This window comes from Euphorbia lathyris, chromosome 9, assembly GCF_963576675.1.
Source record: "Euphorbia lathyris chromosome 9, ddEupLath1.1, whole genome shotgun sequence".
In the NCBI taxonomy this organism is placed as follows: Eukaryota; Viridiplantae; Streptophyta; class Magnoliopsida; order Malpighiales; family Euphorbiaceae; genus Euphorbia; species Euphorbia lathyris.
In genome coordinates this window covers 46,194,435-46,266,523 of record NC_088918.1, presented here as the reverse complement: position 1 = coordinate 46,266,523, position 72,089 = coordinate 46,194,435, and the positions used below count along the sequence as shown (strand labels likewise).

The 72,089-nt window shown below is 38.3% G+C and overlaps 2 protein-coding genes across 2 annotated transcripts; both read left to right on the top strand.

The window, feature by feature from the left end:
* Positions 1-9,116: 9,116 nt before the first annotated feature.
* Positions 9,117-11,001, top strand: LOC136206705 (probable protein phosphatase 2C 65). The gene is made up of 5 exons (XM_065997849.1): positions 9,117-9,528; positions 9,692-10,000; positions 10,065-10,182; positions 10,252-10,475; positions 10,537-11,001. Exons 1-5 carry the CDS (start codon positions 9,304-9,306, stop codon positions 10,933-10,935), a joined length of 1,275 nt encoding a protein of 424 aa, XP_065853921.1. The 5' UTR covers positions 9,117-9,303; the 3' UTR covers positions 10,936-11,001.
* Positions 11,002-36,762: 25,761 nt separating this feature from the next.
* LOC136207366 (cation/H(+) antiporter 27-like) lies at positions 36,763-39,393 on the top strand. The gene is made up of 3 exons (XM_065998634.1): positions 36,763-36,975; positions 37,066-37,684; positions 37,838-39,393. The coding sequence occupies exons 1-3, from the start codon at positions 36,763-36,765 to the stop codon at positions 39,391-39,393; spliced, it is 2,388 nt and encodes a 795-aa protein (XP_065854706.1).
* The last annotated feature ends 32,696 nt before the right edge of the window (positions 39,394-72,089 follow it).

Here is a 72,089-nt window from a genome sequence, read left to right as displayed (position 1 = left end):
TAAGGCCGATACTAGCTCTAAGGCTCAGCAATTTGGGCCTCATCAACTAAGAGGTTGTCAATCTCCTAGGCTCTGACTAGGTCAGATTTGGCTCGCAATATGTGCCAAGTTAATTTTTTGACTTATGAATGAGTTAAACTAATCGAATAAAGCGTAAGACAAAGATTAAATAAATAACCAATTGAACAGAACAAGAGCTAAAATATTATTAAAGATGAACAAACAATGTCACGAGTATACACTTAACATAGGATTCATAGACTGTATCAAGGGACAAACAAATTAGAGAAAGGATGAGAAAATTCCTTTCAGGGAACATCTCTACCCTGTAGGCGTCTTCCTAAGTCTTAAGGACGGACCTTAAACAATCTTCGGTGGGCGGAGCTTCGAAGGTTCTTCAATGGAGGTTGAAGGAGATGGAGGAGGTGGAGAGATTCTTCAAGGGTGAAAGCTAAAGTAAATTACAACAATGAAAGATATCTGCAAATTGAAGCTAATGGTTCTTTTATAGTCGCGGTTTGGGCCCTCGTTCTGATCTAATTCATTTCCTTTTGCAGGTGGGAAGATGTGGGGCCGATCGTGGCGTCGTAGGGTCGGGAATCAGTCAAAAGACTGATTCCCACAGGTCAGCTCGCTGAGCTGGGCGAGTCAGCTCGGCGAGCTGGCAGTGCCAACTCGTCGATCTGGCCCAAAAAGGCCAGTTTCGACGAGCGCAATGCCCAGACTCCCTGCGTGACTGCCGGGTGTTCCCACGACGCGATTTTTCGCTCGAACTCGTTCCTGTTTTGACCTGCACACGCACGTAAACCTCAAACGACTTTAGTTCCGGGGCTAAATTGACCCACCAATCGCTTGTTTTGAGTGAATACTCCGTTTGGTGCGACTTTTGGCGGATCAATTAGCCATAAAAGATAATCGAAAGTTAACATACATGCTATTTGGCCATATTTGCCTAAAAATGATCAGAAAACGAGTCTAAGCCACAAAAGTAAATAGAACATATACATTTTCTAACTAACTCACACAAAAGCATATAAATGCGAGAATTACTCGCTTATTAGCAAAACTAAACTAAGAACCGTCCTAAAACCATACCCAAAGATAGGGGTTTTTGACTCCTATCACTTAATATGCCTCATATTTTTATGCATGACAAGTGTAATAAGCTATTATCATTGAATTAGTACAAAATACATGTATAAGACCCGTAATCTTGGGATTTTATAAAAAATCCATCCATTCAAGGTGATTTTGTCATTTGATATTAAAATATCATAAAAATGCTCGTGTAATTACAGATGATTTAGATCTGATCAGTCTTTTGGATGAATATGCATATAATTATTAGAAGAAATTACAAAGAAAATCATATTTGGTTTTTTCTTGTACAGTTCACCATCATCTATGTATGGCTTTTCTCATATATAGTATTTTTAATTTAAAATATCAGAAATTCATGTTTTTAATTATTGTTTTGTCAAACAGTTATTTCATCCATTTTTTACAGAGATGTGTCATATATAGAAAACTGTTTATTTGACATTGTTAAAATTTCTTTTACCAACATAAGAGACTTGAAAATATTGAGTCTATTTGTGATTATCCTGTAATTGTCCCTAACTATTAAGGCCATTATGGGCTGATGAATTACCAAATTGGATAAACAAAACTTTCATGTCATGAGCTAACTACAAAAGAGTGCAAGTGTCAGTTTGGAATGAGAACATTAATTAATGTAGGGTTCTTAGGATATATATGAGAATTCCTTAGAGATTGTTTGGATGACGGTATTTGAAGGCATGTGATGGTGAATATTGGGTAATTTTCCTTACACTCCAAATTGAAGGAGAATCATGGTACATGTCTTTTTCTTCCAAAATTACCCTTTGTCCTTTATTTTATTTATACAAATAAAATAATATAAGGGAAATTTTATATAAAACTACATTATTAAACCATCACTTGTCTTACTTTAATTGCACTTCCTCCAAATGAGGCTTTAATGCTCTATGAATTCCATTAATGCATGATAACATAATATTAGTTACAAGTATATAGTAACTATATCTTACCCAATATGGAAGGTTATAATTTTTATGATATTTAAAATAAATTTATTATCTTGGGTGATAATGTGCATTAAAATACAAAAAGACATTGTTTTTAACCATTGTCATTATGGTTATTCATTATTAAAAATTCATTATGATATTTATATGCAATAGTAACCTTTATGGTTATGACCGTTATATATGGTATTATTAAAGCAAACACGATTAAAATTCTATTATCAATTTGTTTGGCATATAATATTTACTTGGTTTTATCCTTTGATTAAGTTCATTCTAGAGTCAGGGACTAACGTGAAGGAATTACTAAGTTGATTCCAAGATGAACTAAAAATTCCATAAAGAGACATTGCATTATACATGATATTTGCCAATAAGGCCAATCCAAACAGTCTTTCGCCATGAAGTCTGTTCCATGGATCAAGCCATTGACCCCTAAGGTAAGTGAATATAGCTTTTATGCCTTACCACAATCTTTTAATAATGGACAGGGTATGCCCCACTTCTGGAGTTCTTTCAGTACTAACCCACAAAGTACAAGAGAATCGCTAATACTACAACTAATGCCAAACACTGGCATGAAAAATAAAGCTCAATTCAGAGAAGTGTACATTCGAAGCCACTTTAGAAAAAATTCCTTGGCTATCTCACTAGCCAAAAAGGAGGTAGAGAAAATCCAGATAGAGTAAAAGTTGTGCTAGATATGAAAGCCTCACAAAATGTGAGAAAGATCTAGAGGTTGAACATGCGGATCAGCGTACTAGAAAGGTTCATATCTTGTTATATCAGAAGGTGTCTGCCATTTTATGAAGTAATAAAAAAGCAGAAAACGTTTGAATGTACAGAAGATTGTTAACAAGCATTTCAAGGTATAAAAAAATTCCTCATCTATTATGTTAGCAAAATGTTGAAGGATGCGGAGACAAGATATTTGAAGCTAGATAAAATGTCTTTGGGGGTTGTGACAACATCCATCCGCGTCAGACCAAAGTTCCAAGCATAACCTCAACATGATCGTGATCAAGATCAAGAGCCGGCTTCACCACCACGATTCAACATTGAACACACGGATGATGAGATTGAAAGGCGGATGCAATCAAAGAGGTGATATACGCCCAATGGCTGGCGAATGAAAAGTCCCACAGGCGGATCAGCCACCTCAAAGATAGGACAAAGTGATCCCCCATCTAGGGCAGGTACACTTACCTCAAAGATAGGACAAAGTGATCCCCCATCAAGGGCGGGTTTTAACGATGCTCTCAGAAAGACCAGTATCCATTGTAATAAAGGCAATGACATTGCCCCATTAAATAAACTAATCTTTATTATCAAACGTGTTTATCATTTTGTTTGCAAAGTTCACATACAACATAAATATCTCCATACATAGGGAGGGGAAACAACAAAGTAAAAGTTCCATCAAGGGAATATTCTCTTCCCAGTGAAGAAATCCTAAACAAAGTCCATTTAAAGGGCGGATCCATACAAAAAGTCCCAATTTGATAGATTTTTTTGATACGTAAACAAAAGATCCTAAAATCCTACCAAGGGCGGATACCTCTTTCTCAGTGAAAGAAATCCATAAAGCTTATCATAAGCTTCTAGGGGACGGCTGACCACCTACCCTAGTAATTCGGAGAAAAGCTAAGGTGAACCGAAATTCCTAAAAATTATGAGCAAGATGCTAAGTTAAAGCACAAACAATCACAAACAATAGGTAAAAGCATCCAAAAAAGTACGTAAAAATACTATAACAGTAACTTGTTAAACTTTTCACAGGCGTTGAAAGCCTTCGAAAAATGAAAGCGAAAAATAAACTAAGGCGTCGGAGGAGAAACATTCGCCTCGCCCTAAAAGCGTATCATATCCATATATGATCCCATATAGGGCAGGACTTATCTATAAGATCCTACATAAAAGTCCCACCACGAGCAGCTTCTTTGAAAACTTAAACATACAAAATCTCGTCAAGGGTAGACAAAGTCCCGTCAAGGGTAGACAAGGTCCCGTCAAGGCAGACAAAGTCCCGCCCAAGGGCAGACAAAGTCCCGTCAAGGGCAGACAAAGTCCCGCCAAGGGCAGATTTCCTTTTCAAAAGGTTAATCTTGAAAAGTCCATTCAAAGGGCAGATCCTCTTAAAAAGTCCCAACAGGGCGGATTCTTCCAAACAGAAGACATCCTAAAAGTCCGACCAAGGGAGGATTCCTCTTTCCTAGTGAAAAGGATCCAAATGCTTTACCATAAGCTTTAGGGGACGGCTGGCCACCTACCCTAAAAATCGGAGAAGTCCTAAGAAAAAGCCCGATGTGGCGAATGCAAAATATGGCGAACGAAGGAAAAAGCCCCACGAGGCGAATGCCTAGATGGAAAAAGTAAAGTCTATCAAATGGCGAATGGCGCAAAGAACGCCTAATAAAAAGCCCGATATGGCCAATGCAAAATATGGCGAACGAAAAAGCCCCACGAGGCGAATGCCTAGATGGCAAAAGTAAAACCTATCGAATGGCGAATGACGCAAAGAATGCCCAAATAAAGCTACAATTGGTGAATCTTCTTCATCAAAAGCAATGAAGGCTCGTCTTCATCCAAGATAATAAAGCCTCATCTTCATCAAAGATAATGAAGCCTCGTCTTCATAAAAAAGAGAGCCTCGTCTTCATAAAAAATAATGAAGCCTCGTCGTCATCATCAAAGATAATGAAGCCTCATCTTCATCAAAGATAATAAAGTCTCACCTTCATAAAAACAAAGTAAAAACACTTTGGAAAATAAGTAAAGGCTAAAAAGGCAAGTGTCTAGAGTGCCAAAACCCTAAAAAAGCAAATAAAGCTTAAAATGGGGAACAAAGCTAGAGTGGCGAATGTCTAGAATGACGGTAGAATTACATGGCTTTGATTTAGGAAGCTTGACAAAATAAGAAATTATCAAGTCCAAGCAAAAAAGATTGGTATATTTTGATAAGTCGAGAAAGGAGAGTTCTTTGAGTTACACTCTCGAGCACTTTCATTAGCTTATTTGATGCTTAGAAGATCTAAATGACATGTCGCATTCCTATTGCTATGGAGAAATATGTTTAATGGAAAAACATTAAATATAAAACACCCTTTAGACAGCCCTAAAGAGCTTTTTATACCTTTAAGGGGGGTGGGGGGGCTTCTGATAATAACCCAAATTATTCTAGAATGAGGAATAAAGGGAAATTAATAGAAATAATGGCAAACCATTATTCCTTATAAAAGTGGGATTTATGCATGATTAATATGGAATTAATGATAATTAATGCATGGATGAATATGCAAATAATGAAGAAAAAGGAAGGAGTCTCTAGCATTATGCCATGCCGCATGGACCATGATGAGACACGCCATAACAAGGTACGCCCGATGAGAGCGAGTAATGGATACCCGCCATAGTTCTCAAGGAGAGCATACATACGCCTCGACGGTTCTAAGAATACCAAAAGGCGCACTTATAACCATCCATGAAGGGAATAAATACAATTAAATGGTAATTAATATCCATTAATAAAGAGATCAATATCCGCCAGGTGAACATAAGGAGGTTTCTTGAGATGGATCCATCCAGGGGTCTCTAAACCGTTATCAAGGAGAAACCTCCGACATTGATGATGCTAAAAACTCCATTAATACTGAAACCATCGAGTATAACTAAAGTAACATCGTAACTCACATTCAAGGACAATAAAGGGGATTAATGCGATTGTTACAGAATTGCATATAAATATCCCAGCTTCCTGGGATCAAAGGTACACACGCACACACACACACACACATTATTCTAACCCTACTTTGTGATTATTGATTATTCTCTCAAGAATATTACTAACTTAGGCATCGGTGTGTCCCTGGCCGATCCCAACAACGCTTCACAGGGAAGTGCTTTGATCAAGGATTTTTTCACAAGTTATCACCAAGTAGAAATCGAAACACAATACTACTCCGAACAGGAAACAAGATATACCCCCGTTGCTTCCTGTCGTAGTGTGTTATACTGATTCAAGGCATTACGACAAAACACGCGCTAATGAGATGTGTTTCAATGTTAGAGGAGTAGAGCTGAGATATGGTGAAAGGGAGTTTGGGTTAATAACAGGCTTACAATTTGGAAGCATGAAAAGGATTTTGAAAGGGATGAAGAAGATGAAGAATAAGGGGGATTTAGGATGAAGTATTTTGGTCAGAAAGCTCCACTAAAACACCGAGATACATAAGACAAGTTCACTACCACGAACTAGGACAAGGAAGAGGATGATGATGCTGTTATGATGGCTATGTTGTATTTCATACATGGCAATATTAAGGAAAATGACTCCAAACAAAATGTCAATGAGTACATTATGGAACTCACTGACTTTCCAGAATTGTTTCACACCTATCTATGGGGTATGGTGGCTTTTGAAGAGAGCATTAAGACATTAAAGTATGCATTAGATAAGAGAGTTGAAAGTTTTAATGAGGTTAACGAGGGGAAAAGAACTCAACGTATTCCATATCAACTATATGGATTTACTCATGCATTCCAAGTATGACATTTTTGTATATATATATCTATATATATATTTGTCGTTTGTACAATGAGTTGGAGTTATGAAAGGCAACTCATATCTATATATATTTGTTGATCGTAATTTCTTGACAGGTTTGGATTTTGGAGTTATGGAAGGCAACTCATATCTTTTATTCAAAGAATGACATCCTTAGCCTTCCCCATGTGCTTCGATGGACACAGCTAAGGACCTCGCCATTATCTGAAATCTAGACATTGTTTGAGGTAAGTGGATAAGTTATATATGTGTTTTTTTTCATTATTTGAAAAGCTTTTTTTCACTTGTACATATGAGAATTGTTTTGTAGGAAGCTAATCCTCTAGAAAATACTACAATTGAACCCGAAGATGGCGAGAAGGAATGTGCTTGGTTTAAATATTTGATGGACCATCTCGAAGAGGAAAAGGAAGATGATAAAGAGGAAGAAGAAGAAGAGGAAGAAGTTGAGGGGGAGGAAGAAGATGAGGAAGTAAATGAGGATGAAGAATTTAAGAGGGGAAAAGAAGACGACGATGAAAGGGATGATGATGTAAATGATTTTGTAATCCGCCCAAGAGTGGATGTGAGAAAGGCAATTGTGGAGGAAATTATGGATTAGGTCAATCATATGTTTACCTCGCATCAAGAGTGGTGCAATGAGAAATTTGTAAGTATGCCGACTGCATGGACATATATGTAGGTCAAATTTTCGCAGATATTTGTAAGTATGCCGGCTGTATGGACATATATGGATGCGAGAAAGGCAATTGTGGAAGAAATTATAGATTAGTTCAATCATATGTTTACCTCGGATCAAGAGTTGTACAATGAGAAATTTTCGCAGTATAAAAGTAGCATATACTAGAATCAAATCAGTCGGATTCATACAACAATAATCTATAAAACACATAACATCCTCGTCATCTTCAATTGGTGCTACTCTTCCAAGAACTTTATTTGGACTGTATGCCGACTGCATGGACATATGTAGGTCAAATAAGGTTGCATAGACACCTACTAAAGTGTAAAATTTCTCTTTTAACTTTTACAAATCGATGTTAGTTGTAAAAAGGAACCTTCGATTGACCGTCCACATATGTCATAATATCTCGAACGGTTTTCCAATGGCCGTGTCACGATAGCATACATGGAACAGTTCCAGTCGACATACTTCTGAATTTAACAAAAAAGCACACATTAACAAGCAAAGGCGACAATATAGTAAACTCTACTGTGTCGCATTGATGTCCAACGCGATAAATCTCGTAAGCAGTACATATTGTCGCATTATGATCTAACGTGAAAAATGCGACAACATTGAAAACATGTCACCATTGTCGCATTAGGTCACAATGATGCAATGCGACAAATTCGACAAGTGTCGGGAATCGCACAAAATTACCGTATTACGAGATTTTCAACAAAAATGTAGAGTTTCAATGGGTTGTAGGGTTTCGAAATGTATGAAACTAAACTATTTTCATTTTCATTTGACATATACATCTTATTATATACATCATCTTACATATGTGATATTGTATTGAAAGGTAAAACCTAACACAAGACTTAATGAATTTGAATTGGATTGTATTATTCTCTTGATTGTTGTCTAAATTGTTGTATAAAATGAAAAGAAAGAAAAGAAGGGAAGAAGGAAAGGAGTTGCTGCTTCGATCGTGTCTGCATGAAAAGGAGAATGAGAAAGATGAGGGTATTTTTGTCCAAATCAATGGAAAGTGTCTAGATTTATAAGAAGTGAGTGAACTAGCCCTAATATGTAAATGAGCTTTCAAATTGGCCCAGATTTGTAATTAACCTATTTTTTAGGGAAAATTACAATGAAATTCACCTTTTAAAAGCTATTTACAACTATATCAAGTCATAATTTTGAATTATGTCAAACTAATAAAATCACTATTTTTAATCTATTTTAAGAATTAGAGTTTATAAATTATAAATCTAGAATATATTGTATAGAGTTTAGGATTTATGAATTGGAATTTAGAATTTTTAAATTGGGGTGTAAAAACATACTTTATTTTTTATACATAGAAAATAATGAAATACATATTCACAATTAAGTTTGATAATCTGATTTAGTTGTAATTTTATAGTTGATTATGACATTAATGTAGGAAGCCTTTTTTTTATATATATTTTTCTCCAATGTTAATTCATGCATCAAATATCTAATTTCTTAACTTTAGTTACGATAATAAACTAGTTAAAAAAAATTAGAAAGAGAAAAAAAAAGAAAAATAAAAGTAAAAGGTGTAATTGATACTGTAATTATCTAAATCCGATTTTAGGAAATAAGTGAGCGGAAAGAGCTCGTGATCAACCTTTTATTAAATGGTTTGAGAATGATTATTTTGACAACTAACAAGGACATGTAAAAATGAGTTGTCTATTTTCAATCCTAAAATATAGTTAGAATTTAGATTCATATCCGAGAAAATAAGGTTTTTTTTTTTTATTTTCTTCCAATTTCTTCAGTTTTTGTTTCATTAATTGTAATGTGGTTTTGTGATTTTCTCAGCAATATTGGTTGAAGAAAAAGATGTTAGTTCCTCCGAGATCAAGATCAAAGTGAAGGCAATAAAGGTGAGTAAAACTGTGAAATTTCCATCATTTTCCCTTGTGAAATTTGCAGGGAAATTGTTGGAGAGTTATTTGTAAAGTAAAGAAATGGGAACATGTTGTAGTAAAGAAAATCAATTGGGAGAAAAAGGGTCGATTTTGGAGGAATCAGGTGTAGAAGATAGAGAATATGAAATAAATGATGAAGATGATCAAGTTACCATTGTTGATTATGGAGCTCGTATGAGAATGCAGGGATCGTCTAAGTTCATATCAATGTATACGCAACAAGGAAAAAAAGGAACTAATCAGGATGCAATGACTGTTTGGGAGGTATATATTTGAAATATTTTGTAAACTCTCTATCTCTCTCTGTGTTTGCTTTGATAAATTCCCATGATCTGTGAAGTGCATTTCTTTTTTGTTTTATCCTAAATATATTTAGGGTTAGGGAATATGATATTAATTAAAGGTATAAGGTTGGGTTGTGTGACAGGAATTTATTGGGCAGAAAGATATGTTCTTCTGCGGAGTGTTTGATGGGCATGGACCGTATGGGCACAGGGTTTCTCGGCTTGTCCGGGAGACATTACCCTGGAGGCTATCATCAGCCATAAAAATGTTTCAGGTTAATAGCATAAGATATAATGATCGGAATCCTGGTGAAGACGACCATACCCTTCCATTATCTTCATGGGAGGCTACTTTTATAAAATGTTTCAAAGAAATGGATGAAGAACTCAGTGTGGATGCCAGCATTGATAGTTTCAGCAGCGGTTCTACTGCTGTAACTCTAGTTAAACAGGTAGCGTATCTTAATAAGATGGTGAACTTATCAATACATGATGATTTATGATTGTTTGTTTTAGGGAAACCAATTGATAATAGCGAATTTAGGCGATTCTCGAGCAGTTCTTTGTACTAGAGGTAGAAATAACCAGCTTATTCCAGTGCAACTCACGATTGATTTGAAGCCTAACGTTGCAAGTAAGTAGTAGGTTATTATTTTATTTTGTTAGATTAGATCGACCATGATCATGGTTAATAATACAACAGGTGAAGCGCAGCGAATAAAGAGTTGCAACGGAAGAATATTCGCCTTGGCAGAGGAACCAGATATATATAGAATATGGTTGCCTGATGAAGATTGTCCAGGGCTAGCCATGGCCAGGGCTTTCGGTGATTTCTGCCTCAAAGATTACGGCCTCATTTCACATCCTGAAGTTTCTTATCGAAGACTAACTAATAATGACGAATTTGTAGTGCTTGCAACAGATGGGGTGGGTATATGCATTTACATTTACATATTTACATTTGTTTCTAACTTGTTTTAATTTTCAGATATGGGATGTGTTATCCAACCATGATGTAATAAGAATAGTTGCATCGACAAGAAAGCGATCAATGGCAGCAAAAATTCTGGTAAAATATGCAGTTCGAGCATGGAAAAACAAATATCCAAGTTCTAGAATAGATGACATAGCAGTAATATGCTTGTTCTTTAAGAACAGAAGTCTATTAACTAGATCATTCTCTGAAGTAAGCAGAGTAAGTGCAAATCAAACAGAGATGGCAGAAACTTATTCTGAAGTTAGCAGAGCAAGCTTACATCGATCTGAGATAGCAACTTTTCCTCATCAAAGAAGCATTCCCAAATGTCATAATGATCCTCAAGGAGTCATTACAATGCGTCCTCGTTTGCGGAATTCCACAAGCTATCAACACGTTGTTCAAGCTTGATACTCTTCTCTTCTTCCTATTTTCATATCTATATCTAGGATTTTCTATTCATTCATACCTTAGGGCTTCAACTTTTATAATTTAAATACTATTAAACATCTTCTCTTACTCTTTTTTTTATTTTTTTATTTTGTGCAAACTTCCATTATTTACCTTCTTTCCTTCCCAACCCAATCCTCTCTAAATTTTAAAATATCAAATTAGAAAAATAAAAATAAAAACCCACTCTTATATTTGAAACTTTGGTTTTCCAGTTTACAATGCACGTTACTAAAATATGTACTATGTACGTCTATGATTAAAGTCATTTCACTACGATATGACAATTGCATCAATAAAATCGCTACAGCCGAATCTGGTGACAAGTCCCAACAGAAACCTGACCTAGCGAAAAAAGTAAGCGACACATCACAATTTAATTTTAATATAGGAATAAAGTACAACAATACCCTCAACATTGAAAACCAAGAGCAATTTTACCATTAAAATTTATAAATTAGGTCAATTTTACCCATAACATTTCAAAGTTGAGCCAATCACTATAAGAAAAATCAGTACCACCAACACAATTGACCGACACCCATTAATGTGTCGGAAATAATGACGGATATTCTCTGTGTGTAACCACTTACACACTTTAATAATTGTCACGGCCCGCCAAAATTTATCTGCGGGACGGTCCAACAAGAATGCCCAATAGGCTAAGAGAAACGGTATAGGGGCATATGGTCATTTTACTATTCATCGGGACAAGCCGGTGGACATCGGCCCAACTATGTGTGCATTTATGCACAATACAGCCGGGCTACAGGCCCGTGCCTGCTAGGAGCCAATTGAGCCAATGGATACTCCCCTGCATAATGTGTCTTATGCCAACCTGAAGCCTAAGGGGACAGGATACCCTACGTTCCATTGAACACTCGCATCCTATAATAGTACTTAGAGCATTCCAAATGCATCCTATGGTCTTTGGGAAGTGTGTGGAAAATATTAAGGAAACGAAGAATTGGCTTGGTAGAGCACGGGCATGCGTGCGAGCTAGACTGAGCAGCAAACCCAAAGAACTGCAAGAAAGAACCTCAGTTTGGCGGGGCAAGTGAGCAGCGTGTCGAGAAGCTGCCAAGAGCCGTGAGACAAGTCTAGAAGCTTCGAGGAACTTTGCCAATTTAATCTCACTTCATCCAGCCAAAGACCAGAGTCTGCTAGATGGCTTCGGAGTGTGCTAGAACGGGCCATAATGGCCTAAAACCTTTTAGGGGCGCCCAAAACTGCCCCAACTCGTGTCTCTAGAATTTTCTAGGGTTTAATTACTTATATGTTTTTAGAATTTTTAGGTCGTTTGGAGGCTATAAATAGCCCCTAAACTCATTTATGAGCATCAATCAAATTGTGAGATGCAAGTGAGTGTCGTGTGGATTCTTTGTAAGTTAACCTTTGTAAATCATTGTTTCAAGCAATAAAGAGTGTTTTCCTCACTTAGACTTATGCATGATCCTATCATTCCATTGTGTATCATTGCCTAACATTCTAGCTAAGCAAGTTGAGGTTAAGGTTGACTAGTAATCGGGGAGAAATTACTAGTGCCGCACGGTTGACAAATAAAGCAAGGCTATGTCTGTGACAAGTGGTATTAGAGACTAAGGTTATTGGTATTAGAGATTAAGGTTATTCTGACGGAGAAAACCAAGGTTATCTCCAAAAGGAGCCAAGGTTAGTGATAGTTTTATGACAAAGTTATTTAAGACTTGGTGATTGTTTTACCATAGTACAATGTCGAGGAGAAATGAAGTAGAAACAACTACTGTGCACGATGAGTAGTGCTTGTAGATGTCAATGGTAGGTTGGAAAAAGTGGAGTGTCATAGCCGATGGCATAGAAAACTTTGAGGCGATAGATCAACACCTAGACAGACTCGAAGGGTATGAGTGTAAGGGAGAGGTGCTAGCCATAATGAACAGGGTCACCGCTGATTGTGAGGAAAGGGACATGACCTTGGAAGCTTGAGTTGCTTCTCTAAGGAAAGAATTAGAGAAAGCTTTTGCCAAGTTAGTCACGACAAAGGAAGAACTAGCCTTGTGCTAGAGGACAGTTCCACGTGGTGAAGCATCAACATCAAGTGTGTATAGTTGGTAGCGACTAGAAGTGTCGAAACCATAGTGTATGATGGTTCAAGAAATTCTAAGGAGATCCATAATTTCCTATGGAGTTTAGAGAAGTACTTTAGGGCACTTGGCATTGCAAATGATGCCAAGATGATTGTCGTGGTGCCACTCTACTTATAAGAAACAACCATGGTGTGGTGGCGATTCAAGGAGCAAGAAATCTGATGAGGTACGTGCTCAATTGCTACTTGGGACAATTTTAAACGAGAGCTTAAAGCCCAATTCTACCTGGAGGTGGGTGAGCTACAGAAGAGGGCCATATTGAGGCATTTGATGCAATATGGTAGTTTATAACAGTACATCAAGGAATTTTCTGAGATTCTCCCAGAGCTACCCGACTATCTACAAGTGGAGGCCTTCTATATCTTCTTGGAAGGTTTACAACCACGAGTTAGGCTGGAAGTTTAACGCCAGAACGTGAAGGAACTTTCTGTTGCAATTGTCGTAGCTGACTTGTTAGTGGAATTTGACAAGTGGGAGAGGTATAACATGGGCCATGACAAGGGCAAAATGGCCAAGACGGTGGAGCTAATGGAAAAAGTGGGTGAGACGCACACGATCATAGCAAGATAACATCCCAAAACCACTAGAGGTCAAGCCATTCAAAGGCAAAAATAAGAACAACGTGGACAGGCCGCTCAACTGCTACTTATGTTCTGGTCCACATAGAACAATGGACTGCTCGATAAAGGATAAGCTAAATGTACTCATCGAAGAACGGGAGCGACAACAATAAGAAGATGACGTGCAAGAGTAGTTGCCCGAAATATACATGGGGTCCCTTCACCATTTGGGCGCAATGTGAGTTGAGGGTCGGGAGGATGACGAGACTAAAGGGAAATTAGACAAGCCTAGGCACAACAGAACTATACAATTTTATATATTACCCTTTTTCTAAGACCCGTTAATCGTTATTTCATATAAAGACGGATTAAATATATGTACCTTGATTGGCGAACTATCTACCATTGCAAACGAAGTGCCCACGTGGATGCCATATCAATCACGAACACAAATAAAAAACCAAAACCAAAAGTTAGTAATCAACCAAATAGCAATCAAGTGTAGATTGCCTTTAACGGTATCCACCCGAATTAAGAAACGAATGGAACATAGGACATAATTTAGTCGAAAAAGAGACGAGAAGAAATCATATTTCTGAGTTTTGTGTTGGTCGAAATTCTCATGGCTATGGGGCCTATTTATAGTCTTCCATTAATTGAATCCCAATTCTATTAGGTTTAGTTAATTAGAGTCCTAACCATATTAGGTTTTCTAATTAGATAATAATTGTATTTATGAAATATTATCCATATTAAATGTAATATATATTTAATAAATACTATGCTAATCCCATTAGAATAATTAATTAGGTTAGGATAATAATATAGATGTATAATCACATTACACTATCTAATTAACATTATCCCTTTAATTGATTTAACCATAAATATAACCTAATTATATTTATCTAAATAAATCAAATAATTATCCTCATTTATATACTATAAATTTTGGCCCCTATATGTCTCCCTCTTAAATTAGCATTCCATTCTCCAGTCTTAATTTTATGTGTGACCCATTAGGTTCTTACCGCAGCTAGCCGTATATGTTTATTTAAATTAATTTAAACAAACTAATTTAATCCTAAACATATAACAGAATGAGTGCGCAGACTATTTTATCATAATCATCACATTCCTCTAGAGTGATAAGAAGTTAGGTTGATTTCGACGTTTACCTTTCAGTTTTAGGTCTAGTATAATTCGATCATTCATTATATCCTTAGACGAATCCGTAACTATGGAATATGTCAAGTTACATATAATGAGACGTCTGGTTTACTTGTCTAGGTAGAATTAACTCTGAATAGATAGGTTAAGTGAGCCATTTCTACTCTTAACCCTATCACCTTGCAAGGGTTTCTGTCAATTCTTCCACAAGAGGCCTATGGATATATCTCTTAGCTATCAAGAGTGATGAACGCTCAATCTAACATTAACTATCCTGCAATTACTTTTTGTGATACCCAACCATGATCTCACACACCCCAGGCCCCCCTGTAGTGGATCGTGCTCGCACAGAATCAAAGCATCACACTCCATAATCCAGAATCACTAATTAATGTTTATTTGAGTCTGAGGATTAATTATACCTACTAATACAATTTGAGATGAAACATGTGACACTAGATAAATCCATCCATTCTGTTATCTCAAGTTAAGTCCCCAATCCTAATGAACCCCTTCATCAGATCCATGTAAATGTCTAGATATCTCCATATCTAAAGCTTGTGAGATAAGCTCTCGATTCCCAACAGAAGTCATTATTACATGCAAGTCTCAATAGCAATATGTTAATCCCATAAACATATTACTTGACTTGGGATTGTTTTAAGTTTATTGGTTTATTATAAAGTTTAGTCTCACTTCATGCGTGTATGAACACTTTATGATCACTTAAATAAACTTGGAATTTCTTTTATTTAACTTAATTAATTCTGATAAAAGATAAATGCCTTTATAAAGCTCAACGTACCATATCTTATAAAACAAACGATAATGAACAATTCATTTACAATGGGTTTATATCTTCCAACAATTGATTATAGGACAATAAACCCCAACATCTCCCACTTGGACTAAAGAAAATTGTTTCTAAAACCATTCCCACAAGCGTTCGCATGATGATCATAAACCTTTTGGGGGCAAGACCTTCTTTAAATGGATCTACAAGATAGTCCCTTGATGGACACTCTTTTAATTCTCACATCTACTCCAGTTGTTATCTCTCGGAAGGGAAATTAGACAAGCCTAGGCACAACGGAACTATAATTTTTTTTATCTATCTTATTTGTTTCCCTTTTCTCAAGACTCATTAATCGATATTTCATATAAAGAGGGATTAAACATATGTACCTTCCTTGGCTCAATCCACCTCTACCAACAAGTCTCTTCTTACTTCCCTCAACTCCAACCTTATTTAGAAGAAGACTATCTCTTCTAATGCTACCATTAGATCAGAAGACGTTGCACTAATTGTTGGCTTTAAAACTAAACTTCTGACAAATCCATCCACTCTAGATGAGAATCTGATCAATCTGCCAAAATCTGCTGCTGAGCTTAACCGTACTGGAAATGTTCTATCTGAGCAAATTCAAGATCAAGTTGTTTCCACCTCTCAGACCTTCTCCAACCCAGAGGTCATAGAAACACTTGCAGTAGTAACTGCAAATTTGAATGAGATGGCTAAGGCATTTGTTGATCTTCAAACTCCTATGATCCCTCAGCAGAATGACCATACTCTTAGCACAACTACCATCCTGCTGAATGAACTAACCAACATCAAAAAGCTTGGTGCATACAATCTCAGCGTTGGTTACTCAGCAAGGTATCCATACCTATGCTGAAAAGATGGCGTCAATTAAGCTAACCATGGTACAACAGATGTCCCTCTTCAAACACTTGATAAGGGCATACCATCTGGTTCTAAAACAGCAAAGGCCGTTTCTACTCAGCTCTCTACTAAATTCTCCAAACTTGCCTCTGAGTTGAGGAATATGACTGTACACATTGATGATCAAGATCCTATTGATGCTTTGACAAAGGCTTTACGCCTTCTAAATATGAACAAAGTGGCAATGGAGACTCTAGATAAAAAAAGGTTACAACCTTTTATTGCTAGCATCAGACGATGAACCAAAACATCCACACTATTGCCAATCAGCATAAGACAATTGACACTGCTCTTCTGAATATTCATCAGAAGTATACCCACAGACTTGTTGATACGTCGATCCAGAACGCTAAAGCAGTTCAACTCATTATGGCTGAAATGAAATGTAACGGTTCTTTCTTCCCAGAAGCTTGCAATTCGAGTAGAGACATCTTTTCTAGGTCTAAAGAATAGCAATAAGAAACTTCAGAGGTATTCCGAACAAATTCTGGCAATACCAGCTATCCCTTCCTCCGAAGCTGACAAAAAGGGGGAGAATAGTTCTAAGAAGAATATCCAACCTCAGATCCCCCATTGACAAAACCTCCGCACAAAACCAATAACATTACCGTTAATCTTCATAAGTAGTTTTTGTTGTTAGGTTAAGTGTTTTGTACTTATAAGTTGTTAAGCCTCATCGATGTAATATTTTTTATATATATGAAATATGCTTCTATTATATTTCTCTGATTCTGAATATTTGTTTATTGTTGTTAACTTACTTGTGTTTCTAATCTTATCACCTCTAAAATGTGCTAACCGCTGCCTTGCTCTAATATACCTTAACTTAGAATAATTAACAAAGAACTTAAAAAACACCAACTTATATCAAGCTGCTTTTGTCCTCTAACATATATTACATGCTTCCGATGATAAGTCTGCTTCTGATACTGAACATGTTAAACAACATTTTTAACCCTTTGAGTGTTTTCAAAGTTTAGCAAAATTCAGTAGTGCAACCTTTATGGGGGAGTATCCAGAAACAAGTGTAAGTTCAACAATTTTTGGATAGTAAGTTATCTATTCCTTCTCTAAAGTTTTTTGTCACCTTCAAAAGAGGGAGATTGTTGAAACACAATTTCCAAGAGTTTTTTATTCTGACAAAAATAAATTAATAAGGAAATTAGATCCCCAAAAATATTCAAATCAAAGAATTAAATTAAGTTCGATTTAAGCTAACATGTTTGTTAAGTGATTATATACTTAAGCTTTAAATCAAATCAAATTCAAAAGGCCTTAAAGAAGCCAAAGGCTTATTTATGGAACCAAGAGGAGAAGCCTAAGAAGCCCAGAAGCAAAAGGAGACAGATAAAGCTGGAGTTGACTATGTCACATCACACACCACTTCCCCAAAATGGCAACAAGTACAAGCTACAGAAGCCTTGTCCCCCTCAACGTCTCTTTGTCCATACCTAAGATGGAAAGTTGGCATACTGCACGTTTGCTTTATCAGAAGTGCGGCTCAAGATAGAAGAGCCCATCCTTCTGCAACGGAAAATTTTTGGACTAAAGGACACAGGAGTCAGAAGCTGATATTGAAAGGAGCTGTTTCCCTCCAAATGGCTATTTTGAATTTCAAACGGAACTTTTGTCCAACCTCTACTATAAATATCAAGTGACATGCTCATTATGAAGTTGACGAAATTATAAGTTGCAAAAGAGATCAAAACTTCCAAGTGATTTTAGAGCAATATTTTGTAATACACTTTCATTTCTATATTTGTGTTCGTCCAAAAAGAGATTTAGATCTTCATTGTGTTCTACATTAGAACTCATTTTCTGTTCATGATATTCAGAAGCTTTGTTGTTTGCTTCAGTTATAGACAAATAACCGAGAGATTGATAACTTTAAATTGTAAAGGAAAGTACTTTGCAAAGCTCTGTATATTGTATAAAAGTTTGTACTCTACCCGTGAAAGAGTGCTTTAATGGATTAAAGCTCAGAAGAAGGTATTCTGAGGACTGGACGTAGGCTAGAGGTCGAATCAATATAAATCTGCTGAGTAACGATTTCCTAACTCTGCCTTTTACTGCTTCTGATTATATTATTTGCTCTAACACATTTATCTTCTATATATAAGCTTTGACTGATCAATACGTAAATCTTAATCAATGTGTTGTTCGAAGCTCTATCCAAATAACAATCTGTTGAGCGCATCCTTCCAAATCAGAGTCAAGCTCAGTAAACTGTATGAGTTGTTAATCTGAACTTGCTTCTGACTCCGAATTCTGCCTCTATGCAAAGCGAATAGAAAATGCCAAGTGAGTTAAAGAGGTTAAAGTTAACCAATAGTTCCATTCACCCTTCTTTAGAACTAATCCTACCTCACAATGGACCAACAAGGGGGCTCGCTATCGTCTGATGATGCTTCCGATGACGGTTGTCTTCTATCATTTGAAATAACCTCACAGAACATCAACTTATTGGTACACTATCATCTTATGCATATTCCGATGACTGCATATTAATTATTCATGTCACTTGTATGACCCTTAAATAGTAGCCTGCTAAATAAAAATGTCAAAAGAATTATGGGAAATTGGCTTCTTGGTTAACATGATAACAGTTTGCATATTGAATTTTTTTTGTAGTGTGTTTCAGATAACATAGGTCTTAATCAATTATGTCAATAGATTTTTTTTCGGATAACATATTTTATTCATTATTTGTCTTTCTGTTGTGGTTTAGATGACATTTTTTTTAATTTAATGTGGCTCATTGCTTTTCTTCTTTGCCTGACATTTCAATAAAAGGGTTTCTGGTTTTTATTTAGATTGGCATAGAAGCCAAATCATGTTTTTACCAGAATAATGAACTAAACATACTTGTGCGCATAAAATTTTATACAAAAATTTCAATTCAATTACAGATAAACTATTGCTCATAATCTGTATGCATAAGAGATTAAATTCAATTTCTAATACTAGCCAAGAAGAAAATAAAAATAACATCACCGATGTGAATTAACTAGTTAATCTTCATTCCCCAAAAAGAAATTTGCAAGTGTCAGATTCTGCGGAGAAAAAGCAATCATTCCATTAGAACAAATCTTTAAAATTTCAAAGCAACCCTAATTCATAGAGTAAGTACACTCCATCGACTCTCTCCCCTTCTCCATGACCTTTCACTTCCCACCACCAAACCAATATAAATAGAAAGTGTGTTTACACTTTGTGTTTTACCCTTCAATCTCTAATCTTAGAAAAGTTAAAAAAAAAGCTTACCTAATGTCAATTGCTTTCATTCACGGCCGCATAGTTTTGGACTTGGTTCAACTCGCTCAAGAGTTACCCATGTGGCTAGTGAGTCTTAAAGGCATCTCTGTTTCTACCTTCTTATACAGTCTTCTTCTTCTTCTTCTTCTTCTTCTTCTTCTTTGAGGCATGCATATCCTCTCAATGGAGACATATTCCGTTGGTCATTGAAGATGAGACGACCCAATAAGAAGAAGGTGTCTATGAACTACATATTTGCTTCCCTATTCAATTCCCCTACATACTTCCAATTGTAATAACAAAAAATGAAATAGATTAAGCTTATTAAGATATTAATAATACATATAATACCATGCATACACTGATCAATTTATTCCTATTCTCAGTTTTGGTTCAGGACTAGGATTTATCATCCTAATAGTAGTCCTATGGGGATGATCTCTCTTCCCTTAGCTCGTTTCTCGCCTTACTTATCCCATTGTCATATTTAGATTTTCCACTAGTTTTTCTCTATTTCTTTGCTACAGTATTATCCATGTTTCCGTCTAATTTATATGTGCATTTATTAGCTATTGTGGCATATATATGCTTTGATCATAGAGCCCCACATTGAGTGTCTGATGCGAATCAGCAAGATACACAAATGATGAAGCACGATGAGAAGCTGAAGCATGATCCTTTACATATTCCTATCGGTCCGATTACAAGGTCTAGAGCAAAGAAGTTACGTGAAGCACTGAATTGTTTAATGAAGGACATTTCGAAAAATCATGGAACAATTCAGGAAGCACCAACAACTTGTCAAATGGGCTTAAAGGAAGAAACTAGTTCAGTAACTCTAGTTCAAGTCCAAGAACATGAAACTTAGCCTTATTTTTTTGTTGTACAAGGCTGGTCCAAATTGATTTATTTAAAGTGAGCTTTTGACAGATATATGTTAGGCGTATATTTAACCCATTGGGATCTTTATCTAATTTTGAAATTATTTAGACTAAGTCTTGTAATTAAATGGGCTTAGTTTTCTTCCAGATTAAAAATAAATAGGATGTTTTGTTTATTTAGGTTTAAATAAGTGTTTAGGAATTTTCTTTTATTTGTTTCCTGTTTAGAATATTTAGTTTTCCTTATTTTAGTAGGATTTCAGCTTCCTAATCCTAGTATAACAAGGAAACTTGTTTTTCCTTCTTTCCTTTTCCAATTAGGACTGTTTTCAAGGGTCTATATAATAGCCCCAAGGGGACGTACGAATTTTCAGACTAAGTTTAATAAAAATTTGATTATTGTTTTTGAAATATTTGATTTCTTGTTTATTATTTTGAGAGTGAGTGTTTCGGATCCGACTCTTGAAATATTATTTTGATCGTGATCAATCGTCAAGGCTAGGCGTTTGAGAATCAGCCCCGTCACAGGTTCTTTCATCCAATTCGAAAGGTTGCATCAGTTTTCATACTGATCTGATTGTTCGAGTTATTTGTTTGGATTGGTGAACTTATTGCCACCTTCCTTATCTTTGTTTTATTATAAGCTGAATTGCTTACAAGACCAATTTGATTTCTTTAGCTTTGTGTGTTTAACTTAATTCAACGATCGGGCAAACATAAGTTGAGTTTGATTTTTCGCATCTGCGTAATAACATCAATTGGTATCAAAGCTTTGGTTGAGTTAAGTTGTGTTGTTCTTATTTATTTGTGTCTTTATTTAATCGAGTTCCGCATCTGTTTGATTCTAGTTAATTTAGGGTTCTTTGTGTAGCGATTTTTTTCTCTTCTTTATAAAAAAAGAAGTTATTTTCTTGTGTGATTTATTTGGTTTTAGCTGCTAATTCAAACAGTGCTGTCCTAAAGAGAGAAAAAAATTGAAAATTCCCAAAAGGAATATATATAATCCTTCAAATCTCAGCAAGTGATTAAAAAAAGAGATTCAAAATTGTTTCTAAAGAACGATCAAAGTAAGGTTTAATCAGTCAAAAACCTTCAAACCAATTGTAGCAGCAAAGAATTTCTTGTTTGCACACACAAATACCCAAAATTTGTTGAAACCCTTGTCTTTGGATTAACAAATGTCTGCCCCAATCTTTAGTAGTATGAAAATTTGTTTTTCGTGAACAGTATTTGTTATCGTTGTCTTTAGCTATCTGTTGTTTGCTTATTCTATACGATTTGCTTCTTGGTTATTCGATTTTGCTTGGCTGACGTTATTGAGATCAATCAAAATAATATAAGAGAGCAAGGAACCATTGTGAGTATTCTGATTTTTATCTTGTCCGAACTAACAACATGTCAGAAGAGGAAGATTTTATTGATTTCAAAGATAAGAAGCCAGAAGAGATGTATCGAGCATATGGTATGAAATTTAGACAAGTGGAAGCAGCAATGGCTCTCTTAGAGGATGAACTTTCACGAGTGAAGTTGGAGAGAAAGAAACCTACACATCCTAATCGAAAAGATCATTTTGAAGATGATTTGGAGGAAGAACAATCAAGTTCTCACTCTAAGAGAAACGTCGGAAGGAGGACGCGGGAGGACGGTAATCTGAACACCATCATGATGAAAATTCTGTCGTTTCAAGGAAAAAGTGATCCCGACTTATATCTTGAATGGGTGAGAAAAGTAGATGCCATACTTGATATCCACTATTATTCGGAGGAGAAAAAGATCAAGTTAGTAGTTTCAGAGCTAACTAATTATGCAGCCATTTGGTCGGATCAACTTAGAAAGAGTCGACATAGAGATGGAGATCCGGCCATTAGGACGTGGAATGAAATGAAATGATTCATGACAAAGAGGTTTGTTCCTTCTTATTATCATCGTGAAATTCTTAACAAGTTGCAGACCTTAAGGCAGGGAGATAAAAGCGTAGAAGACTACCATAAAGAGATGGAAGTCACTATGATGAGGGCTGATGTCCATGAGGATGAGGAATCCACAATGGCTCGATTTTTTTGGGAGGTTTGAATGAAGATGTAGCTAATGCTATTGAACTTCAACACTATATCACAATGGAAGAACTACTCCATAAATCCATTAAAATCGAGAAACAGCTCCGTCGGAAAGGGAAATCTCGTGTTGGTAATTATTCTTCTTCATCATCTTGGAAGCCTAATTACAAACGTGAAGAGAAGAGTTCACCTCAACATATGAAACCTAAATCTAATTTCAAGGCTAAAGAGTACTCACAAAGCAAGGGAACAACCCTTGAAACTTCTAATAGGAACCGAGACATTAAATGCTTTAAATGTCAAGGTCGTGGTCATATGATGCGAGAGTGCCCTAACAAGCGCACAATGGTGATGAAACATGGGGAGATCGTGACTGATAGTGATTCTGATGATAGTATGCCTCCATTAGAAGATTGTAGTCATGTTGAGGAAGCGAGAGAGCACATTTTGGATGGTAATGTGACCCTTGTTGTTAGACGCATGCTTAATGTTCAAAATAAAATTTCTACCGAACAAAGGGAGATATTTTTCATACTCGTTGTCATGTGCAAGGTAAAGTTTGCAGCCTAATTACAGATGGTGGGAGTTGTTGCAATGTTGCTAGCACCACCTTGGTTGAGAAATTGGATCTGACCACAAGTAGGCATCCGAAGCCCTATCGGTTGCAATGGCTCAATGAAGTAATGATGTGAAGGTGACTAAAAAAGTTTTGGTCAGTTTTTCAATTGGAGGGTATAATGATCAGATTCTATTTGATGTTGTTCCGATGCAAGCATGCCATATTTTGTTAGGTCGTCCATGGCAGTTTGATCGTAAAACTAACCATGATGGTGAGTTCAACAAATTTACCCTCATCAAGGAAGGAAAACGTTACACTCTCTTACCTTTATCACTGGCACAAGTGTACCAAGATCAGCTCCATATGCAAAATTCTTCATCTAGGCAAGGGGGTTGGTTGAGAAGAGAGAAAATCCGAGTGATAAAGTCAGTAAGGGTAAGAGAGAGAAAAGGTGAGAGAAAAGGAAACTGAGTTGAGAGAAAGAGAGGTGAAGAGAGAAGAAAGCGAGGGCGTTGTAAAAGCCAATGAATTCAATTTTTACGCTAAAATGAGAGATGTTAAACAAGCTGAAACTAATAACCTTAATCTAGTTTTATTTTATTGCAAGGGTTTAAGCTTATTTGTAAGTAAATATGACCATTCTCCTCCTAGTGTGGTTTCCTCTCTTTTGCAGGAGTTCGATGATGTATTCCCAGAAGAAATGTCGAGTGGACTGCCTTTGATTCGAGGAATTGAACATCAAATCGATTTTGTACCCGGAGCATCAATTCCTAACCGTCCAGCCTATAGGAGTAATCCTACGGAGACTAAGGAACTTCAAAGTCAAATTGAGGAGTTGATGTCAAAAGGGTTGATTCATGAGAGTATGAGCCTATGTGATGTTCTAGTCGTTTTAGTGCCAAAAAAAGATGGGACATGGAGGATGTGTGTAGATTGCCGAGTGGTCAACAAAATAACGGTAAAGTATCGACATCCCATTCCTAGACTTGATGACATGTTAGATGAACTTAATGCGGCTGCATATTTCACTAAAATGATTTAAAAAGTGGTTGCCATCAGATCAGAATAAAAATTGGTGATGAATGGAAAACTGCTTTTAAAACTAAACATGGTTTATATGAGTGGTTAGTTATGCCTTTTGGATTAACTAATGCACCTAACATGTTTATGAGGTTAATGAACCATGTTTTGAGAGAATTTATAGGTAAATTTATTGTTGTTTACTTTGATGACATTCTTATCTATTCTAATTTCCTTTCTGAGCACCTTGACCATATTCGGGCTGTGTTAGAGGCATTGCGGAGAGAACAACTTTATTCTAACTTTTTAAAGTGCACGTTTTGTATGGAAAAGGTTGTGTTTTGGGGTTTTGTAGTTTCTTCCCAAGGAGTGGAAGTTGATGATGAGAAGGTAAAGGCAATTCAGGATTGGCCTACGCCTAATTCAATTACTGAGGTAAGGAGTTTTCACGGTTTGGCGAACTTCTATCGAAGGTTTGTCAAAAAATTTAGCTCTATTGCTGCTCCTTTGACTGAAGTAATAAAAAAAGAATATGGGTTTTAAGTGGAGAAAAGAACACGAAGATGCGTTTATTTTGTTGAAACATAAACTTACTACTGCACCTGTGTTAGCTTTGCCTAATTTCGATAAAACTTTTGAAATTGAATGTGATGCATGTGGTGTTGGTATAGGGGCTGTTTTAATGCAAGAAGGTCATCCCTTAGCTTACTTTAGTGAAAAACTGAATGCAGCCTTCAATTATCCCACTTATGATAAAGAGTTGTATGCATTAGTTAGGGCTCTTGAAACTTGGCAACACTATTTATTGCCTAAGGAATTCGTGATTCACACTGATCATAAATCTTTGAAGCATTTGAAAGGTCAACATAAGCTGAATAGAAGGCATGTTAGGTGGGTTGAGTTCATTGAGGCATTCCCTTATGTGATTAAGTATAAACAAGGGAAAAAGAATGTTGTTGCTGATGCATTAAGTAGGCGTGTAAACTTGCTAAATATGATGCATGCTAAATTGTTAAGGTTTGAGTTCATTAAAGACTTATATGATAGTGATGATGATTTTGCATCTATTTATGAGGCTTGTGAGCATACAGTATTTGGAAAGTTCTATAGACATGAGGGCTTTTTATTTAAGGAAAATAGACTTTGTTTGCCTAAGTGTTCTTTGAGGACTTTGCTGGTTTGTGAGGCTCATGGAGGAGGTCTCATGGGACATTTTGGTGTACGTAAGACTTTAGACATGTTGTCAGAGCATTTCTTTTGGCCACACATGAAACGGGATGTGGAAAAGGTATGTTCTAATTGTATAAATTGTAAGCAAGCTAAGTCAAGAGTAATGCCACATGGTTTATATACCCCTCTACCAGTACCTAGTGAACATTGGACTGATATTTCTATGGATATTGTGTTAGGTTTGCCAAGGTCAAAGCGTGGCAATGATTCTATCTTTGTGGTTGTATGTAGGTTTTCTAAAATGTCGCATTTTATTCCATGTCATAAAACAGATGATGCCACCAATGTTGCTAACTTATTCTTTAGGGAAATTGTTCATTTGCATGGGGTACCTAAGAGTATAGTTAGTGATCGCGATCCGAAGTTCTTAAGCTATTTTTGGAAGACTTTATGGGGGAAGTTGGGTACTAAGCTGTTATTTTCTACATCATGTCACCCCCAAACTGATGGTCAAACTGAGGTGGTAAATAGAACTTTAGGACAACTTTTGAGAGCTGTCATAAGGAAAAATTTAAAGTCATGGGAAGATTGCATTCCATTCATTGAATTTGCATATAACAGGGCTGTGCATTCTTCTACTAATTGTTCACCGTTTGAAATTGTTTATGGCTTTAATCCGCTTACTCCATCAGACTTAATTCCTTTGCATGTTGATGAGAGGAAAAGTTTAGATGGAAAGAAAAAGGCTGATCTGGTGAAAAAGTTACATGAGCAAGTAAAACAACAACTTGAGAAGAAGAATGAACATTATGCACATCAAGCTAACAAGAATCGTACCAAGGTTATCTTTGAACCAGGTGATTGAGTTTGGTTACATATGCGAAAGGAGAGATTTCCAGCTCAAAGGAGGACCAAGTTGCATCCAAGAGGAGATGGACCTTTCTAAGTTGTAGCGAGAATTGGAGATAACGCTTACAAGCTTGGTCTCCCATGTGAGTATAACGTGCATGCTACTTTTAATGTTTCTAACTTGGCTTTGTTTGATGTAGGTGATGAAGATTCGAGGACAAATCCTCTTGAAGATTGGGGGAATGATGCGAATCAGCAAGATACACAAATGATGAAGCATGATCCTTTACATATTCCTATTGGTCCGATTACAAGGTCTAGAGCAAAGAAGTTACGTGAAGCACTGAATTGTTTAATGAAGGACATTTCGAACAATCATGGAACAATTCAGGAAACACCAACAACTTGTCAAGTGGGCTTGAAGGAAGAAACTAGTTTAGTAACTCTAGTTCAAGTCCAAGCACATGAAACTTAGCCTTATTTTTTTTTTTTTGTACAAGGCTGGTCCAAATTGATTTATTTAAAGTGAGCTTTGGACAGATATATGTTAGGCATATATTTAACCCATTGGGATCTTTATCTAATTTTGAAATTATTTGGGCCAAGTCTTGTAATTAAATGGGCTTAGTTTTCTTCCAGATTTAAAATAAATAGGATGTTTTGTTTATTTAGGTTTAAATAAGTGGTTAGGAATTTTCTTTTATTTGTTTCTTGTTTAGAATATTTAGTTTTCCTTATTTTAGTAGGATTCCAGCTTCCTAATCCTAGTATAACAAGGAAACTTGTTTTTCCTTCTTTCCTTTTCCAATTAGGACTGTTTTCAAGGGTCTATATAATAGCCCCAAGGGGACGTACGAATTTTCAGACTAAGTTTAATAAAAATTTGATTATTGTTCTTGAATATTTGATTTCTTCTTTATTATTTTAAGAGTGAGTGTTTCGGATTCGACTCTTGAAATATTATTTTGATCGTGATCAATCATCAAGGCTAGGCATTTGAGAATCAACCCCGTCACAGGTTCTTTCATCCAATTCGAAAGGTTGCATCAGTTTCATACTGATCTGATTGTTCGAGTTATTTGTTTGGATTGGTGAACTTATTGCCACCTTCCTTATCTTTGTTTTATTATAATCTAAATTGCTTACAGGACCAATCTGATTTCTTTAGCTTTGTGTGTTTAACTTAATTCAATGATCGGGCAAACATAAGTTGAGTTTGATTTTTCGCGTCCGCATAATCAGATTCACATCAAGGTCTATTTGTAGTGTAGGAATAAGTTGCTGAGCAATACAATAGCAACAGGGAAGAGTATGATGCAACTGCATGAGATGGAGGGAGGAGCATGCAATGGGGGTATGATGTGCAAGAGGGAGAGCACTAAGCAATTCCATAGATTTTGTGTAATTCATAAATTCTTCCTATTTTGAAATAAAAATTGATCTACTTCCTATTTTGAAGTAGAAATACTTTTTCTACCTCTAAATATAAGAGCATACTAACCAGTTCACACCTATTCAAGTGAAAACAAAACATCTAAAGTATTAACCGATGTTTGGCAAGTAAACAATTGATTCTTACATTGCTAAGTGCACCCAAATATTGAGTTAGCCATGCTCGGAACAACAGTAAGAAAAGCAATGAAAATAATTGATGTGATTCCTAGTTTTTCTAGCCTTACAATATCTGTGTTTGAATCTCCTATTGATGTTACAAAAGTCCATAAATTGGGATGTGGATAATAAAGCCAAGTTATTAAAGATACCTTAATGGTAGAAATGATACCTTACAAACAAACAAATAAACAAACAAACAAGCTTAATGGTAGAAATGAATAGGATGCTAAGTAATGCATATGAATAGGGTAACTTCACGAAAACAGTTGCTGGAAGCAAAACCTCTTAATACTAGCAAAACTGAGTTAAGCTTTGCTTTGACAATAATAGTGTCTATGACTAAGGTGTCTAGCAGGCTAAGCATAGTAAAATTAAGTTCTCATAGTCAATGAACATCTATGCATTATGCATTGATTCTGACTTTGCTAGTAAAACTAAGTTCCTATAAGGACAGAGACTTTGATTTTTCATACATATTCAAGTGAAAACAAGAATTCTTGAAGTATTGAACATCTATGCATTGATTCTCACCTTGCTAAGTCCACTTAAATAAAATACTTAGACCAACATCAACAACATTTATATTCATACATATACTCAAATGAACATCTATGCTTGCTACACATAGGTTTTAGCCCAACAACAACAATAGATGTTCAATACAAAATATCAATTAACAGTACAACCCCTGCAAATTCATAAGGACACAGACTCTGATTTTCATACCTATGCAAGTGAAAACAATAATTCATAAAGCATTAAACATCTATGCATTGATTATGACCTTGCTAAAGGTACACTTGTTTAATCCCTATTTATATGAAATAACGATTTACGGATTTTGGAAAAAGGAAAATAGATAAAACAGATAAAATTTTATAATTCCGCTGCGACTAGGCTTGTCTATTTTTCTTCATGTTTAGCATGGTATGCTACACACAGGTTTTAGCCTAACAACAACAATAGATGTTCAATAAAAAATATCAATGAACATTATAATCCCTGCAAATTCATAAGGCCACAGACTCTGATTTTTCATACATATTCATGTGAAAATAATAATCCATAAAGTATTGAACATCTATTAATAACAATAAGTTAGAGCAATCTTCCCATGTTATACTCTTTAATCAATCTTCTCATGTATAACAATAGCTTCACGAAATATATTGTTAGCAACAAGGAATTTCAAGTGTATCTAAAAGAAAGACCCACCTGTAACATGAAGTTCAAATGCGAAATCAATGTATCTAATAGAAAGACCCACCATTTGCTTCGCAATATATACATCTTTATTCCAGCAGCTCAAAAAAATATAATAAGAGTAAATCTGATTATTATTACAGGTTTGATCAGGAAAAACTAGATTAAGGAACAATAAAACCCTAATAGATCGAGGAAGAGAACAAATAGCGCTTACCAATTTTATGTTTTGATTTCAGAAACAGAGATTTGCATGTAGAAAACTTCCATGGAGTTATCCAAAGAGAGGGATGGGAGAGCTAAACCCTGAAGTATCGAGCTCAAGGAAGAAACCTAATTTACTCTATAGAATACATTAGGTTTTGGTTTATATATGACTAATGAGCTAAAATGTTAAAACGTTTGAGCGCGTTATAAATTTGGAATAAGTTTTGATCAGCCGCATAACTTATTTCGTTTACCGCTTTTTTGTTTTCAGACTACAACGACGGTTATATATACGTCCTGTCATCTGATGATTACGCACCTTTTCGATTATATCACATTTTTTGGGATGACAGACGTGTACTATCGTAATGCCACATGTAATTTGAGATTGTTTGCACTTAAGTTTTCATATGACTGAAATTTAAAATAGTGTCACGAAAAACATTCAGATGACACGAAAACAAATGTCTGTCATATATCTTGTGTCATGTGAAAAGGAAAAGGACATGGTGTATATTAGAAATTATAGGTGACACCTAGCTTAAGCGACCCTTACCACTCAAGTCAACTTTAATAGATAAAAAAAATAATAATAATATATTATTGCAATAAATATTACCTTTCTTTTATTAGAAAAAAAAAGAAGAAGAATCGTAATTAATTTGATTAATTGGTTCCAATCTTTTTAGAAATCTTCTAATTAATTAATTTTTTAAAGATGAGATTTTTTTTGGTAGATAACAGACAAAACAAGAACAAACAGCAACAGAACCGAAAAAAATCAAGTCAGAAGCCTCAAAAAGGGCCTGTCTGCACGATCTTCATAAAGAAGAGGAGATAACAAGGTAGAAGCTGTCTGTAACACCGTAATACCCGGCGCCAGACCGATAGTAGAACGGGCAAGGAAATGCGCACACTTATTACACTCCCTCACTACAACAAATCATCACTTTCGCCACAGTTAGAATCGTGGCACAAGTACAATATTTCCATGGCTATAGTATTTAGCCACGAAAATTCAAGGTAGATACTCCTGTGGCACAAGTGAGCGTGGCTAGATAATTGCCACGGAAAAATGATGGTTGTGGCATAAATTGGTTTTTATGCCACGGAAAAATCCGTAGCTAATTATATTCCATTGCCACGAGTAAAGTCGTGGCAAGAGTAAAACGTTCGTGGCAAAACACAGTTGCCGTAGTAATCTACCCTACTTAGCCACGAGTATAACCGTGGCAAAAATAAAATACTTATTGCTAAAAACATTGCTTAGCCACGAGTACCCGTGGCAAAAATAGAACATTTGTGGCGAGAAACTTTGCTTAGCCACAAATATAATCGTAGCAAACTTAATCTAATTTTGATAATTGGAGTTAGCTACCTTTAGCCCCTTAGCTAGAAAAATTAAAATGTGCCAAAAAATCTTAACAGATTCGAACATACAATGAAAAACTCAAAATTGATGTATAGAACAAACACTTTAAAATTCCCACAATAAAAATATTTACACAATCATATCTATCAAAAAAATACAATATCCAGTTTCTTAACGAAAGAAAAATTAAATAGTTCCATCGTTTCCTAAAATGCCTTAGCAGACAATTTTAACAATGTTCTTTTATTCCACATGTATATACTGATAGCTCTTAGCATCCAAATTCCTTTTTACCTGCAAAAATAAAAACATGTTATACATGTTTATACATTGTAATGATTTTATAAAAACAGAACAAAAGGAAAAAAAAATAAGTACCTCCATTTCTTCTATCTATTGGAGATATTAGAGGGCTGCTTCAATCCCCGCTGGGCAACCAGATTAGAGAAAATAACACAAAAGAAAATTACACAAAGTGAAGAACAAAAGATAACTTTGAGCTGCTTTAACCAGAGGTGCATGAATTTACAGATTCTTTAGAAGTGTCATATTTACAAATTTGTATTCACTTGCACATTTAACTCTCTCACACACATATATATATATATTAATGTTTATCTCAGACAATTTGTTGCTTAAAACTAAATAATGAGTTGAATAAATTTAAAATTTAACTTGTAGATTACTGTTGCTTACAAATAAATAATATTTCTTGTCTTTTCTTTTTTATATTTCAAAGTTAAAATTGAAACAAATTATTTTGTTCATGTAAAGTTTATATGTTTATGGACAATAAATAGTTCTCTCTAAAAATACAATAAATTATATATTTGATAAATGTTTTTTTCAGTTATAAATTGAAGAGAATATGGAAGTACATCTTTTATGAAATAAGTTTTAATTTATGAAATAGATTTGTTTTTATAAAAAGAAGAAAAGAAAAAAAAGAAGTTACTAAACTTTATAACTCTTAATTAGCCCTATTCATTAGAATAATTCAACCAAATTAAATTGATCAATTGAAAATTTAGTACCTGAACTATTTTATTGATATGATAATAAAATTCAAGCCAATGCAAACTAAGACAATATTCCAAATCCCTCGACTAACACCTAACAAGGAACAAAAACCTAGCAAGCCGAGTCAACATAGACCTGATATTCAAAATTTCCTAATAACACCTAACAAGCACAATGAGATTTTCAGCTACTTCTACACTAGACTCCTTAAACTCGTCAGTGTGAGTATTTTCCGGTCATTTTCTCCAAGCACTTGTCTATTTATCTTAGAAAAGAAATATCATAGCTAAGATAAACACCATTTTGTCCTTTTCAACATTCCTCTAGAAGAAAAGAATTCAGAATGTAAAAATGCTAGTGCAAGCGGTATTTTAACCATCATTTATAAATTATAACTTCTTTACCTGAAAATCATTTCGTGCAGCTACTGAACTTTTTCCCACTGTATGAGTTCTTTTCCTGCAAAAAAAAAAAAGAAATTCAAATATTATTCCTTCAATCCAAGGCAGGTCACGCTATTTGCAGTGCACTCAGTAGGATGCTTCTACTATTGGTTAGTTGTTCATCATAAAACACCAGAGATTACATGGATTGGAGATAAGCTTCATGATTTCAAAAGCATCTGGTTAGGCTATGCCAATTCCAATTAGGGGTTAATCGTCACCCTCGCAAAAGTTGGTTGTGGAGACTTGCACGCACTAAATACTAGGCTAAAAAAATTTCAATATGTTTTACATGCTATTCGACATTGGTCTCAATGCGTACAGATAGTGACATATTGTAGCTTCAACTAAATCAACACGACACCCTATCCCAGATTTCTCTCATAGTCAACATGCATCAGATAGCCATAGAAAGACATGTCCATAAGTTGAGATTTATTAGTTGTTTTTGACCTTCATTCCCCACATAACCAAAAACATACTACTGAATTATTGCAGGAAAGCTCATAGTTCACATGGAATATAATACACAACCTGAATTTTTTGGTTTTGTTCTAGTTAATTCCTTATATTACCTTCTGAAATCTTTTGAGGTATAACATGAACAATGATGCCAGAATATGAGTCTCTGGTAAAGTAGACTGGATTCCACAAGAATTCTGCATGATTTTCTAACCAGTGACAAAAAAATCATAACTTCTCCTGTTTAATCTCCCAACTTGTTACCAAAGTGTGCACTTGAAATTTGTTACCTGTCCAAGAAATTGGACAGCATGGTTAATCTGTCCAAAGTCACCTGAAAAGAACCTAATGGGGTTTTTGCATAAGGGAATCCAGTGCCAATAAGGGCATCTGGAAATATTATGGTGCAAATCCAAAAATTGAATTTTCAGCTATCTAATTTATAATTTCTGGCAGATATTAAACACGCTCACCTGTGTCCATGAAGGATGATTTAACACCAACTTTATACTCCTTTACATTAAACTTCAATGGACCTGATTATATATTAAAAGGGTAGTTAATCCATCGAGAAAAACGGTTCGATTGAATAACTTAAATTTCAAATTGTGTTACCAATTTCACAAACAAGGCCAAAGAAGGAAGAGCAGCCAGGATCACCAGTTAGCGAAAGAAGAAGAGGGTCATCTATAGGATTCCCTTGTGATTTTATGAAATAGTAGAAAAGCTGCGATTCAGTTGGCTCCAGGCTCCTACTCTGATTATTAGACTGAACTATAGTGAAACGGTGGTGCGTAGAAACTGCGGTGAGTGGCAAAGCAGAGATTCAGAGAGAAAAGATGACAGGACTCCATAGTTAGAAAGCTAAAACTCATATAATACCTACCACACATGAGTATCAACAGAGATTGCATAGTGTCGATTAAGAGAAAAAAGAGCTATGCAATTTGCAACTTTGGGACTAATTCTACCTGGTAAAGTACAAAAAGAATCGACCACTACTTGGAGATCCAACTTGCGAAGAGATGACAACCGTTCTGCACCTCCACCTGGTTTTATTTGCAAAGGGTCTACCGTGCCAACTATATAGTTTACACTGCTCACATAAAAGAAGAAATAAAAATCAATTCTCAAGTTCGGAATCCATCATTTAGACAGAACTATCGCTAGAAAGATATCAAACTTCGGATATTTTGGGCAAAATTTTCCGATTGCAACACATCGAGTAGAAAAGTTCAGTTACCTAATTAAATTAAGTTATAACCTATTCATTAAAACAACTTTAAATCAGATACCTGTATCCAAAGCTAGCATTTATGCGCGGCAGCTCACTGACAATAGCGAATTGCTCCAAAGAAAGAGAAATCCTGAAAATTGAAACCCTCAATATTCTCCTAGTCTCCCAAGGATGATACGAAATCCACCATTTTAAAAGAAAAAGAAACCGAATCACACACCCCAAAGGATCATACCTCAAAACCTAGCTCCCTGCAATGCGTCCCAAGCACAGCAAACCGCGAATCCTACATGGAGAAACCCACCCAGACATGAAGAAATTGCAAAGGGCTGATTTGGCGGCAGATTGAGAAAGGTGGATGGGGTTGTGGTGCTAACTAATTCAATCTCTCTCATTTGTAACCTAGATTTCAAAACCAACAAAGTTTGTGGGAGAAACCAATTTGTTTTGGGGGGAAAAACGGCGCTTTTTTTTTTTCAGGATATAGATAGGGCTTAGTTGGAAGGATTTTAATAAATAAAGTAAGTTTTTAATAATGAAAATTATATATCTTTATATTATTGAAATTTTATGCCACTATTCAATTTTTTCCGTCGCATAAATAAATTTAGCTACGAAAAGAAAATTAACGTGGCAAAATTTGTGGCATAAACTTATGCTTGCCACGAAAAGAATTAGGGCGTGGCATAAATATATTAAGAGATCGTAAGTTTATACTAGATTCTATTTTTCCCGTGGCTAAATGAAAATATGCCACGAATTTTAAATTTCTGTGGCATAATTCGTGGCGCAAGTGATGATTTGTTGTAGTGCCTATAGATGTGGCACACCACAATATTCTCAAACCAAGACATAAGGGATTTAATACCCGGAATTAAAGCACGAGCCGGGTGATGAAGAGGCGTATCTGAATTAACCAAACTAACCGCCTGAAGACAGTCAGACTCCGCAATCAACCTCCGACAATTAGAATCCAATGCTAACTTAAGACCATCATGTATACCCCACAGTTCAACAGTTTAAATATCACCCTGACCGACATTTTGAATAAACCCCCTACACCAGTTCCTCGAACTATCCCTAATCATGCCACCTGAAGTAATCTGACCCGTCGAAACATTAGAGGAGTCGTCCACATTGAGTTTAAACCAGTCCCTATCCGATTTTTTCCACTAAAGCAATTTCCGCTTGCCTCCCCCTACAGTCAACTTCGGCCAGACCTCCCAAGCCACAGTAACACCATCCAAAGTTCTATGGATCGAAGCAATTCGATCACCCGGGATACCTTCACCATTACAAAAGATCTCTAAGTTCCTCCAAATCCAAAGTTTATGAACCGTCATAGCAAAAAGACTCGCCCAGTTCCGAATCCCAAACATTTTATCAGAACCCACCATACAGTCAATAAGCCAAGATTCTTTAGCTATCTCAAAGAACCACCCCCACAAACTTGGTGGAAGAAGCCCCCGCCAAATAAGAACGCTCACAGGACAGTCCCTGAGCACATGAATAATAGACTCGGGATCCCTGTGGCAAATAGAACAAACATCCACCTCACTCAAATGTCTTCTTTTCCGCTCCAAATTGGTGAGAATACTATTATGAAGACACAACCAAAGGAAAGTCTGGATATGATGAGGGACTTTAATCTTCCAAACCGCATCAAACCAAGCATCCACCTCCGCACCACCACGATCAGCAATCAAAAGAGAATACGCATCCTTACAAGTAAAATTACCATTAGAAGAATTAACCCATCTAGGCATGTCCCGGATGTCCGAATCACGAACCGTAAGGATACATCTCAGACGCAACAAAGTAGGGATATCCAAATAGTGCTCAATTTTACACTAATTCCAACTCCCACTATCATCAAACACATCACTCACCCACCAATTGAGGTCATCATCCTCCACCCTACGCATAGCCAACTCACGAAGACAGGAAGAACCCAGCCACCTATCATCCCAGAACGACGTAGATTTTCCATCCCCTATACGACCATACTCTCTAAAAAACAATCAAAGACCGATTGTAAACTACGACAAATATGGGATCGACGACTAGCAATTGTAAACAGAACTCTTGCCTAGAGTGTGTGGGGCTCTTTCCAAATCCTCTAGAGAAGCTTAATAAGGAGAACCACATTCGAATCAGCCGCTTTCCTAACACCATTCCCTCCCACATCTCTTCGACTTACAAACCGAATCCCAATCAACTAAATGGATTTTATTATTCTCCCCTGTATGGCCCCAAATAAAAGCTCTATTCACTTTATCAATCCTACGCAAATCCCCTTTAGGGAGCATATTCGTTTGCATCACATAATTAGCAACCGTCGAGGTGACAGACTGCACAAGCGTAATCCTCCCGGCGAGAGAAAGATTATTAGCTTTCCAAGCACTCATTTTAGAACTAATACTATCCACAGTATCCCTGAAGCTATTCTTATCCACTCTTCCTCCTAAAAGATGAACACTAAGATACTTTCCCAAGCAATTAGTTAAAGGAATAGAACACGACAAACTCAACCTACGCGCAAGGTTGAGTTTAATAATAATAATAATAAATTATTTTGAATAATAATAATAAAAATAAAAATAAAAATAATAACACATCATCGCAGCAAATTTTAGTCAAGCCAACAACTTGTATCCAGTCATAAAGAATCATTGTCGTTATCTTTGGGGTGTGGGTCAGAAATTGCATTCTTTTACACCCACAAAAGAAAACAAAAGAAAACTCCTCTAAAACATTCTTTTCTGGTTTTGTTCCATTCTTTTATTTCTTTGTTTTTTCTCTGGATTATCTCGTGAAGATTTGATCTCACCGAAGGAGGCGGTGATAAGAAATAAAAAAGATGCCGCATTCATGGAAGCAACCAGCACATTTAACAGTTTTATGCGAGGAAGTTGCATTGAATAACACAATGCAATTTAGACAAGGACATGATCTTCATAACTGGCCTATGCAACTTGTGATTCTCCAAATTGCCTTAGTTAATTCCTTCAAATTCCTTTTTCAACTTGTTCTCACCCCTTTTGGACAACTCACGTATGTCCCTCAGATTATGGTACTTGTTTTCATCTCTATCTCTATCTCTATCTTTTAATTTAATTAAACTTTGATTTTCTGAATTAATTTTAATTAATTTTAATTTCAGGGTGCAATTGCAATAGGGCCATCATTTCTTGGACAATATGATTTTTTCTATGAACAAATCCTTTATGCGCCAAAGGGTGTATTAATGATTGGAATATTTAGAGCAATGGCATTCATGTTCCTCCTTTTTCTGCTAAGTATGAGGATTGATTTTACGGTATTGAGGAAATGTGGAAAACTGGCAGTTATTATAGGCATTTCATCCTTGTTTATTCCAATGATTCTGACCACATTTTTTGCTTTGTTTCTAAGAACTTTTTTTGAATATGACGCTCAAGTTTATGAGAGCCTTCCATCGGTAGCAATTCTTGTAGCAACAACGTCTTTTCATGTAATATTAGTTTCTCTGACGGATCTGAAACTCCTGAATTCGGAAATAGGGAGACTTGCTCTAGCTTCGGCGATGATTTCAGGATTAATAAGCTGGTTGTTTCTAGCTATAATATTTGATATTCAAGAAGATATTCAAATGGGAATTAGAATAGGGGTGATATTTTCTCAGTTCAGCAAAGTGATAAGCGTATTGATAATTGTGTTTATATTCCGTCCAATAATATTATGGATGGTGAGGAAAACACCAGATGGGAAGGCATTGAAAGAGCCATATATATGTTCAATATGTTTGATGGTACTATTTAGTGCATTTTTCGGAGAAATTACAGGACAACATTTCTACTTTGCACCAGTGATATTAGGGATGGTAATTCCAGATGGTCCACCAGTGGTATCAAGCTTGATGGAGAAACTTGATTGTTTTGTGGAATCGGTATTGGTACCTTGTTATGTGATAGATGCTGGTAGAAGGTCAGATATATTCCTAGTAGGACATAAAGAATTTGCTATAATTCAGTTGGTGATGTTTTTTGCTAGCTTAACAAAGATAATATCTGTTGTAATACCAGCTCTTTTTTTCAAGATGCCTTTTCTTGATGCACTCACACTTGGCTTCATCTTGAATTGCAAAGGATTGTTCGATGTACAGCTTTATTCAAGAGCAAACAAAGTCATGTTGATCACGGACGAAAACTTTGCAATTCTTGTGATTTCCTCGGCATTGCATGCTGTTATATTCACATGCTTGGCTAGACAAATCTTCGATCCCTCCAGAAGATACATTGCCTACAAAAGACGAACAATTCAACACAGTAATGAAAATAACATGGACCTTAAAGTCCTTGCTTGTATTCATCAACAATACAATATGCCCTCTATTGTTAGTGTCCTTGAAGACGCTTATCCTTCCAAAGATGAACCTATTCAAATCTATGCTATGAACCTTAAGCAATCTGTTGGAGGCACTGTTCCTCTTTTAATACCACACCAATTAGATATCTCCAAATCTAATGATAAGAAAGTTGAAATCAATAGGATTACAAATGCTTTCTTCAAAGCTCACAAAAGAAATGAAGGACTTCAATTACTCCAATGCTTCACTTCCTATGCACCTACTCCTACCTTACATGATGCTGTCTGTTCAATGGCATTAGAGAAGACTACATCCTTGATTATCATCCCCTTTCAACATTCGGATGATGCTACTGTTCGTATTGTCAACAGAAACATTCTCGACCATGCTCCATGTTCCGTCGGACTCATTTTCGATAACGGTAAGCTATCCAGATCACTTCTCCCAACCCAAGCTCTCGTAAGGGTTTGTGTTGTATTTCTCGGTGGCCCTGATGATCGGGAAACATTAGCCTTCGGAGCCAGAATGGCCATGAATCCCAACATTAAGTTTACATTGATAAGACTAGTAACAGATCATCATAGTGATGCTGATCTCATTGAGAAAAGAAGAGATTCAAACATGATTAATGACTTTATGACTAAAACAAATCAAAGTACTAATCAGATAAGATATATGGAGCATACAATAACAGAAGGAAGTGAAACGGCAAAGCTACTCAGAGATGCGTGTCAGGATTTTGAGCTCATGCTAGTCGGTAGAAGACATGATCCAGAATCAGCAATCTTATCAGGGTTATCTGAATGGAGGGAGATTGAGGAATTGGGTGTAGTTGGAGATATGTTGGCTTCTACTGATTTTGATTGCAGAGCTCTTATTCTTGTAATTCAACAGCAAGCTGCAGTTGTTGAAGAAATGATTGGTAGCCCTAAAACTAGACAAAACAAGTCTACTCTCATTGATTGGACTAGTGCTGTTGAACGTACCAGTTGGAGAGCTAGGTATGTTCCTTGTCATACTCTATATTTCAATCCAAGTTCCAATCTTTGTTTCATATTCAATCTCTATATTTCAGATATTGATAGATCCAATGCAATCCTAGCCAGGAGGATGGAAATTTCGCGTCTTGGGAGAGATAGATAGATAAATCAAGTCAATTTTGTTGCATTTTGTTTATAATCTTCACTTGGAAAAACTCATCATGTAAAAAGTAAATAAACATGTTGGCTTCTACATCCTTCCTTCAAAGGTTTGTTTCTTTCAAACATTTATGCTATTCATAGTTTGATATGCTTTAGATTGCAACGACTAATCAATACTCCTGCTCCCAAAAAAAATCAGCTACAATTGACTATTCACCATTCCCATCAACAACTTCTATGTACTAATTTTATTTCAGAAACATGTAAGCTGATCACAGCTTGGAAATCTTAATTGGTCTGGGATTTCCCGGCAGGAAATCTTAAGATTCTTCTTGTCCTTGATCCTTTTAGGATTAGTTCAATATTGGGTATGACACTTATCGCCTCTTTACAGCCCCCATTTTATAATTACCTGGCTGCTGTCTTCAGCTTATTTGAATAATAATAATCTCTCAATGTTATTGCTTTGAATAAATCGTCCAACAGTACAAGAGTATTTATAATATAAAGAGTTCAAACCTAACTAGGAATAAACAAATATAGTCTAAATAGTTGTCAAAAAAAAATATAGTCTAAATAGAAATATACAATTCAAACAATATAGAAATACTATGTAGTATACTATTTCATAACCGGGTATTTGATCTTTGCCTACATGTCCAACTCCCCCTTAACAATCTGTCGTCGTATTAACCTGTAAAACGAAAATGGAGGTCAGACAGGGCCGGAATCCAACAAACCCGCTCCGACGTCTAAGTCAATTTTTTATTTAGACCAGATTGAAGAATATGGACTAGTTGTGAGATAGTAGTTAATATACCATATATTCTGTCTATACATTTTTATATATAGGGTTTTTTAGGTTAAGCTATTTACCTGATTAGAAATCCTTATGAATTCAGGATATATGTGTCCCTCAAGGAAAAGAAGTCCCGGGAGAAATCATTTATCATGTAGGATTCTAGAAAGGTTCCTCTGTACGAAGAGGCCGAAGCCTTTATCGATGCCCTTGGGCAGGCTCCTTTGCACGTGATCTTCAATCTAAAAGGGGGTGGTGCTAACATCACTAATATAATGTCATTTTGCATGATAACATGTGTCCCTCCCCTTTCTTAGCTTTTTATATATTTTTTCAGGATTTTATACTTTTAAGGATACAAAGGATTATTCTTAATTAGTTGTACTTGAATCTATACTTTGAACAATTCCGGCTATCTTGCTTCATGTATGACTGACGTGTCCTTCTCCCACTTGATCTAGAATGTTGCGTTGACGGCTCACTTTATGGGAAAGCATTTGACGTCTTGATGATGAGAAGCCTTTAATAACTTTGTCCTTTCGTTTTCTCAAAGTCCCTTCATTTTCCAACTACGCTTACTTCTTTTACATAAGCTTTTTCTCTCTATCTTCTTTACCATATTTAAACTGTTGATGACACACAGGTGTGAGCAGTCGCGGAACCCGAATACCCTACTCTCAGGAGTGATTTCGGAAAATGGGATTCCGTTTTTACATAACACTATCACTTGCCATTTTTAAGGACGACGCTTAGCGTGTCCCTTCCAGTGTATGCATTCTTTTGACTATTTCTCTAACCCTTTTATCATGTTTTGAGGTTACATTAATTATTTCAGAGTCACCACCCAAATTTTAATGTTCAGGAGCATGTAAAAAGATTAGATGGCACACGGGTTCACAACATGATATCTCTTCAGAGTTAGGTTCGTGAATTAAACAGTTAAAGGGTTTGATTAGTAAATACGTAGACTTGACTTCTGTTAAAATATCATTTATAATCTAATTCATTTTCAGTTTATAATCATTCATCACAGGAAAGCAATAAATAAATACTGAATAATAAATTAAATTACATCACAATCAAATGGCACAAATAGCCCTATGAAATAAACCTATTAAACCTGCAAAAGAGATAAATGTTAGCTGCGGGACATTGGGACCCGTCTTTCAGATTTAACTACGACACTAGACTCGATCAATTAGGACTCATTCAGATCCTATTGCCTAATCACATCAGCATGCATTTGAACCCTGAACTAAATCTATCTATTCTAACATATTTAATATTTATTCCAGAAATACCCTTAAAGCCGTAATTAACTACATTTTATGTGTTTGAGCGTTTATACACCTAATTAAGTCTAAATAAATATAAATTTACCGAAAATGGAAAATTATAGTTTAGTCCTTGAACTTACTAAAAATTATAGATTAGTCCTTGAACTAAACAGAAAATTACACATTTTTGTAATTCTACGACAATAACTGATTGGTTATGGTAGGTGGCCGATCGGCTACCATACACAGAATTAAAGAATCCTATAATTCAGATACCAGTAACTACAGTGAAATAAACCGAAATAAAATCAATTAGCACAGTACAGTAAATGGAAGGCTTTTAAACCGTTCAGAGCGTTACCTTTGGCGCTATAATCCGATTTGGTATAGAGGTAGACTCGCGAACACTGGAGAATGGAACAGCAACCAAAGTGGTGGAATTAGACCTGAAAGAACAAAATTGATATTAATTGATGAATTAATCCCATTCCTTGCCTATTGGAAGGATTAAGATGCCAAATTGGGTAATTACCCGAAGAATCAGTGAAGGAAATGGTTGTTTTCACTCACTTTCATTGACTTTTGCTAACTTTCAAGTGTTTCTCTCTCTAGAAACCTCTCTCTAAACTCTTAATTCTGATCTTAAATGATGTTTTAAGATCATTTGCGATGATTTGCAAGTATTTGGAAGTGTTTTGGGTGATTTGGGATTCAAGAAGATGAAGAAGATGAAGTTTCTGTTCTTTCTCACTCTTCTTTCTCTCTCTATCTCTCCAACCTTTTCTGTAAATGTTTCTCAAAAATTATCTTCCTCGCCTCAAAATGGCAGTTTCCATCCCTTTGATCCCGAATTGGAGCAGTTTGGGACAATTTTTTAGTAGTTTACAACAATTTTTCTCGAAAAAACTGTTGTTACTTCCCGGTGGTCCCTGGTCAGTTACAGGGGTCCCTGATCAGGTACATGTCATCCCTGATCAGGTACGGGTCAATTAGGGGCAGATCTGCCACTAAACCAGCCCTAGATTGTTTTGGTTTCTAAACATAACCTACCTAAACTCCGATATCAACGATTCTTATACCATTGGATTTGTCTCGATGATATGGATATTTCATATTTGGTAGTCGAAGCCTAAAAATGACCCAATCAAAAGATATGGCTCTAAGACCGTCCGGAGCTTCTGTTTGAAAAACTTCGAATGATCATAACTTCTTCGTTTGACCTCCGAATTGAGCCTAGAAAAGTGCGTTAGGCTTGAAATGGAATGTATATGACTTTAAGATCAAAGATTGAGAGAAATAAGTTTGGGTTTCGGGCTTTGATCCCATTCGGAGCGACGCGAGGCCCATAGACTACCTCCTGATTAAACGCTATTTTGAAGACAATGTGTCAACTATGACCTTAGTGAAAAATTGTTGAATCGAAAAGTGCACGATGAGAGGGAAAAGAAAATCATACTTGAGTAGTTGACTTGTGTTTTCATAGTACTTCTACACTGTCTGCATAATTTCTCAATCGATTTTTCCTAAGATTTTTTTCCTCTCGATTCAGAATGATGAGGTGGTGAACAATGCCTCCTCTACCTCCTACAACACGATCCCCTTATCTCGGGGAGACAGTTAACCTCGTCCAAGATGCTATAATCGAACGACTTGTGTCTGGACGAACTTCGAAGTACAACTTGATGATATATCAACTACCCGTGTCTGGACGAACCTCGTTGTATAACTTGATAATGATGTCAACTACCTGTGTTTAGACGGACCTCATTGTGTAATTTGATAATGATGTCAACTACCCGTGTCTGGATGGACCTTGTTGTATAACTTCAATAATAATGCCAACTATCCGTGTCTGGATGGACCTCATTGAAAACTTGATAATGACAACTACCGGTGTCTGGATGGACCTCGTTGATAATTTGATAATGTCAACTACCCGTGTCTGGATGAACCTTGTTGATAATTTGAAAATGACAACTACACGTGTCTGGACGGACCTTGTTGTATAACTTAATAATGTCAACTACCCGTGTCTGGACGGACCTCATTGATAATTTGATAATGTCAACTACCCGTGTATGGACGGACCTCGTTGTATAACTTGATAATGTCAACTACTCATATCTGGATGGACCTCGTTGGTGTAGACACCGAGTCGGAGGACCTATGACGAAAACCTACCATAAACGGCTAAAGGTTGATTCCATGAGTTTAAAAATAAAAATCACGAGAAGGCCCCGGAGGTCGGGTGTCGATTAGCAGGCAACTAACGGCGCCCCCTGACATGCGAGCGTCCCACGAACGCCATACGCGGCGCTCGACGCGTCAAACGCTCATCCAACGAGCGTTTGACGCACGCCCGACGCTCGTTGGGCGGCCACCCAACTCCCAAGGGCGAACGCCTAACGAATGTTGGGCGAACGCCCAATTCGTTGGGCGGCACCTAACGAACGTTTGGCGTGCGCCCAACGAGTGTTCGGCGCGCGCACCCAACGATTGTTGGGCGTATCACCCAATTGCCGTTGGGCGTGCGCCCAACGATTGTTCGGCATCCGCCCAACGCCAGTTGGGCGCGCGCCCAACCTAAAAAAGGTTGGGCGTCGCCCAACCAGCAGTTGTGCGTCTGCCCAAAAGAGGTTGGGCGTCGCCTAACCTCAGGATCCGTGCCTATAAAAGGCACGGATCCCCATGCATTGAGGAGGAGAAAAAATTTTGGAGCTTCTCTTTCTAAAAAAAATTATTTTAGAGAGAGAGAGTAAATTTTTGGGAAAAACATTTTTTTCCTAAAAAATTGAAATTTCCAAAAAGTAAATATTTGACAAAAAACACGAAAAAACACCAAAAATCATAACTCGTGAAATCAACCGACATCAACCATCATAACCGATCTTGAGGTATTATCTGAGGACTAGACTCGTTTAATTTATTTGTTTCGTTTATTTATTTATTTTATTTATTTTATCACATTTATTTATTTTTCCGCATTTATTTAATTTTCGTCTCGTATTAAATAAACGTTTTTGGTTTTAAATAAAAACCTCGTTTTAAAGTCCCAACACGAACCGTGACCCAGATTTAAGGGTAGTTCGGGACTAAAACGTTGTAAATATAGAATTTAAAAAGCTTTTTAAAATTAACATTTTGAAATAAAACATCATTTTGGGAGGCTCCGCTATAGACCATGATCCGATTTGGGTAGTTCGGGGACCAAAATGATTGAATAAAGTAGATTTATACTATATGTTATTCCTTTATTTCCATATTCTTAATCTATAGATATAACTATTATTTTTAACCAAAATGTATATGTATATGTATATTTACCCTTCTTTTGATATCTATATGTATATATTTCAAATGGGTTCTATTGGGTGAGTTTTGGGATTTAAATTGATCATCATTGTAATTGTGCTCAAGTGTGGATTAATTGAGTGAAAAAGGGGAAAATAAATCACAAAAAGATATTTCAATTTGGTTATTTAAACTAAGGGTTTTTGGAGGTTCCTAATGTAAATAAAAGTTTTTAGTTCGTTAACATTTTCAAACGACTTCCTAAAATATCACGTTTTGAAACCTTAATCCGTTCCAACGACGGATTAAGCGAGCCTTGTAATTAAAATTATTTTCTTGTAAATAATAGAGTTTTGAATCGTTTTTCTATCTAAAACGGTTTTGTACAAAAATAAATGGACTTGTATGCTTAACCACATTTTGGGTTAAAACTTCTTACTTCACGTTTTCAAACACTCGAGTCGTTCCAATGGCGATTCGGGTGAAAAGCATGTAAATTAACGGGGTTTTGAAACGTATCTAAATCGTTCCAACGACGATTAAGGTACGAATCATGTAAATAAACCTTCTTTCGGGGAGTGAGATTAATTTAGATTTAATGTATAGCTTAAGACATAATTCACGTTGTAAATAAATCAATTCTTCCTTCTATCTCCCTCTTCCTTTTACATATTCTAATTCATGTAAATGGGCGATTCTTTACTAAATGGTTTTCCATAATATGCTCAAAACGGTTTTCAAAACGAGAAAGAAAAGGTTTTAAATGAATTTTAAACTTAAAGAAATATGCGATTAGTTCGTTAGCGCCTAACATGCTAAGTAGGAGGCCGGTGGTTCAGAACTAGGCGATGTCGGGGTTCCTAGTAGCCTTTCTCCAGAAAGGAGCTAGCCTTCTCGACTCGTACCCAAATTTCCCGAACCCTCACTAGTCTCCCGCAAGGGATCAATGTTCATTTCCCATTCGTGGGTGGCGACTCTTCCATACTCCGAGCTCCGGCCCTGCCGAGCAGCTTGATTCCGCGATTGGTTGCTTTTGGCGCCAATCACAACATCTGTCGTCAACGGTGTCCACCCCCCGGGTCTTCCGGGTGAGGTCGCGACACCTACAAGTGGCGACTCTGCTGGGGAAGCGAGAAATTTGATTCCGGAAGGCGTGTATTAAGTCCATAACGGGGACAGATCATATTATTTCTTTTCATATGTATTCATAAGCATTATTGCAAACCTTTTGGGTAATTTCCGCGAAACCTCTATTGAGAGTCCATTCGTCGCTCGAAAGAGGCTAGTGTAAGTTCCCCCTTACATTAAGGCGCCGAAGGGTCCCCATCCATTCGTTAGGGGCGAATTCGTGTGGTCCTATAAGGTCCCGCAATCAGCCGTGTCAGCATATAGTAGCCTTAGAAGTTGCCATAGGATTACCCATTACTATTTTTGGTGTGATGAATGAATCAATTCGTGTTTTCAAATTGCCATAATACGTGTCTAATCCTAAAATACGTAAAGAAAATGAAACGATACGTTAATATTTACTCTTAAACCGATATATAAACTATCCCAAAGCATCAAAATGATTTGAACTAAAGACGACTTAATCACCTCGCATGAATGAACTTGTGCGACCTGCCTGGTCCCTTTCCGTGTCCCGAAGAAGGCACATGTTCAGGAAATACGTTGTGCCGTAAGCACGTATTAGTTCAAGTCGGTTTGGTATTAAGGATAGTTATACCTCGATTCAAAAGACTATATTAACAGTAGCCGTTATTCACATTCTTTAAATACGTTGGGATAAAGCGAGATTATGACAAAACGAAAACGAAGAACATTTCTGTTTTGAACGACCCCGTTGTAACATAAAGAGTTTCGTGAATGTGGCTCGTCCCTTCCGAACAAAAAACAAGCTCTTACGTTACACCTTGCGTTGTTCTAAGGAGAAATGGACGTATCCGCAAAAGTGACTAAGAAAATAAAAAGAAAATAAAAACGACCGAAATCATTCTGTATCTATGATATATGTCAATCCCGAGGGTAGTTAAAGAAAATGAACCAATGTCGTTAAATACGTGCCTCAAACTGGTATATACGCCGCTTAAAATCATGAAGCCGAATTAAGCTAAACCGCATAATTGCACCATATGGACGAGAATGTGGGTTTGACTAATGGCTCGATCATTTCGACCGTTACCAAAACTACAAGAAATATGGCCTGATCTGTGTGTTTGCTCAACTCGTGCCTAAATGAAAAGAACAGTAATAGTCCTGTTTCGAATAAGCATGCGATTAAACGAAACGTTGATTTTCTATAACCACACTGAGATGATATATCCCGTAAATTGGAATGAATAAAGAGTTGTTGCTGGCTAAAGATCTTCGCGTGCTCGAATAAGACACACCGTCTTTTCACAAAAGCCAAAACGGGCAAGCGGATTTTGACACTAGAAACAAACACGTTACGCGATGATTCCGTTCCCTAAAATAAAATCCAAAAGTGATATCATCACTAAACAAACACGTGGTTACATCTCTCGATAGATCCAAAAGATCCCATCGTAATCCAAAAATCGAGACACGAACCCACGCAAATAAAAGGGGACGAATCATTATCAATAATGAACGATTGAACCAAAGGAATAACTCGTACCACGTCTAAATCCGAGATACACTCAAAGGGAGTCAAAACCCGAACTAATGCGTCTCGCATAATAACAAAAGACGAGTTATTCAAAAGGACAATCCAATTTGGTCGATATCTTAGTCACTAAACGTCGATACGTCAAAACGAATTGTATTGTTTGATGAATGATTTATTTTTCCGCAATAATCGACGGCATCACGCGTCCCCTGGACCGCAATGTGAGCCCCAAACCAAAATCCTAGGAAAGAGACTTGGACCATCGAGTGTGTGGAGGAATAAGGGTGGAAGAGAGATGTTGTGATATGTGTAATTAGACTAACGTTTGTTCTTCTTATCTTATATATCCGTAAATAATAAACGCACACACCACGACTTATGCATATAAAATCATGCATACATACTAATGGGTACCGCTCGCGTAGACGTCATTATTAAGAGGTCGTGGTTCCGTGAGAGTAGTCGGCTAGTCAAACAGTTCGACCAGTTACAGATTATCAGTTCCGAACCATCACAGTCGGCAGTTGTGGCTTCTGAATCATCTTCGTCCGAGTCCGCTCAGTCTTCGGTCAGTATGTCTGCAACCAATGAAAAAGTGGCTGAATTGGAGAATTCCGTGAACAACATTAATGATCAGTTGGCCGCAATCCTGGTCCAACTAGCTGAGCTGGCATTGAAGGATAACAAGAGTGGTAGTAAGCGCGCTGAGAATGATGTGAACACTGGTCCCCGCTTTGGGAATGAGGATGATTATTAGGATTACATCCGAAAAGAGCCTGAGAAATAGAAAGCTAGAGAAGAGGAATGGAAGTAGCACATCACTCAGGAGGTGCAGGATCTGCGCGGGGGAAGCTCCGGGAGTCAGGACTTTTACGATTTGAAGAATTGCTTATCGGCAACTGCTTTGCCCTTGAAATTCCGGCTCCCTGACATGAAGAAGTTTAATGGAACTAGGGATCCCACGGCTCACATGAACCAGTATGTTGCGGTGATGAAACACACGATCCTAACTGAGGAACAAGTTCTTGAACTATTCAATACTTACCTGGAGGGGGCTGCCCTCGTTTGCTTTCATGCATTGCCGCTGGTGATGAAGAGAGATTGGAAAGAGTTGGCGAAGTCATTTATCGCCCAATATAGCTTCAACACTATGCTTGAGGTTACTCTGAAGGAGCTAGAGAGTACTAAGCAGCAGGTTGGGGAATCCTTGTCCGATTTTGTGAGGAGGTGGAGAGCAAATGCGGCAGTTATGAAGTAGAAACCGCTTGAGCAGGATCAGATCTGAATGGTAGTTGGCAACACTTTGCCGTATATTAAGAATGAGTTGCGGTATATGCCTTTTACCGATTTCAATCAGATGTATAGCTGTGCCTTGACCGTTGAGGGGGACAGAGAGCCGAAGAAAGCTTATACCAAGTGGACGAAGTCTGGATATAGTTCCGGAGGGCCAAGTGCAAGTACAGAACCTGTCGCAGTGAAAGTGCTTGAACTTAACGCTATCGAGAAAAGGCAGTTCGCCAAGTTTGATCAAACCTATGCAAAAGTTTTCGAACGATTGCAGAAGAATGGATTGTTGAAAGCCCTCACTCCTTATAACAAGGCGCAGCCTACTCCGCAGATGCAAGCTAGAGGGTACTGCGAGTTCCACAGTAATTACGGGCACACTATCAAGAACTGTGAGAGGTTGAAGCATGAGATCCAAGATTTGATAGAGGAAAAGAAAATAGCTGATTCTTCGTCAGCGAACCCTTCCACTAGGCGTAATCCATTTCCTAATCATAGGGTGAGCATGATCGGATCTGGGCTTGAAGAGAGTAGGGTTGTAGAATCCTTAGAGGATGATGAAGAGGAGCTGTTGGACTCCGATGAAAATATGAATGTGGGAAGTGGGTTGCATGTATCCGTCTTAGGAGAAGGACTACCATAGGAGGTGATAAATGGCAAAGAGGAATCCGAAGGGGTGTCATCACAGAGGGTCAGGCCCGTGTTAAGTTTGTTCAGTGGGGCAGAAGATCCCGAAGCCCATTTGTTCAGATATGTGTGCACTATGTTTAGAGAGCCATATGAGGTGGAAGATGTCGCTCCATGGTTCTATCTATCGCTAGTGGGCGAACCTTTGAGGTGGTTTCAGTTGCTACCTGAATCGACTAAGCATGATTGATCACTGATGTCAAGCTTGTTTTTGATAAAGTATAGAAAAGCCAAAGCATAGGTGGTGAAACATAGCGCGATGCAAATTGGGCCTATCAAACGCCTGTTGCCAACTGTCAGCAAGTATAATGAAGGCAAGGACCCTATAGAGCACTTGCATTTTTATCTGTCCGCTATGGGTCCCCTGGGCTTCAAAGAGGAGGAAATCACGAGTTTGTTTTGCAACTCGTTGGCAGGGGAATCACTGGTGTGGTATATGTCTCTTCCGAATGTTAAGGTGAATTGGGCTGAAATGACTAAGAGATTCGTCAGGGAATACACCACATGGGGACATCCGGAAGAAGTGCCTGAGTCACCTGATGAAGAGACACTGGAGGCGGTATTAACCATGGCTAAGTACAAGGGAGATGAGAACCCCATCGATCACATAAACTGTTTCCGTGCCTACATGTATGACGCGAGACTCTATCGCAGTGAGTTGATTCAGCATTTCCTAAAGACACTCACAGGGGAAGCTTTGATGTGGCACCGAATGCTCTCGGGGAAGATGAAAGGGGACTGGGGATCCCTCATGGAGGCCTTCGTACGGAGATATGAGACATACATTTCGTGGACATGGTCGTTGGAGGATTTAGAAAGGATCAAGCAGTTTCCCGAAGAAGCATTCGTGGATTACGCAAGAAGATGGAGGTTCAAGTATGCCTCGTGTCAAGTCACCTTGAGCGATCAGGAGCAACTCATGTGTATCCGAAAGGGGGCTATTCCACTTGTGGCAAAGAGGTTGAGCAGGGTGTACTTAAAGGATTATGATGAACTGATAGGCTGGGCTCGGTATGGATCATCAGACCCTTCCTACGTAAATCTGAATGTCCCTAACGTGATGGATCTGATGGTCGTGGATATTTGGGGAAGTTCCTCCAACGAGGAAGGTATCAATCAGAGAGCTCCAATCAATATCTGGGATGAGTCTGATGAAGAGCCGGAAATTACAGTCGTGACGAAGTCGGACCGAGGGGTCGAAGGAAAGATCCTGCCAGGATTTGAGATCTTCAATGATGTTACCGACTGGGGCAAAGAAAAGGCCAGCTTCTTCATAGAGGAGATCATGATGCTTGACCTGAATGCTGAGGAGCAAGTGATCACTGCATAGGCAACCGTGGGAGCGGTGGATGAACCAAGCACCTCCAAGGCCTATGAGAAGCCCGAGAACCCCGATGATGACAATTGTATTACTGCTTTGTTTGAATCTGATGATGTACTCGCCAAAACTATCAATGAAATGAATTCTGATTTTGGTTACTTGCTTGATGTTGATTCTGATCATTCCATGCATTCTCATTCATATAACATGCCTACATTTGAAATCAATGCAATAGAAATGTCAACTTTCAATCTTGGCACGGATGAAAATCCTAAACTTATACAAATTGCTCAAGAATTAACTACTGAAAAGATGAAAGAATTTGAGAGAATAATTAAAAAATACGAAATAGTGTTTGCTTGGACGTACGAAGACATGCCCGGAATCGATAAATCAATCGTAGCTCACCGTATTCCAACATACCCCGACGCTAAGCCCGTAAAACAAAAGCTCCGACGCATGAGGCTAGAGTGCGCAGATAAGATCAGAGAAGAGGTGAAGAAACAGTTAGAGGCAGGTTTTATCGAAGTAATCAACTATCCTCCGTGGGTGGCAAATGTAGTGCCAATCGCAAAGAAAGACGGTAAAGTAAGAATGTGCGTATAGAGATCTCAATAAGGCTTGCCCCAAAGATGAGTTTGCGTTGCCTCACATCGACGTGTTGATTGACAGTGCAGCATCAAGCGTCTTGCACACGAATGTGGATGGTTTTATGGGCTACATGCAGGTTCAGATGGCCGAGAAGCACAAAGAAAATACCTCGTTCACTACTGAGTGGGGGACGTACTGCTATAGAGTTATGCCATTTGGTTTGAAAAACGCCGGGGCAACTTATCAGCGAATGGCTATGACACTGTTCCATGACATGATACACAAAGAGGTGGAGGTCTATGTGGATGACATGATGGTCAAATCAGAGACAAGAGAAGGGCATTTCGCGGCACTCGAGAAATTTTTGGCCCGAATCGCAGAATTCAAGCTAAGGTTGAACCCCAAGAAGTGCTTCTTTGGTGTTTCATTTGGGAAAATCCTAGGCTATGTAATCAGTAACAAGGGGATTGAGGTGGATCCCGATAAAGTGAAGGCCATACAAGAAATGTCGGCACCGAAGAATGAGAAAGAGGCGAGGGGATTCTTGGGGCAGGTTCAGTATATCAGTCGGTTCATAGCACGACTCACCGCGATCTGCGAGCCAATCTTTAAACTGTTACGGAAAGATCAACCGGCGGTTTGGAACGACAAGTGCCAGCAAGCTTTGGAGAGCATCCAGACCTATTTGACTAATCCACCAGTTTTGAGACCGCCTAAACTCGGAAAACTGCTTCTCCTATATGTAGCGATCGAGGAGCGATCCATTGGAGCAATGTTGGCCCAAGAAGGGGACACCGGGGTGGAGCATGCGGTGTATTATAAAGTTCCTAGAATACGAGCTCAAGTATAATATGATCGAAAAGACGTGCGTAGCAGTAGTGTGGCTAACGAAAAAGCTGCAGCGCTATTTTCGGTCTTACAAGATGATCATCATCTCCCGGATGGACCCCGTGAAGTATCTGTACCGAACTCCGTCCTTAACCGGAAAGCTGGCCCGATGGTTGTTGCTTTTGTCAGAATTCGACATCGAATATGTAACGAAGAAGGTTATCAAGGGGAGAGCGGTAGCAGAATTTCTGGCCAATCAACCCCTGGAAACGAAAGAAGAAGAGATAAACTATGACTTCCCCGATGAACATCTAAACGCAATAGAAGTTATACCATGGAAAATGTTCTTTGATGGAGCGGTTAACTCGAAGGGAGCCGGGGTAGGAGTGTTACTTGTCTCACCAGAAGGGGAAAGGATCCCTATGGCAAAGAAGTTGTCGTTCCCTCTCACCAACAATATGGCCGAGTATGAAGCATTCATTTATGGGCTAGAATCGTTAGCAGCGCTCGGAGCACCATATGTCGAAATCTGGGGTGATTCCAAGTTCATCATCGAACAAGCCCAGGGAAATTGGGAAGTAAAAGAAGAAAGGTTGCGCCCGTACTTAGACCAGCTAGGAGGATTGGCACAAAGGTTCAAGGAAATCCAGTTTTATCCTATTCCTCGAGCGCAGAACTAAGCGGCCGATGCGTTGGCCACTTTGGTGTCGGTGTGGGATAATCCTCGGAACCTTGCCTCAAAGCCTCTGGTATTGAGGAGGTCTCACAAACCGTGCTGCGAAGATGTGATGTTGTTAGGAGTGGATGAGAAGCCTTGGTACTTCGATATCGTGAATTTAATGAAAAATGGAACTTATCCGGCAGAGTCAGAGCTTAGGGATCAGGCTGTGATCAGAAGGTTAGCCCAGCAGTTCGTCATCCACCATGACTTGCTCTACAAAAGGCACGTCGATGGATTACAATTGAGATGTTTAAACGAGGGAGAATCTCGTGAAGCGATGGAGTCAGTGCACTCGGGAATTTGTGGAGCTCATATGGGAGGAGCAGTGTTAGCAAAGAAAATCGTAAGGCAAGGCTTCTATTGGCTCACCATGGAAAGAGATTGCAACAAATATGTGAAGAAATGCCATGATTGTCAAATCTACGGGGATTATAATCACCTTCCAGCCATAGAACTGCACGTGTTGGCACCCATTTGGCCGTTTGCAGCCTGGGACATTGATATCATCGGCGATATGAGGCCTAATGCATCAAATGGACACAAGTTCATCGCGGTTACCGTTGATTACTTCACCAAGTGGGTAGAGGCAGAATTGTTTAGTAAGCTGAGATCGAAGCAGATGAGGAAGTTTATTGAAAAGCATCTAATCACCAGGTTCGGGGTGCCTCACCACATGATCATGGATAATGGGGTTCAGTTTCAGGGAGAAGTGAAAAGTCTCTTCCAGGAATACGGTATTGAGCATCACAGATCTTCCCCATACCATCCGCAAGCTAATGGGGTGATGGAGGCGGAAAATAAGAACCTTAAGAGGATTCTCGTAAAGACCATAGAGTCACATCGGAATTGGCACGAGCAGCTTCCGCTTGCCTTGTGGGCCTATCGCACGACTATTAGAACATCTATTGGGGCAACGCCGTTCTCCTTAGTATATGGGGCAGAAGCAGTTCTGCCGATCGAGATTGAGAAGCGATCGCTGAGAATCGCGGTAGAAGCAGAGATTCCTGAAGCGAAATGGGTGAAGAAACGGTATGAATAGTTGGCATTCGTCGACGAGAAGAGGATGGAGGCCCTTTACCACGTACAGCTATATCAGAGGAGGATGGCCCGAGCCTTCGACAAAAGGGTTAAGGTTAGTCCTATCAAAGAGGGAGACACGGTGCTGAAACAGATCCGAATGAGGCACACTGACCCTAGAGGCAAGTTTAGGCCAAACTGGGAAGGACCGTTTCTCGTGAAGAAGATGCTAAGCAAAGTGGCGGTGAAGCTAACTACTATGGATGGCATAGAGTTCTCCGAACCTACCAATCTGGATAGGCTTAAGAAATACTTTTCGTGAAAAAAAAGGAAAAAAAAGAAAATAAAAATTCCCGATAGATTGAAAACCCGCAAAGGGCGATCTATGCAACAATAAGGGACATCCCAATGAGTGAAAACCCGAGAGGGCACTCATTTGAAAATTCCGGGATAATAAAAGGAGAGTTGAAAAATCGCTGGGATCTGAAAACCAAAAAAAGGCGGGTCCTGGTAACAGTAGTTATGTCTTGAGCAATTACAAAAATAATGTATAATTGGCTAAGTATTTCTGTTGTTTGTAAATAAATAAAGGCATGAATATATTTGAACAGAATGATTGGAATTATTATGATCGACTAAATGCGTTGTATTATAAATCATGAGTTGTACATTTCCTATCTCTACCAAATAATAAAAAAAAGCCTATACCTATATCCAACCCTCTCCCTACATACAAGTTATACGTCGGGTAATACTAATAAAATAAAGCTACAAGACATGATAATAATAATAGGCCCATCAAGGGTGAAACTGCCCAAAGTCCCAAAAATCCTCAAAACCTCTCATATGTGACGCCCGCTCCGCGGCTAGAGCCTCCTCGGCGATCCGGCGGCCCTCCTCGGCAACCTAGCGGCCCTCCTCAACAACCTGGCGGCCCTCTGTCGCAGTCTACATGCTCTCCGCCCAGCTAGCATGCTCGATATCTCTCTCCTAGTAGGCACGCTCGACCCGAGCATCGGCGTCCTGCTGTAACTCGTCGACTCTCCGATCGACAACATGAAGATCAAAAAAGGAAAAAAAAAGGAAAAACAGAAGTTATACATACATATGTGCATCACATGCATACATTTCACTACACTGTAACATAATAAGAATACTCACTAGGTGGCTGGCGCAACGCAAGTCGAGCTACTCTTGGAAATAATCAGACAACCCTACAAAATCTGTGCAAGTCTCCCTCGAAGTATGAAGAGCATGGGGGGATCAAAAGGTATTATCGAGGTAAAAGCCAGAGGGGCAGTCTTGACACCTGAGTAGGCCACACCCGCCTCGCCACATCGAATCACCGAATACTCCCTCCCTGAGGTAGGGAAGGGTACACCTAAGGAGAGCTGCTCTGGTCGAGCGGCACCAGAAGACTCGCCTGTATAGTAGGAAGGCTCGCCCATAGGGGACGCTCTGGACGCCCGGGCCCGCATATCATCGAAGAAATCCGATGTCCGAGCGCTCCTCGAAGAACACTCCTGCAAACAAAAAGGGAAAATAAACACACCCAACCATCTCACAAATAAAGAATAAGCAAAACCGAGTACTCACCAAAACCACATCCAGGCCGAAGACCCCAGCAACAGCCGCCGCCAAGAACACGTCCGCCGCGGGATCGACATCCATCACGACCTCATGTGGGACCATCGGGGTCAAGAGCATCGATAAGTAAAGAGCTCGATCCTCCGCGCGAGCCCATACGTCTCGAGGCACTAAGCGGCTGACAAGGTCATGACGTATACTCCGCAAAGACATAGTCCTCACCGTAAACATAGAGGTTGGGATCTCACCTGGAGTCCAATGGAAGACGTCGACCCCAGTAAAGCTCCGGTCACCCAAATACTATGCCCCCACGCACGGTCCGATCAACACGTATTGCCTTGCGGTCGCGGCAAGTCAAGTCCAGAAATCGGTACAAATATGCCAAGCCGGCTCCGGCCCAATCGTAGGCTGACACCGCATCCAAGTCCCGGAAGGCCTGGACGAGACCCGCGTATACGGTCCCGCTCCGGGTATGGAAGATCGTCTCGCCAAGAGCATATAGGAGAAAACTGTGAGCAGCCCTGTCCGTATCATCCGTCTCGCAAAAGTCTCGTCGACTCAACAGCCGAAAAGTAGTGATGAACTTCGAGGGAGTGGATCTAACGCCCGTATAGACCCCGGAACCAAGCAAGGCGTCCATCTCGTCAAGGTCGACCTCGGGACGCACCATATCAAAACGAAAAAGGACCGGCACATCACTACCCCGTAGTCCAGTCAACAAAGAGAAGTACCTAGGCGAGATAGTCATCTCCCCGAGCGGAAGGTGAAACATATGGGTGGAATCCACCCGCCTCTCGCAGAGGGCTGCAGGGCCCGCCGTTCGCACACACCATTGGCGCGTGGCAGTGCCAGAATAAAAGGCTCGAAACCCAACTCCCACACGCGGCCTCTCACAGCCGCCGGAAGCAAAGCAAACCAGGAATGAATGTCCTCAGTGGATCTAGATGTGGTGATAGCCTGAGAATGGATAGTACGAATAATAGGGGGACTTAACTAAGGTCGTTATTCCTTAAGAGTTTCATTTCCATGTACGTCCAATGGAGATTTAATTTAATTGGTTATTATTTAAGTTTTCTTCAAAATTGTGATTCTTTAAAGTTTTTATCCTCACGCACTTTCACGTGAAATTTAATTTAATTCATTATTCTTTAAGGTTATTAACTCCGCCTGTGAGGGTCACTTGGTGGCCTTTACAGCCGGTCCCAAGCCCGGACAAAGGAGGAGGGTTGCGGTAGGTTTGTGGCGGCCAGCGTAAAACTTAGCCACATCTTATGACATGAACCATAATATAAATATCGTTGGGGCGTTCCCTACTCAGCGACGCGCTGCACTTCCTAGACCCGGGTGTAGTGATAAATGTGCAAGGGTTGCTAGGTCGTCGCCCCGAAGCGGCGCGCCACCCCAGGACCCGGGGGTGGTGTCAAATATGCAAGGGTTGCGGGTAAATAAGCTAGTCCACGGTAATGGTAGGGGTAGGGGTAAGGGTAGTAGGTTACACTTTGGGACATGGAACATAGGTTCTTTGACAAGAAGATTAGCTGAAATTGTAGATGTTATGAAGAGGATGAGAATAAATATATTATGCCTACAAGAAACCAAGTGGGTTGGAGCCAAGGCTAGAGAGATAGCTCCTTGGGGTTATAAGCTTTGGTACTCAGGAAAGGATAAGGTTAGAAATGGAGTAGGTATTCTTATTGATAGGGAGTATATTGATGATGTAGTAGCGGTGTCTAGGAAGAGCGATAGAATTATGAGTGTTAAGCTAGTGATAGGGGATGAGGTTGTGAATGTCATTAGTGCATATGCGCCACAAATAGGATTAGATGTGTCTATAAGACAAGCTTTTTGGGATGACTTAGAGGAAGTGGTGCAACAGGTTCCTAGGGATGAAAAAATGGTACTAGGGGGTGATCTCAATGGACACGTGGGTTCTAGGCGAGATGGGTTTGAGAGTGTTCATGGAGGGTATGGTTTTGGAGATAAGAATGAAGCAGGAAATGATATTTTGGAATTCGCATCAGCCTATGACTTGAGTATCATGAACACATGGTTTATGAAGAGAACATCCCACTTAGTGACTTATCGGAGTGGCGGTAATGCGAGCCAAATTGACTTCTTCTTAGTAAGGAGTGCTTGGAGAAAGAGTTATATTGATTGTAAGGTGATCCCTGGTGAGAGTACGACAACCCAACATAGAGTAGTGGTGATAGATTTTCGAAGTAGGAAATGTATAAGAAAACAAACACCTCAAGTAGAGACTAAGATTAAGTGGTGGAAATTGCAAGGGGAGAATCAACCAAAATTTGTGGATGAGATGACCAAAAAAGATATTTGGACTTGCAATATGGATTCAGATATAGATTCGATATGGAATAAGATGGAGCAGAGTATAAGGGAAGTAGCGAAGGAAGTTCTAGGGGAATCTAAAGGTAGCATGCCACTGGGTAAGGACACATCTTGGTGGACAGAAGAAGTACGAAAAGCAGTAAAGAGTAAGAGAGAATCCTATAAACTATTGGGGAAATGTAGGAGTGACGAGAACTACGAAAAATACAAAGAGGCTAAAAGGGAAGTAAAGAAGGTCATACGAGATGCTAGAGCAAAGGTGAATCGGGATCTGTATACAAGATTGGATACGAAAGAAGGGGAAAGAGACATATATAGAATTGCTCGGATGAGAGATAGGAAGACGCGAGATCTCGGAAAAGTTAAATGTGTGAAGGATGTGGACCAGAAAGTCCTAGTTGGAGATAAGGATATCAAGGAACGATGGAGGTCCTATTTTGATGACTTATTTAATGGAGATCGCCAACAAAATGTTGGAGATATAAGTATCCATCACGATATGATAAATCACGAATGCCTGCGGAGAATTCAAAAGGGTGAAGTCAAAATGGCATTAAGTAAGATGAAGTTGAAGAAAGCAGTAGGACCTAATGGCATCCCTATTGAGATTTGGAGATGTTTGGGAGAAAGAGGAATCGAATGGTTGACGACGTTCTTCAACAAAATTTGGAGAAACAATAAGATGCCATCAAAATGGAGGAAAAGTACCTTAATCCCTTTGTATAAGAACAAAGGCGATGTCCAAGATTGTGCCAACTATCGGGGAATCAAATTAATGAGTCACACTATGAAACTTTGGGAGCGAGTGATCGAACAAAGGTTAAGGAGGATGGTGAAGATCTCGGAAAACCAGTTTGGCTTTATGCCGGGAAGATCAACTATGGAAGCCATCCATCTAATGAGACAATTAATGGAGCACTATCGAAATAAGAAGAAAGACTTGCATATGGTTTTCATTGACTTGGAGAAAGCATATGATAAGGTACCAAGGGAAGTACTTTGGTGGGCCTTGATAAGGAAAGGCATTTCGCGGAAATATATTGACATCATAAAGGACATGTATGAGGGAGTATGCACGAGTGTACGTACTAGTGTTGGGAAGACTGAAGAGTTTCCTATTACGATTGGAGTGCATCAAGGTTCCGCACTAAGCCCATTTCTTTTTGCCATCGTTATGGATGAACTAACAAGTTCACTTCAAGATGGTATACCATGGTGCATGCTGTTTGCAGATGATATCGTGTTGGTTGATGAGACGAAAGAAGGAGTGGAGAGGAAGTTGGAACTATGGAGACAAACTCTAGAATCTAGAGGCTTTAAGTTGAGTCGAAGTAAGACAGAATATTTGGAGTGTAAGTTTAGCGGCCGTAGGAGTAGGGAGGCAGGGACAATCACCCTAGATGGGAGAGTTGTTCAGGCCTCGGATTGCTTCCGGTATTTAGGATCTATTACCCAAACGGATGGAGAAGTAGATGGAGATGTTGCTCATAGGATTAAAGCTGGTTGGTCGAAGTGGAAGAGTGCTACGGGTTTCCTTTGTGATCCCGGCATGCCTAATAGATTGAAGGGAAAATTCTACCGGACGGCAATTAGACCAGCATTGTTATATGGTACGGAGTGTTGGGCAGTGAAACACTGCCATATCCATAAGATGTCGGTGGCGGAGATGCGTATGTTGAGATGGATGTGTGGTCATACGAGAAAGGACCGGGTGCGTAATGAAATAATTAGGACAAAAGTAGGGGTCACATCTATTGAGAATAAAATGAGAGAAAACCGACTAAGGTGGTTTGGCCATGTGAGACGTAGAGCGCTTGATGCGCCGGTTAGGAGAACCGAAGAGTGGCAAAGGGATGTAGTGGTGAGGGGTAGGGGAAGACCTAAGCAAACTTGGAGGAGGGTGATCGAGAGTGATATGAGTTTACTGGGAATTGAGGAAAATATGGTAGTGGATAGGACGGATTGGAGGGAGCGAATCTGTGTCGCTGACACGACTTGACTTTCACGGTTTTATATGATGGTTCATGTTAGCCGACCCCGAATCATTTCGGGACTAAGGCTTTGTTGTTGTTGTTGTTGTGTATTCTTTAAGGTTATTAAAGTCGTCATTCTTTAAAATTTTATCCTAGTGCGCATTCGCGTGGGATTTGACTTAATCCTTTATTCTTTAAAGTTTTATTCTCACGGGCATTCACGTGACATTTAACTTAATTCATTACTCTTTAAAAGTTCTTTTTGTTAAGACCGTTATTCTTTATATTTTTGTCCGTATGATCATTCGCTTAGGATTTGACTTAATTCGTTATTCTTTAACATTTCACTCTCCCGCGTACTTGTGGAGAACTTAAACCAATTCAAATTTTTGATGAAGGTTGTTTAGCACTATTCACGTTTTTACTATGCACGTGCCCTATTCACGTTTTACTATTCACTTGCACTATTCACGTTTTGACTATTCACGTGCACTATTCACGTTTTTACTATTCATGTGCACTATTCACGTTTTTACTATTCACGTATGTAAAGTTCACGTTCTTTCCAAAAATAATAATGTGTTGTTCACATGAATAAAAAGATTTCGTGTTTTCTAGCTAAAGGGCTCGTAAGCATTTTAAATGTTGGCATGCAAATAATGTCCAAACGGGGTCACTAAAACCTAAAAGTCTTTGCAAAAAAACAAAAGAGGTACTTACCTGATTTATGTTGGTCCTACTAAGGTGAGAGTTGGGGTTTTGGAAAGGAACAACGCTCGACAGATTCTCGAAGGCCGCCTTCATACCTTTCGTACCGTCGTATTTACCCGGCGCCATCGCGAAGAACTCAAATGATAGTGAGAGAGAGAGAAGAAGAGAGAGAAGGGGTGGGGTTAAAATGGACCCCCACCACCATTTTATAAGGGTGAAAAATGGCATAATCATAATAAGAGAAAAAGGTACGATGTGACATAAAGGTGAAAAGTAAATAAATCATTACCAGGTGCACAAATCTCCGAAATGCAGTATGTTTCAGCCTGCGTTTTTGCTAAGCGGTGATTGTTATCAAGGGAGATGACTCCAGACGACAGTCAAAAATTACAAAACAGTGGCACCAGTCAAAATACAGACGATAGTCAATAGAAAAATAATTTTCAGCCCGAAAAGGCTCCAAATGAAAGGATGAGGTCATTCCTATCGACGACTTCAATACGCGAGACAGTAACTCCAGTCAAAATGCAGACGACATTAGGTCAAAATTCAAAATCGCCCGAGTGCGCACGTTTTAGGGTCAACCTAGGGACCTAAACAAGATACATACATGCGGTCGATGTAGAGACTAGGGTCGCTAGAAAGAGGTATATAACATGCGGTTGATTTAGAGACTAGGGTCGCTAGAAAGAGCCATATACCTGCGGTCGATGTAGAGACTAGGGTCGCTAGAAAGAGCCATATACCTGTGGCTGATGTAGAGACTAGGGTCGCTAGAAAGAGCTATATAACCTGATGTCGATTTAGAGACTAGGGTCGCTAGAAAGAGCCATATACCTGCGGTCGATGTAGAGACTAGGGTCGCTAGAAAGAGCCATATACCTATGGTCGATGTAGAGACTAGGGTCGCTAGAAAGAGCTATATACCTGCGGTCGATGTAGAGACTAGGGTCGCTAGGAAGAGCTATATACCTGCGGTCGATGTAGAGACTAGGGTCGCTAGGAAGAGCTATATAACCTGCGGTCGATTTAGAGACTAGGGTCACTAGAAAGAGCTAGGTACCGGCGAGACGAGGATCGTTGGGAGAAATATTCCCATACGGTCGATGTAGAGACTAAGATTGGACGGTCAATGTGGAGATTGAAGGCAAGGTAGGAGCTTGCGACATGGAGATACGGTATTTTCCCTCCCACTCTATATGTGTCTTTTACTTTAATATATTTCTCATTGCTTGTGTCGCATTCATGGAAAAGTTTTTTTCGAAAAAGCACACACGTCACTGTCAAAATAGAAAAGTAGGGGCAACTGTAGACATCGAGTCGGAGGACCTGTGATGAAAACCTACCATAAACGGCTAAAACGGATGATTCCATGAGTTTAAAAATAAAAATCACAAGAAGGCCCCGGAGGTCGGGTGTCGGTTAGCAGGCAACTAACGGCGCCCCCTGGCAGGCGAGCGTCCCACGAACGCCAGACGCGGTGCTCGACGCGTCAAACGCTCGTCCAGCGGGCGTTTGACGCACGCCCGACGCTCGTTGGGCGAACGCCTAATGAATGATTTAAAGGTAGTTCGGGACTAAAACGTTGTAAATATAGAATTTAAAAAGCTTTTTAAAATTAACATTTTGAAATAAAACATCGTTTTGGCAGGCTCTACTATAGACCATGACCCGATTTGGGTAGTTCGGGGACCAAAATGATTGAATAAAGTAGATTTAAAGCTTTTTGATAAATTTGGGAACTGTTGGGACTGTTTCTGTAATTCACCATTTTCTGTCACTAAAAGCTGTTTAGCGACGGATTTTCCGTCGCTAAAGCTGCTGGAACTTTAAAAGCCCATTTTTTAACCTTTTTCTTAACTTTTTGGCATTTATTCTTGTATATATATATAGGTATAATTATGTAACTAATTTATTAAAATCATTTTGGGGTTATATAACTAATAATAACTTATTAAGTATCTATTTATTTTACATTTGGGTATCATTTATATTAATTGGGTCTTGTAAAATTATATATATATATATATATATATATATATATATATATATATTCTATATATTTATCATAATAGTTATTTTGGGATTTAAAAGTTATTTTCTTATTGTTTATGAACCTTGTTCATTGTTTTTTACTTGTTTTTAATTAAAGCATTGTTTCATTATTATTTTTACTTATCAACAATTATACTATATGTTATTCCTTTATTTCCTTATTCTTAATCTATAGATATAACTATTATTTTTAACCAAAATGTATATGTATATGTATATTTACCCTTCTTTTGACATCTATATGTATATATTTCAAATGGGTTCTATTGGGTGAGTTTTGGGATTTAAATTGATCATCATTGTAATTGTGCTCAAGTGTGGTTTAATTGAGTGAAAAAGGGGAAAATAAATCACAAAAAGAGATTTCAATTTAATTATTTAAAGTAAGGGTTTTTAGAGGTTCCTAATGTAAATAAAAGGTTTTAGTTCGTTAACATTTTCAAACGACTTTCTAAAATATCACGTTTTGAAACCTTAATCTATTTCAACGACGGATTAAGCGAGCCTTGTAATTAAAATCGTTTTTCTTGTAAATAATAGCGTTTTGAATCGTTTTTCTATCTAAACGGTTTTGTACAAAAATAAATGGACTTGTATGCTTAACCACGTTTTTGGGTTAAAACTTCTTACTTCACGTTTTCAAACACTCGAGTCGTTCCAATAGCGATTCGGGTGAAAAGCATGTAAATTAACGGGGTTTTGAAACGTATCTAAATCGTTCCAACGGTGATTAAGGTACGAATCATCTAAATAAACCTTCTTTCGGGGAGTGAGATTAATTTAGATTTAATGTATAACTTAAGACATAATTCACGTTGTAAATAAATCAATTCTTCCTTCTATCTCCCTCTTCCTTCTACATATTCTAATTCATGTAAATGGGTGATTCTTTACTAAAATGGCTTTCCATAATATGCTCAAAACGGTTTTCAAAATGAGAAAGAAAAGGTTTCAAATGAATTTTAAACTTAAAGAAATATGCGATTAGTCCGTTAGCGCCTAACATACTAAGTAGGAGGTCGATGGTTCAAAACCGGGCGATGTCGGGGTGCCTAGTAGCCTTTCTCCGGAAAGGAGCTAGCCTTCTCGGCTCGTACTCAAATTTCTCGAACCCTCACCGGTCTCCCGCAAGGGATCGGTGTTCATTTCCCATTCGTGGGTGGCAACTCTTCCATACTCCGAGCTCCAGCCCTGCCGAGCAGCTTGATTCCGCGATTGGTTGCTTTCGGCGCCAATCACAGCATCTGTCGTCAACGGTGTCCACCCCCCGGGTCTTCCGGGCGAGGCCGTGACACCTACAGTTGGATAATTTTTATAATGTCAACTACCCGTGTCTGGACGGACCTCGTTGATAATGTCAACTACCCATGCTTGGATGGACCTCGCTGTGTATCTTTATAATATCAACTACCCGTGTCTGGACAGACCTCGTTGTGTAACTTGATAATGTCAACTACCCGTGTCTTTGGATGGACCTCGTTGGACAACTTTGTTGATGTTTGGATCGGAAGAACTTTCTCTTCAGTAAACCTGTTTAAATATATGTAATGCATGTAAGAATGCATGAAATGTATGACATTTGATATATATTGTCTCTAGGTACTTTAGGCAAGTCCCAAAATATAAGGGAGAAATAGGCTGATTTAGAGGTGGTGTAGGCTCAAAACCATAAGTTGTAGTGTTTGATTAGTCAAGACACGTCCAGTCCTGTTGTGGTTGGTCATTACTCAAACTCATTGTGGACGGACGAAAGTGATGATAATAATACTGGCGAGGAGGAGGACTGGAGCTCCTACCATTTTATATGATTTGATTGTGATGATGATCACCACTGAAATATTTTGACTCTGATGACAATAAGGGAGACTTGAGCTTTTGCGGCTAGGACGCTTAGATCTTCTGAGGATAAGATTCCTTGCTGATGGGGCGCTTTTTGATTCTGATAATGATAAGAGAGATTAGAGCTCATGCAGTAGGGGCACTTTGATTCTGATGACCACTGGGGCACTTTGTTCTGATCTTCTTATTCATTTTTATTTTGCTCATCATTTTGCCTAGACCACCCTTTACGGGTTTTCAATCTAGTGAGCTGCTCAACTTTTTGCTTAAGCCGTCCTTTGTGGGTTGTTAACTTAACAAGCAAATTGTCTTTTATTCTTATTCATTTCTTTCTTTCTTAGATATAGCATTACGAGAGGCTCTTGGAAGGATATTACAGTTCACAAACTTCAGAAAGTGTAAGAGCACTTTAAAGGATTTCTTTGAGTGGCCCACTCGAATTATGGATGGGTAGATCCGGGTTCAGATTTGTCTTTAATGGAGGATCATTGAGATGCCATTGGCTTGATATTGGAAGATACCTCAGAGGCATGCTTCGGGGAATCTTGAGTCTACTATGGCTTCTTGAGTTTATATTTGATTTCTTTTGAGGATACAAGCAACTAATTTGTACTTCTATTTCTGCTTTTTTCTTCTTTTGATTTTTTTTGTTTGTCTCTTTTCTTTTCTTACCGCTCTCTAATGCCAAGTTTTACTTGTACATCATCTCAATGAGGGTAATGTGAATGTATCAGTTCTTCTAAGCAAATCCATTTTAACAGACAAAAATCAAACTTTACTTGACAGTAAGCTTGGTACATATGTTTATTTGTACATCGACATGATTTAACCTCTGTTATCAGTTATTCCTTTCGGATTTTCTAACTGAATATTTTTTCTCGCTGCCTTACTGTTGCCTAGGCCGTCCTTTTGGATTTTCAACCTAGCAAGCAACTCGATTCTTTATTGTCATTGATTTTTAGTAGGCCGCCCTTTGTGGCTTTGCAGCCTAACAGACCTTATTTCTTTCATTTTTTATGTGGGGCTTCCACTTTCGGGAAATCATATGTGGTAGACTTCAGGCGATCTTGGTTGACCATGTCCATGAATTCAACTCTGACCATGTCTGTCATTCTTTGATTCTTTAAGCTACACCAGTGTGAGTTTGATTTAAGCTGCTTTGAACTTTCTTCATAATTTCAGAGGAATCTTCAAATGTATGACTCTCTCTTGTCATGAACTTTGTTCATTCGTTGTTGATGTATTTGTAGCTCATCTACAACTTGGTTTGACTCTAGATGGTTTGACTTCTCTTTCAATTTATTTGTTTATTGGATCAGCTAGATGATCACCTTGTGATTTCTAATCAACTGGAATGATCTTTTTGTAGCTTGTGTCAGCTGGATAAACACCTTGTGTTGTGGATCAACTAGATAATCACTTTGAAGTTTAGGATCACATGGATGATAACTTTGAATCTTTGGATCTGATGGATGATCGCTTAGAATTTTGGAGATCAACTAGATGGCCGCCTTGAGATTTGTGGATCAATTGGATGACCGCTTTGAGTCTTGGATTAGATGGATGATCGCATTCTGTCTGTTCTCTGTCTACTCTCGGTATGTTGTCAAATAAGAAAGCGAAAGCGCACACATGAATTTTCTTTATTTATTCTGTTTTTATTCTCTCCCATCTCACCTCAAAGGTTAGATTATTCAATATAGAAACATTTTTTTAGTGTCATCCTATGTACCAAGATTAATGTCAAATAAAGATGATTCATGTATGCTGAAAATGCTCTTAGGAGATACTAATGCATGCATGAGACGTTGCAAAAGTAAGCAAATTGATGTTCACTGCATTGAAAGACTTGATAAGGAGATCATCTTTTTCAGCTTTTTTTAGCGGAAACGAAAACCAGCAATTACATTAAAAATCTTCTTCCATGAGCTGAAAGGATCTTCATCTATTTCCTTAAGTCAGAATCCTCTGAGGTATGTAGGCCATTCTTCCAATCCTTCATTGATTACTTTGAAGGATCCGTGATCTTCCCACTATCAATAAGTTTATTATCTTGCTCCAATTTGATGCAATTATTGGTATGATGACCCAATAACGGATGGTAGAAGCAGAAGTTCCTCAAATTTGTGCCTTGAGGTAGATTTGCATACAGCTTGAGTGATTCAAGTAACTTCACCTTCCTGAACTGCTCAAATACAAAATTCTTTCACCCCTGAGGACATCATGTTAACTGATTTCCCAAATTATGACGAGGGTTCTTAGTAGTGCTAGGCTTAGAAGGATCAACTATCTTTCCATCATCAATCAGACACTAGATATCTCATTTAAAAGTTTTACAGTTATTGGTATGATGGCCCATAACCTGATCGTAGAAAGAAGAAATTCCCTAGATCAGTGCCATGTGGGAGATTTTCATAAGGCTTCAAGGGCTTCATGAGTTTCACTTTCTTCATATTGGAAAATAATGAACTGAGAGGAACTCCCCATTGATTGATGCCTTAATTGTTCACAGATTCTTTCTTCTTCTTACATGGGTGCAACAACTTTGTTCTGGGAACTCTTAGCTGCATTTGGGTGGTTGAAGATAGTAGGTGGTTTGACTTGATTGAAAGTGCGCCCCTTGAATCTCCCACTGGTTACCCCTTTGTAAGCATCTTCAAATATGGAGAACTCTTGACTCGTCATTGCATGGAGGAACATAAGAAGAGCTCCATTCATCAGCTTTATGATAAGGTCATGGATGTTAGGTTTATGCCCGAGAAGCATCATTTTTTTCATCCATTTTCCGAGGTATTCAATAAAGGATTCGTTCGAGGTATTCAATAAAGGATTCGTTGTGCTTCTACTTGATTGCCTCTAGGTCACTCGACTCTCAAAAGCGCGCGACGAACCCACCGACCTCCTACATAGCATTTCTAAATACAATCAGACTATTAATAACTCTCTTAAGCTTTTTAAATTCGTGAGATGTGTGATGTGTGTAAGTGTTCATAAAGTTTGCAAATCCATTACAATAGGAGATAAAGCAAGTAAAAAAGCGTAAATTAATACAAACAGATATCAAAGCGAAATTAAATTGACATTTACAAACGAACTCGGGCATTCCCGAGCCTTCTTTCCCTTGTGATGTTGTAGAAGTAAACTTCGTTGCACATAAAATCAACTAGCAATACCAAACAAGTAAGAACATGACAAAGAATCTATATGTTGGTCATACCCTGCCGTGGCAAGGTGCCTCTAGGGGCACACCCTGCCATGACGAGGTCCTGCCTACGAGACAAATTTCTTGCCACAATCTTCGGTTTATCCTTTAATTCATTAAAAATAAACATATTAATAGACTTCAAGCACATATATAGCGGTAAAACATTAAATGCCTACAACATGCTTGAGTTAACACTTGAATATCATTAAAATAGAAAGGGACCTTATTTAAAAGCGATTTTATCCGCTAAAATTGACAAACATGATGTATAATATGATAGAAAGGTTTTAAAACACTCAAGGAACATTAAAAAGTCAGAAGAATGAAAAATGCACGGTGAAAAATTATAGAACGGGCAAAAATAGAGGATTCGACCCAATCTGCACAGTGTCACGAGGCCATTCGTTAGGGCCCGTGTGGCGCTTACTTGTCTTCCCCGAAGTAAGCCAGCCAAGGGGATTAGATCACTCTAACTGCAATAACCATATATAGGGGTTAGATAGGAACCATGTATATAGGGAATATAATTGCATACATACAATACCAACATATAGGCAACCATCATATTCATACACATGCACGGGTAATATATAAGACACAAGAAGGAACAATGCACATATGATGTTATTTATATATAAGCAGCAGTGTTACATCTAAAAGGTCCCATCCCGTAGTAGTAGGGGGCAACTACTAGAGATGGTAGAATGTCGTCATACCTAGTGACAAGTCCAATGTGACAGGTCACTCCCCCCTACAATGTTTCTTATACCGAGTCGAGGTTTATAAGCAACGACTATTACAATGTTTCATTGCTACACAAGTCACTCTCTCCCTATTACATATTACGATTATAAGAATAGCCCCCCTTACACTCTCCCCCACTCAGACGTTCGACGTCCCCGTCGAACGGGTCTTGAGGAAGTCTTCAATCTTGTGCTGAAAAGGTTGGATGTCGGTGGCTTTCTCCCAATTGGTTTCTTCTTCTCCTTGAGCTCTCCATTTGACAAGATACTATTTGTGAGATCGTCGTGATGTTGTTGATGTGCGTTCTGCAAGGATCTCTTCAACTTCTCTACTGACTGGTGCTTTCTTTGTGATCATTTGATATTGGACATAGAATTCTTTCTATTAAATGTGGCAATATCATGTATGGGAATGGCGTTCTTGAGAACAGGCTTTATATCCTCGATCTAAAATCAGAAACTCAAATCTATAACATAAATGGTAAAAGGATCAAACAAAAAGATTTGAATCCTACCTACGTTTGGCACTGCCGTCTTGGGCACATAAACGAGAAACGCATAGCTAGGCTTCACTCTACTAGAGTGCTAGGGTCATTCAACTTACAATCTTATGACACATGTGAGTCTTGTTTACGTGGCAAGATGACAAAGGCACCATTCAGAAAACTCTCATTCAGCCTCACCAGCACATAGCAGCTAAGCTTCCACATGTAATGTTCTAAGTTACGAGTTTGTTGGAATTTGTTCCGGGTTATGAGTTTGTGTTGGAATTTGAGGTGGGGTTGTTCTTGTTTAGGCATTTCAAATATCTTTTGGCTTGTTGAGGTGGAGTCGTTCTTGTTCCTCCTCTGGGCAGGGGTGTTTCAGAATATTGAGGGTTACAAAAAATTATAACCAGTTACTGTAATGAAGCTGTTTGGGGATGATTATAAGCTTATTCACACCATGGTTTTTTTCATCAAAAGTTTAAAACATGATATTTTAGGATGGTAAAGAATGTGCTTGGTGAGTCCTTTGATTATGCTGTCAAACTTGAGGGTTATGTTCATTGTAATATTAGTGCTTCAATTCAAAATAATTTCAACTGGAAGTTCATTGGCAAAACAAATCATGTTTAAGTTATCAATTTCAAGTCGTCTGCTTGCAATATAGTTTAATAATGATACAAGTTTAATATAGTTTAATAATGATAGACGTTTAATATAGCTTAAATTAATAATAATACAAGTTTAAGATAGTATAAAAATTGATATGGAATGAAATAACGGAATGGGCTTAGATAAATAAGCACAGGCCCAATATTTCATATATCCAAATAGCCCACCTAATTATGAAGGGCTTTTCTGGAAATAAACAAGAGGAAAGGACTTCGGACTCCAAGTTACACGCTTAATCACTCATTGCGGAAATATAGCTTTCGGACCAATTAGGAGGTGACACATGTAACCAAGCACAAACTCGAATGTCTATAAATAACACAGAAATCAATAAGGTAGGTACACAATTCTCTATACTACAATATCACTATATTCCTTATAAATTACGTATTCTTCATACTAATTTAGGCATCGAAGAGGATTCGCCGGTCATCGGCCCCCTATCTGACTGTTTTCTCTCTTTCAGGTCATTGGAATTTGTTGACTAAGCAAGTTAAAGGATATTTCGATATCATTTGGTACGGTGAGCGTTGAACACATTTCGTACCAGAATTGTCTATGTTCACTCGTCTATTATTCATCCAACATTGGAACCTGTTCTCTAACAGGTAGTTCCACAGGTTATTTAACCTATTGTTCATTCACCAGTTTCGATTAATCAAAGGAAGGAAGATATTCCAAGCTCTTCAGCTACACCTAAACGTGGCTTGACGAATTTTAGCAATCATCTGATTCCACCTCTTTTTGTTACGTCGGCCTTGGATCAACAAATCAAAGCTTGTTTAGGATCTTTGGATCCTCAACAATGTTGCTTCATGGATGGACTTACAAAACAACTCATTTATAACATGGGCTCTATTCAGGAGTCGATGTATATTTTGAGGGCTGAGCATGCTTCGCAGATGGAAGCGATGCATTTAGAATTATTGGAAGCAAGGAAGGCAGACAAGAATGGAGAGGGTGGAAGTTCCGTCGCATGTACTACTAGACATCACAATACAAAGACATGTCCTAGGAAGAGAGAACCTTCAGTGGAATCTTAGTCAGAGAGAAGAAGAGGCAGGTCCAGAGAAAAGCCAAATACTCCTCAATACTGAAGGTATCAAAACTCACCTTCTCCATTACAACTAAGGTTGACAGCTGGAGGAAAAGATTCGAGGTCTCCGAATACACAAATGCATTACTATAAAGAATCTCCCGAGGGAAGAGGACAACACGACAACTTCCGAAGAAAAAATTCAAAAGGATCTAGATCTCCTTATTATCATAAGCCAAGTCTGTCGAAGCAAAAGCCAATGAGCTTTCATTGAAGGAAGAGATGTTTAATCTTATCAAGGGCGAGCTTAGGCAAGCCATAAAGGATGAAGGACTACATGCCAAAGGAGTTGTAGCAAATGAAACCGAAACTCCTCTAAGTGCAGACATCATGGGCCAGACGATGCCCAGGGGATTCAAATATCCAGTGTTGAAAGATTATAATGGGATGACTGATCCCACTCTACATGTCAAAAAAATTCAAATGGCTCGTCAAACTACTACAGCCACAGACGCTGTAATGTGCAGACTTTTTTCCACAACTCTACGGGACTCCGCAGCTTATTGGTACGTCCAACTCTTTCCAGGATCCATTCCTGAAAGTAAGACCATGCAGGACCTGAACTATTTAGTTCAGGAACCAAACGAATCATTGGAGGAATGGGTTGAGAGGTTCCAAAAGGTGGCCATTCAGATTAAAAATCTTAATGTGGATGGAGCGGTGGAAGCTATGGCAGGAAACTGCCGAAGCAAGGATCTGTCCAAAGAATTAACTACAAGGAGACCTCACACGTTTCTAGACTTGATAAGAAGAGCTAGGGATTTTGTCAAATGAGACGGCCATCGATTAAATCCTTTGCTGAAGGATAGATTGAGTTCGGTGCACCAACCAAAAGAAGGAAAAAATTATAGGGGCAAAGAAGAGAATAGGAAGGCTAGAGAGCATGCGTCGTAATTATATTCCTTTGAATTCCCCTAGAAAAGAAGTTTTGTATTGGGTGGAAACCAATAGAAAGCATATTAAGTATCCTCCGAAGCTCAAATCATGTAGTCGAAGGCACAATGGCCAACATTATGAGTTTTATAAAAGTGAGGGTCATGATACTGAAGATTGTAGACAATTGGCTACTGAACTGAATAAAATGGCCGAAGCAGGGAAGTTAGACAGATTCTTGAAGAATGCCATTAAAATCAAAGAGCCAAAGGAAAAGCAGGAAGGTGATCATGCTCCGAGAGGAGTAATAAACGTAATTGTTAGGGGACCAGGTGAAGATCATTCGGCCAAAAGAAGAAGGATCGAGAAAGGAAAGGAATGGAAAAGATTTCTAGTTCTAGAACTGAGTTTTCTTTCGGGAACTCTAATCGACAAGCACATAACGATGCTTTGGTGATAGAGGTCAATTTGGAGGATCATACGGTTCGAAGGGTTTTCATTGATACCGGAAGCTCTATAAACATCATCACAAGGAAAGTGTATGAAGCATTGAGCCTTGATCATTATCGGTTGATTCCCACATCATCACCATTGGTAGGAATCTCTGGTCACACTGTACCTTTGCTAGGCATTACCTATTTGGAAATATCTATTGGAGATGGTCCAG

Coding starts and splice junctions, on each gene's coding strand:
- LOC136207366 (XM_065998634.1), top strand. CDS start 36,763: ATGCCGCATTCATGGAAGCAACCAGCACATTTAACAGTTTTATGCGAG. Junction 36,976..37,065: donor CGTATGTCCCTCAGATTATG/GTACTTGTTTTC, acceptor TTTTAATTTCAG/GGTGCAATTGCAATAGGGCC. Junction 37,685..37,837: donor GCCATATATATGTTCAATAT/GTTTGATGGTAC, acceptor AATCGGTATTGG/TACCTTGTTATGTGATAGAT.
- LOC136206705 (XM_065997849.1), top strand. CDS start 9,304: ATGGGAACATGTTGTAGTAAAGAAAATCAATTGGGAGAAAAAGGGTCG. Junction 9,529..9,691: donor ATGCAATGACTGTTTGGGAG/GTATATATTTGA, acceptor GTTGTGTGACAG/GAATTTATTGGGCAGAAAGA. Junction 10,001..10,064: donor CTGTAACTCTAGTTAAACAG/GTAGCGTATCTT, acceptor TGTTTGTTTTAG/GGAAACCAATTGATAATAGC.